Here is a 72,089-nt window from a genome sequence, read left to right on the forward strand (position 1 = left end):
AAGAGTCTGAGGACCCCAAAAAAAGAGAGACAGACGCAGAGCTAAGGGGTGGCAAAGAAAGAGTTTGTGAATGATTACAAAGAAAATCTGAGAACCAGGATAACACTTGTCCAGTTATCCCCGCCCCGGTCAGGCACACCAGCAGGATGGAGTGATCGACAGTGTCCAAGGCTGTCGTTAGATCTAATAAAACCAAGTCTCCCACTCCACTGTGGTCTGACAAACATGCAACGTAATCCAGCACGCTCTTGGTGCCCCAGCCAGGATGGAAGCTATACTGGAAGGGATCAAAGAAAGTGGAAGTTTCCAGAAAAAAACAAACAAGCGTTGAGATCAAAGTCTCAAGGAGCTTCATGAAAAAGGTAGAAGTGAAATTAGCAAGACAGAGTGGATCAAGGTAAGATGTTTTAAAAAGAGGAGTATCCAACGCATGCTTCAAGTGCAAAGGGATGGTCCCTGACTGACATGAATGGTTGATTGCCTGAACCACCAAAGGGGCAATAGTAGTTATAATGTCCTTGCATATCGCCAGCGGGATGGAGTCCAAGGCAGAGGAAGATTTAAGCATAGACGTGGCCTTTATAATCTCTTCCACTGAAAATTACAGGAAGGAGGACCATAAACTCAGAGGGCAAGAGACAGATGGAACAGATAATTGCCCTCCGGAGCATAATTCTGGGACAGCAATAGATTTGCAAATGCTCATGATTTTCTCAGAGAAGAGACTGAGGAGGTAAATCACAAAGCTCCTGTGAAGGAGCAACTTGTGCTTAGGCTGCAGCGGGGTAAAATAAAGAACGCACAACCTCAAATAGCACTCTAGGTTGGTTCAGAGCAGATTCCACCATCTTATCTTATGGAAGGCTGTCGTTGCATGACACAAGAGAGCCTGATCTGGGTGGAGATAGGAGCTTCTCCACTTACGTTCAATCTGACCCGACACTTTTTAAAGATATGATACATACTGGCCAGGAGCCTTGTGCAGAACCTTCGAAAGATAATAATTTGAAATATGAAATGATTATAAATATGAATACCATGCGGCTATGACATTGGACTGGCTAGATGTTACTGGGTAGGTCCTGTGAACACTACACATGAATTTGGTTGAAATACTTTGTCAAACATCCTGGACCTTTGTACTAGGTGAGGAACATGTTACTGGGTATTCTTCGAGTGCACATTGAGTGGACTTGTCAACAGGGGGAATTACTTGTATTATTTTCCAAAAATGCAACTCACCCAGTACTTACCTTGCAAAGAACATAACATGGTGCAGTGATGTAGTGCTGGTCCGGAGGGTTTCTGAGCATGGCTTAGAGATATACATTGGGGCTCATTACGAGTTTGGAGGTAGCCATGCTGTTTTTAGCGGCATGGCTACCCCCAAACTCGGGTCTGGGTCCCGCAAAAGGGGACTTATCGGGCCATTCCGACCTTGGAGGGCCCGGTAATTCCCTTTTGCGGGACCCAGACCCGCTACGTTCCCATTACCTTTGAGCCCCCATAGGGCTCAATGGGAATGGGGAGGATGATAACAACGGGCCTGTTCATGACGGGCCCATTGTTAGCATCCTGGACTGCTAGCGGGTCCCGCTCTGCACATCTGGTCTGGCCAGGCGTCCAGAGCGGGACCCGCTGCAGACCTCATAATGTGGCAGTCCGGAATGAACGGCGCCGGTCCCTTACCGGCACCGTTCATTCCGCGGGCACCAGCCTCGTAATGAGGCCCATAGTCTCTATGGCTTCTTTTATCCCATGCAATGCCTCCATGTTTTTCCATTGAGATACTTTCGTGGGGGGGGACCTTTGTCTCTGGAGTGCATCAGCGTGTTAGGACATTTTCGGGTCTGCTCCTCTGTGGTGTACATGCATTGAGGGAAGGAATGGCACGTGGCACCAAATACTTGTCACTTTCGAGGAGAAATTACCACTGTAATGTGAAAGGTGAGCACTCAATTTCTTTAAAAAAATCTGGCACTCTCACTTTGGATATTGGAGTGGACAGCGGTTCCTACCCATTCCAGCTGCACTACCTGAAGCCTCCATCTCCATGAGTATCTCACTCCCGACTCCTCTTTTTTCAAATATTTCTGGGCTGCTGCTCTAGCAGGCCAGAGGCTGTGAGTGACTAGACAATTTTGAACAGATACGACTCGTTACAAGTTTTTTATGCCAGTGTTTACAGCATGGGCATGCTTGGTAGTGCCTTGTTGTAAAGAGGCAGGTGAGATGTCGGAGGTGGAGGAACACATTTTAATGGGGAAAGGAAGTACAGAAGTATGTACTATTAGAGGGCACGCTCACAGGCGACCCAATAGCCTTCTTTGGTCTCTCAGTCCACGGCTCCCCGCGCATGGCTCCAGTCATCCAGTGATTCAATAGAGTCCTACACGCTGAAAGGCATGAGTGGGGAACCTGCACAGGTACACGTGCCCAATCATGGCAATGGAGCTATCACATGCCTCCAATTGCTGAGAGCTTCCTCAATTACTTCTGAGTGTTCACTGGCTCTTCTGACTAGGGTGCTCACTGTTATTGCATTCACTATTGCTGACTGGCCCGAGTAGCCACTCATCCTTCGTCACAGGACGTTTACTTGCCACTTGAGGCTTTACTACTGTTGTATAATCGTTGAATAATCACACTGTCATCCAAAGGAGGTGGCACCAGCACATACACCTATATGTGTTTCTGTGGAGAGTGGTTGACACTGCCTTGTCCTTACCCCATGGAGGGGTGTCCCTTTTCCTGAGGTGGGGTTGGTAACCCTTGGTTCCTCAACTTTAGGGAATTAACCATGTGATCTTTCTTATGCAGTGGATGTCCCCTGACCCACTTACCACAGAGAGGTATCTATTTTAGAGTTGGGTGGAAACTCCCCTGTCCCTATTCTCCTGGAGGCTGGTTCTCCTTAGAAGGGGTGTATTCACCCCTGGCATTCTCAGGAGGCACCTTCAAACCATGAACAGAGAAAGTGCCTCACAAATACCTGACCTGCCTGGGGAGCTTCATGGTGGTGATAGTGTGTGTTGCTGGAGGGTTAGTGTGTCTGGTTTGCTGCACCCTCACACAGCGCATATGGCAATCATTAGTCAGCTCTTTCCAAACTCATTGCCAAATGCAGCAGCCTCCATGTGGATAAATAACACAAGATCTGCAGGTTCTTCTTGCAGGTTTCCTTATTGCAGGTCACAAGTTGCAGGTTTCGGGATAATGTATATTGAAAACATAAACGATGTAGAAGAAAATGTGGTGAACACATAGAGCAAACCATCTCATCCACTACCACGAAATAATTGACCATCACAGATCGTTCAGCCAGGCAGCACTCTCAACATTTCACCTGGCCCCATGCAAGATTAGATCTGTCAGTGTCTTGGGGGGAGCTTTACACTGTTCTATGCATCAAGTGAACAGCCTCCACATGGACCCTGGTGGCAGCCTAAACAGTCAATGATGTTCAAGTATGCTAAACCCCTCCCACACATAAAGGTTGGAGCTGGCATCTAGGAAGTCCAGGTGGGGCTTGTGTGGGATACATTGACAGCAGAATCACACAATCATGTCAGAAGCTGAATGAAACTGGGGTTTGAATGGATTGGCAGTTAGGTGATTGTGCCCTCATACAGCTTGTTGTGAACACATATAAAGGACCTTTCTTCTCTGACTACCTGTAGTATATCAGGTTTGCTGACCATATCTTGAGTAATGGGTCCCTTCACAACTTAATTCCCTGCCTTTTCACTTGAAATGGCTAAGCAACTTCTTGCAGATCCTGGAGCTAAACATATAGACAACATATACCCCTAGCCTTGCATTTTGCCATGATTTTGCTAGTGACTGGCATAGGTATACAGAGAAAGTTTACCCAGCCTTAAGCGGCAACTGGGGAGTCCTCTGTTGTCTTAGAAATAGTTATGTTGAAAATGTTCGGGCAGCAAACTTATATCCACTTTGTCCTGAGGCTGTCCAGAACTGTAATTAATATATTATCCTTTACAAGTGGATCCTTCTTAGTTTAGGATTTCTAAATGATGAAGTAATACAGTTTCTTGTTCAAATTCTGTTTTTATACATTTTGTTGGATCGGTTTTATGCAGTATGTAACTTGTTTTTCAGATTACTGTTACTTTTGTAATCTGTTCATTCGATCAATATTTTGATTTTCTTGAATTGTCTCCATTCAAAATAATCATAAAATCCATTTTTTTTAATTGTATTCATTCAAAATAAATTCTCAGATTTCCAGTATTGTATTCTTTCTTATTTTCAATATTGTCCCAATTCAGCATTTATAACTTGACCTCAACAAGTGTTTGCCCATATTCAATTTTGGCGGTTCATCAGGAGGTTTTCAAAGTTCCTGTTAATGTTCATCATTTAGCTATTGCTAATGTGTATGCACATTTAGGGGCCGATTCATGGAACAAACGTGCGCTGAAAATCCCAGCGCAAGCTGGCGCAAGGTGGCGCAAGCGTGAGAAAGCAAGCGCACGCGCACGGGTGCGATTCAAGGAAGGCGCTGCGCGTGTTTTCTACTGGTTGTGCGCCAAATCCGTGCGTGGTGCACGCGGGCGCACGTCATCATACGGCGTACGCTACGTGCACAGCGAAAGTGCACATAGCGCAGCGCACACAACAAAAGTGGGCGGAACAGTGGGTGTAACACGCGCAATGGGGAACAACGCGTGAAAAAGAAGGCATAACTGGGGAAGTACTGCAGGGAACTACACGGAACGCCCACACACACGCGAACAACCTGTATTCATGGATTCGAATACGGGAAACCCGCGCACGGCAAAAGACGCGCATAGGCGTCATCGCGTCCGCCATGCGAAGGCAGGTGGAAGCATCCCCGTGCACAGTATAAAAGTGCGCGCAAACAACAAACATGTATATACAGCTATGATGAATGCCCCATTTGTCGCAGCACTGATCGTGGGACAGCGCAGGAGGAGGAGAATAGCCAGGGCCCGCATTTTTTCACCCCGGACAAGCCTTTTTGGGATGCCTGACGACCAGGTCTATGGCAGGTAAAGGTTTCCACCTCGTATCATCCTAGACCTGGTCAGGGAGTGGGAAGATGACCTTACATCCCCCACCCTCTGCTTCCAAGCATTGAGCCCCTTGGAGAAGGTGCTCAATGTCCTGCATTTTTTGGCCACTGGGTCATTTCAGCGGACTACTGCCATAGTGGGGGAGGTCTCACAGGCCACGCAGTCACGCTGCCTACACCAGGTCTTGGCAATCATGACAGCGCGCCCCTCAGTCCGCAGGCACATATACATGCCCAGAACAGCTGCAGAAAGGCAGGCCGTTGTCCAAGACTTTTACAGGGTGGCACAATTCCCCAAAGTGCTTGGTGCCATAGATTGCACCCATGTGGCCCTACGTCCACCTAGGGCCACTGAGCACATCTACCCAAACCGTAAGCACTGGCATTCCATCAACGTGCAGGTGGTATGCGATGTAAAGGGAATCATCACCTCTGTCCATGCAAACTACCCTGGCTCCACCCATGACAGTTTCATATACAGAATGTCTGCCCTGAGCCCGGCTCTCGAAGCTGGGCAGCATGGTGACACATGGCTCCTAGGTTAGTACAAATGCCCGTGCACATGCATGCATGTCACACACACACACACAAATACACAAACCCCAATAATCACAACCGTCATCACCTCTCCAGGGGACAGTGCCTACCCTCTGAGCAACCACATGATGACGCCAATACGGAACCCCACCACACCATCCCAGGTAAGATACAACGCGGCCCATATTGCAACCAGGGCCATAGTGGAGTGCACATTCGCAGTGCTCAAGTCACGCTTATGCTCCCTTGACCGCTCTGGCGGGCAACTACTCTATGCACCCCCAGTAGTGTGCAGGATCATTGTGGCAGCATGGTCCTGCACAATGTTGCAACACGGCAGGGTGTACCGGTGGACATGGTGGTGCCCCCACATCCCCAACCACAGGCACAGGCGCTGCCCATGGGAGGGGATAGGGCACATGGCGAGGAAGCCCGGACCCAGCTTGTGGCCACATTTTTCACCTAAGCTCCCACCCCTTCGGAGTGCACACAGGCCTGGCACATACCAGGTGACAATCGATGATGACAAAGAGATAGTCAATTGTCACAACCTTACCACCCTGAGAATGTTGCCATGGAAGTGCCACATTGTGTGCATCCCTAGCTACTTAAACATAAGCAATCCTGTGTGACCAAAAGGCACACATGCAAGGTGTGAATCACACAGACCTGCAAAACAGGCCATGACTATCACTGGTATGTCACCCAAACCCTCACAAACCACAACATGACATGGCAAGCAATAGCTATACACCAACACAATACCAATAAGGTACACATTGACATGTGAAAAATGTAAAGTGGCGTCAGACAATGATGCTTGACATGGAATCAGATGAAATGACTGACCAACAACCTCCCACCCAAAATAAGTCATACCCAAATGCATTCCAACAGTTGTAGTTGTAACATAACAATGAATGCCTGTCTACATGCACATTGTACATTGCAAAATCAACACTGCAGCTTCTGTGTGCCGTGTACACCTCCTGCAACACACTGCTCAGCGCACAGCATAGTGAACAGCCATTGTGTGTGACGCACACCCTGAGCATCATATCTAAGCGACAAACTACATCAAAAAGCAAATTACGCATGTACAGAATCCACAATTGGTCATAGATCATGTGCTGCAGGGACACAGTGGGCACCAGAAGGCAAACAGAGTGTACATGTGGACATGGAAGGGTGGTTGTACATGTAGTGGATCATAGTGCGATTGTGTGGGTCAGTAGGGACATGCACTCAACATATGCATGTGCATTCAAGTGACCATCCGTTTCCTCTACACATCACATGTGAACATTCACCATGTGTACACCCCAGCATGTCAATCCACAACTATTCCCTCACACCTGAAAGGTAAACACAACACATAAACAGGCATTGATCAGCAGAATACATCATGTACATAGGATACCGCAATTACAATGTCAGGGTGCGCATCACACTGTAGGGCAAGGCAACTGTCAACAACAAAACACCCCCCCTCCCTCACAAATCACCATGACCCACTGAACAACTGCACCTGGGTCCTGTAGCCTTCATCCTTGAAGTTTAGCTGGCCACAGGATCACCCATCCCTTTGTCACTATCTCCCACCGTGTGTGCTAAAAGTGTCCAGCACCCTTAGAGGCCACCTTGACTTGCAAAAACACCAAATCAAAGAGAACTCAAAGCAGAAGCCAAGCAAAAAGCCTGCAGGCAGAAAAACAAACCAGAAGAGCCTCCAGTAGATGACTTGAAGTACAGTACGTCACAAAGCCCAAGTACTACCACAATGACGTAACAACCAAGGTAGCACAGTAAAACAATGTCACAACCGGATGTCTACCATGTTTGGTACATAACGCAGAATGATGCACCACGAACTGATGTGTACTGCCACAGCTCCCGTGTACAGGCGCAGGAGTGGCACGAACCAACCACCCCCACCGTGGTCTGGGTGCCTGCAAGGTCAAACTCACACAGGCCTCTGAGACTCTGGTGGGGAAGGAGGGTCAGGGATATGCAGTCGGGACAGGCATTGCTATACTGGATAACCGGAATGAGGGGCAGGAGAGGGGAGTAGGATTGACACGGGAAAGTAGGAAATGCACAAAACTGTATTACTCACATTAACACATACACAAGTACACCAAACTTGATCATCATGCACATAGTAACAAATTACTCAAATGGAAGACAAAGAGAAACTTATCTCTGGGGTGAGTGCTGGCCCCCTGCCTGCACACTCTCAGGTCCGGTAACAGGAGCAGTTCAATGCTGCAAAGAGAGCCACAGTTACTAATCTGTGCGTGCCCATAACACACACACACACCACCATATTTGCCCCAAAGTAACAAACTACTCTACAAACAAACAATCTGGTGTGAATGCTTCGTACCCAAACGTAACATTACCCCTGTGATGGTTCATACACAGTCAATGCAGTAAGTCAGGTGCCGGTGGGTATGGGCAAATGGAAGACCAATATGACACGATTCACACAACATGCAATGTTCCCTGGGTAAGCAGCCAGACGCATATAGCAAGGTATGACTTCAGAACAAGTTGTGTTCCACCATGACCGAAATAAAGTAGGTAGTGCATGTGTCAAATTCTACATGGAAATGAAATGCACTGCACACAAGTCTGTCCCTGTGAGCTGCTTCTTTCCATGTCTTGGAACGCTACATGGCTAATACAAGTGCCTCAATGGATCATGGTGGACCGGAGGGTATGTGCCACTGCCCCTGCAGGTGCCCCAGACAACTTTCCCATCAACTAGCCATTAGTCCACCAACGCATCTCAGCTTTATTGTGCGCTTCAACACCAATATTTGTCCAAGCTCACCATCAGTGCTGCTACTAAGCATGCATGTGCAACGGGCCTGGTGGAAGGTTTGCTGTGTTGTGGCCCCCCTGTGCTGCTCACCTTGCCTGGAGTCCCTTGAAACATGTCAGCTGTTTTCGGATGTATGAGCGCAATCCCTGTGCCTCTGCTTGCTCACACATGCACATGTCGGCACCACCAAACGTGTCCAGCTTCCAGATGTCCAATGGTCCATGTCTGCTGGCAGAGGTGGTCTGGAGGCTCATCCCCCTGCAGATAGGGCATGAAACACATGATTAACGCTTTAAATTCATCATTGTGTGTCTCTTCAGGCATTTCGTTACTGGACCATGTCAGAGACGTACATCTGAAATCACACCATCAGTCCGTCTTTCACAGGCAAAGTGTGGAACACACTATCTACGGCATGAATTGCAACAAGTACATGTACAGTAAAGATAAGAAACATACTACACAATGCATAGCAATGAATGTAAACATGAATCATGAAACCCCCCATCTAGCGAAAGAAGAACAGTGGTCAATAACACCCCTATCATCCCCACTAGGGGTGTTAACACAAGTTGGACAGCAGCAGACATGCCACAGATATGACAGTCCAAAGCCCTTGTGTAATAGGCTGTTACACCGAACCATCCTTGCGAGCCCATGTATAAGGGAAGCAGGAGTGGCATATGAGAGTCAAGGACCCCAAGCTGCAAACACATAAACAAAACAAGCTTGAAGGGCCCAGCTGGAACAGACAGTGGACACTTTCAAAAGCCACAAAGCACCACACCGTCACATGAAAGAACAATAAACAAACAATTTTAAACTATATCAACTAATTACACTAACTATGAAAAACCTACATTACCTAATGAAACTAACTATCAAATAGAAACTTAACTAACTAAACTAAAAGAAAAATCAAAAATGGCCAAATACGACCCGGGAGGGGGGGCACCCAGGAGGAGGGAGGTACAGGGTGCTTCTCAATACCCACATGTGATGATGTTGAGGAAAAAAAAACTTCGATGGGCTCAACGCCTGCACAGTCCGACCTATGTGGGAGATAGATTGTCGTCCGAGTCTGGCTCTTCCTGGAAAGGAGGACGTGGCACAGGAGCCTGACCACGCCTAGCCGCAGCTTGCCCCTCGTCGGCAGCAAGTCTGCCGGACGGGTGAGCCTGGTTCTGTGCGGCGATCACAAGTAAGTCTACATGCAGGACCTCACGTAATACGCGTGCTTCCTCTTGCAAGGTGACACGTGTAACACGGAGTTCATCCTGCAAGGCCTGGCTGGACAACTGTTGCACTTCCCGGCAAGCATGTAGCTCAGCTGAGATGGTACGCTCAAGCTGCGCAAACCTCTCCCCTGCCCGCTCCCTCTGGGACATCATAAGGACACCCATAGTGGATCTGAGGGAAGCATACTCCTCCCTCAGGGCCTCCATGTGTACCTCTGCGTGAGCAGCAATTGCTCGACGCAAAGACACCATCTCAGCCTGGCGTGGCCTCTCTGAGGCCACCATGCCCACCGTGAGCGAGCGGGCCATGGACTGTGCTGCCTGCTGCTGGAGAAGCACCTGCCTAGCAGGGGGGAGCATGGATTGGGCCACACGCTCCATGCTCACAGCGATGTTCTCCATTCCTGCCCCCTGGCATTCAGAATTGGCAGTCATTTCTTGCTTCGACTCAGTATACAGCGGTTGAGCGCGGCAACCGCATTGCTGGGCTTGACCCCTGCGGGACCCAAGGACTGGGTGTCCTCGTTGTGTTGGCACCGCCCGCAGCTGCACGACTACATGCCCCCATCGACGTGATGGCCAAGGCACATCAGTGACTGGTGTGAAGGGTGACCCTGCGTCCCGATCCACCACAGGCGTAGGTTCCAAGACTGTCTGACCCCTCAGTGCAGGTGTCGCGCACAGAGGAGTGCCCACATCAGAATCACTCACCCCTGACATATGGACCTGATGCTCATCCAACTCGACATGAACGTCAGAGTGGTCATCCTGGATGGACTCATTGCCAGCCAGAGACAAGATGGACTGTAGCACATGTGGGTTTTCATGGCCTACCACCCCACAACCCCCCACTTGTGCCGGGTTGCTGTAGTGATAACAACCCTGTGCCTGGCATGACAACACCATCCTCTGGCTCCATTGCGTCATCATCTGAAAAGTAGAGAGAAAAAAGGTCACTACACATGTTAGAAGCACACAACACATACACACAAAGACATCACACAGACACCAAACACATCAAGCAGACATGTGACACACAAAAGAGAACCTGCCATGCATGCTGGGTTAACTTGACACTGCTTCTGTGATTAGGCATCTAGAATGGTGTCATTGTGCACAGAAGTGGGTATATGCAGTGCAGCAAATTTGTACGTTACTCACTGTCTACATGTACAAGTATTTCATGATGTGTATCTGAAAATGTGAAGGCAGTGCAAGGTCAACTTCAGCCATCACGTGCAATGTGCATTCAATGGCTAGCATGACTGCAAGCAAACCAGCCCTCCCCCAAGTGCAAATGCAGGGATGCCTGGCATGGTATCAAAAGGCTGACCATAGACCTCTGTATTGACAGACTGTGTTGACTAGCATCAACTGCATCATGTGAGTCAAGTGACAACACAGCAAATGATGATGGGACAGTAAGCAGAACACATGATGAAACCTCCAGAGTACACCCACGTGTGGAGAAGACACTACACCTGTTGGACAGAGTCATTGGCCATTAAACAGGCTGAGGCCTGTGACCCACACAGACTGTCACACCCTAAACATGTGTGCAAGGCAGGACTGAGCCACAGTGGACATGGGAAGGCTGATGAAATGCCATGCAATGTAGGTCCCCCTGGACTCGTACTACAATGATCATCCAGTCAAGGACACATAGGGGCATGAGTGGAATACACATGGAGCATGAATGGGCACTCATGTCCCTGCGGGGCATCTGACCTCTGCACAGTCCAAGTGAGACACCCTGCATCAAGTATAAATGATGTACCACACAGCATATGTCTGGCAGATTGGCTGCTGGAAGTTAGCATGTACACAGGACGCATGAACAGGGAAGTACTCAACGGCAAAATTGAAGCATACCAGTGCTAAGGTGGAATTGGGATGCAGAAGGGGGGTGGAGGGGCAAGGGAGCATGCCTACATCGAGTACCCGCATGCAGGCAGAGGACACATACACGTCAGTCATGCTATGACATAGTCCCTGGGCTGAGAGGAAGGTCACCCCACACTACATGCAGAAGGGCCAATGAGCTGGAACATGGACTGGAGGAGCATCCTGTTGACCAGCATGTGAGTAGGGTTAAATAGTGGTGATGCGGACAGTCCCCGTTCCCTCCACATGTTCACCATCCAACAGAGCAGATATGCATCAGGGAAGCATTGCATTACTTGCACATCAGAACCATGTACACGTGACATGTAGTGGCAGTCATGCACAACACATCACACAAGTAAAACACACATGTCCTCAACATACACGTAGCAAAACTCACTGGACTGGGCATCAAAGCCCGGCATCTCTCCCACTCCTTCGACCGATTCAGATGGTATGAACTCCGCAACGAGTGACTCATGCAGAGTGAGGTCTTCCTCCTCAGGTGCAGGCCCACCGCCAGTCACCAGAGTCAAGTTGTAATTTGAGGCACGCTTAGCCTTAGCGCTGCGTTTGAGGTCATTCCAACGCTTTTTGCACTCTTGTGCCGTGCGCACCTCATGGCCGAATGCACTCACATGTTCCGCAACTTGCTTCCAGTGGGTATCACGGTGGGCAGCCGTAGTCTGACAATTAGGACCCACTAGCATTTCACGGCTGTGGTCCCGCACGTAGTCCACAAGGAAGTCCAGTTCCTGGTTGCAGAAAGGCTTCTTCCTCGACATGCAGGAGGTTGTGGCTGTGTGTGGGGTCCCAGCCTGTGCTGCAGGTGCAACCTTCCTCCTCTTGGATTGTGGCGCAGACCCTGGCTGGTAAATGCCGCCCTGATCACTATGGCCAGTGGCACCGGTGGATTGAGCCAAGGGAGTGGCAGGTGGAGGGACAACCAAAGGCCTGACTTGTGTCAGTGGCAGCTGGATGCCCTCTAATGGACCCTGCGCAGCAACATCCGCTGTGGCAGGGTCATTGACCGCGACTGTCCTGGTTAACAGACTCACAACCGGGGTGTTGTTGGCTGCATCTGCCCCTGCACTTGCCAACACCTGGCTGTTCGGGACAGCAGATGACATTACTGCCCCAGGGACACGTGTCTTGGTCAGGGCAGCCCTGCGTGCACCTACGGTTTCCCTCCTGGCCTGTTGGAAATCTTCCAAGGGCTCTTCAAGTGCCAACGCAGCCTGCGCTGGCAGACCCTGAGCCTGGGTAGTGGTGTCCACAGCTGCACCTGCAGCTACCACTACCCTTGGGCCCATGGCAGTCGATGAAACGGACTGCCGGGTCACACTGGCGCCAGTGCCAGATGCAGGTTCTGCATCTCCTGGAGCCACAGGGGGTGGTGGCATGACTGCACCGACACATGGCACAACATCGTGCTCAAGTGGTGCACCCCTGCCTCTTCCCCCTCTGCGGCCACCCTGGACACCCTGGAGTCCCCCTACTCCCTGGTCACCCCGGCCACGTCCCTGACCACGCCCGCCATGAGGAGGACGCCCAGCTGAGGCGCCTATCACCTTTGGGGCTACCCAATCATGGCACAGATGGAGTAGTACCGGCACAGATGGAGGAGTGCCAATGGGAGGTGTACATCAAAATTGTCCTGGGCAATTGCGGTGAAGGGGGTGGGATGCAAGATGTTACCAGCCCCCCTGCACCTGCAAGGCTGTATGTGACCCCGGTGATGTAGTGACGCTCAGGCACCCCGAAACTGCAGTAAAACTGTGCACGCAACCCTGCAGCCTACGTGCATGGAATCAACCTCCCACAGTACGTGGTTGAACCCAGTAACACAGAAAACGCATACGCATGGGACACGCAGGCTACTATGCCCTTGAAAACGGGTGCGATACACAGGGGCACCCGCAGTGGGAAAAATAGCGTGCGTGACTCACCGTCTGACTAGCGTGATAATGAAAAACACGCGTAGCCAATACCCCTGCCAAACGAAGAGATACGTCCTTGATCGCCTGTGAAGTTGTGATGGTGCGCGAAACAACATGAAGTAGCAACACACATCGGTCTCCACAAAAGGCACGTACAGCGAACTGCTGGCCCCGCTCACCTTTAACCTGTGCTGAGGGAAACACCCACGCGCGTTGCATCACTTACGCATGTAGGCCCTTTCCTCGGATTACACGCATTCACACGCATACGCATGGGACACGCAGGCTACTATGCCCTTGAAAACGGGTGCGATACACAGGGGCACCCACAGTGGGAAAAATAGCGTGCGTGACTCACCGTCTGACTAGCGTGATAATGAAAAACACGCGTAGCCAATACCCCTGCCAAAAGAAGAGATACGTCCTTGATCGCCTGTGAAGTTGTGATGGTGCGCAAAACAACATGAAGTAGCAACACACATCGGTCTCCACAAAAGGCACGTACAGCGAACTGCTGGCCCCGCTCACCTTTAACCTGTGCTGAGGGAAACACCCACGCGCGTTGCATCACTTACGCATGTAGGCCCTTTCCTCGGATTACACGCATTCACACGCAGACGTGCAGTTTTTTTCACGCGCGTAACGTCACAGAAGCGCTTATGCGCTAAGGGCCTTTCTTCGAATTACGTGCAATTTTTTCACGTGCCAAATCACTCGGTATCAAGCTGGCCACGCAACAACACACGGAAGACCACGCTTCTGCCCGAAGGCCAAATTACTGCCCCCCAGAGACCTGAGTACACTCCCACCTGCCATCTGCTGCTGCCTGCCTGCCTGCTGCCCACGTGCCCTGCTATTTGCTGCCTGCTGTGACCACCCCTGCTGGAACTGAAGACTCCCGACTGGGATACCATCTCTCCACAGCTCAGCCCCAGGACCCAGTTGCCCACCCACACCTGCCTCTAGGGCTGCCATGTCGGGCACAACACCATCTGGCACCGCTGGCAACCCCCAGCCAGAGAGGCAGAGGGCCACCAGCTTCAGTGCCAGGGAAGTTGGTGTCCTGGTGGAGCAAGCCCTGGGGCAGTATGATGCCCTCTTTGGAAGTTTGCGCGCCGACAATGAAGGACGGACCAGGATCTGGATGGACATCGTGACTGCCATCAACGAGGAGGGGGTGGCAGTCCACAACATCAAACATGTCCGGAAGCGCTGGGAGGACTTCAGGTCCAGGACCCTCGACAAGGCCCGGCGCCTCTTGAAGGCAGCTGATGCGGAGGGGCGTAGTGTGCAGGTTGCACATGTGTTTTTGTAGGGCGATGTATGGATGTGTATGTACAGGGGCATGAGGCTGCCACATGTGAGTCGTCTCATGTGTGAGACACATCAATGGTGTATGTGTTGCTAAGCATGCTGGCCAAATACAGGTGTGGTAGCACACATGTTTCAATTTCTGTGTATGTATGTTGGCATAGTTGTGGTGTCACACATGGATGGTGGTTCCTGCTGCATGTATCTGCACTGTGTACATGTGCATGTGTGTATATTTGACAAGTGTGCAACTGTGATGCAACATGGATGCATGTGACACTGACATGTAGGAGGTTGATTGCCAGATGTGACATGGATGGTGACATTATCACTGCAGTAGTGGAGATGTACAGATGCATGTCAGTCTGGTGGCATGTGTGCATGTGTTGTGCACTACCTGTGTTTCATATGACGTCAGACTCACCTTCGGCTGCTCGTGCTGTTGTTTGTGTATGCACGGTGCTGCCTGGTGCAATATTCCTGTTGATTTGCTCATGTGTGTGAGTTGAAATGACATGTGTGTTGGGGAGTTTGATGCCATGTCTGTAGTTTTACACTGCCACTCATATGCAACTGTCATGTGTGTATCAGTCCATTGTACAGTGCCCTGATGCCTGTGTTCTATCTCTCCCTGTCTGCAGCGTCAACTGATGAAGAGGGCGGAGAGGGTGCAGTGGAGCAAAGCGGCAGGGATCGCACCACCAGCCGGAGACACAAGGCCTGGCTCCCCTCCCAGGTTGTCATCTCGTCGGGGGGTGAGGAGTCTGGTGCCGCGTCCCAGGCCGCAGCTGCCGAGGGTATGTCCAAGAGGCGGAGGTCAGAGGTGGACTCCTAGGCAGCAGAAGAGGCAGCTGAGACCCCACAGGGTCCGACAGAGGAAGATGGCATGGAGTCATCCAGGTTGGTGGGGGGGTTTGGTGGAGGAGGAGGCCGTGGAAGGGACACACACGGGGTCTGGACCTGGGGATTCCACTGGTGCTAGTGGTGCAGTGCAGGGGCAGGGACAGGAGGCAGCACAGGCCGCCGCGGAGGTGCCTGTGTGTAATCCTGTCCCCGATCCTGTGACTGCATCATCTTGCACCAGCATGGATGCCTACGTCCAGACCCGTTTTCAGGGAGGGGATGAGCGCACAACAACTGGCCTTCCTCTCCCTGCAGACGTGGCAATCCGGGACTGGGTTGAGCCTGTCCTGTCTGGGATGGCGTTGCGTCAACGGGGCATACGAGGTGACCTGCAGTGTTTTCGTGAAGACACTGCATGTCATCTCGGATGCCTTGTTGACCGCGTTGACCTACTGGGACAGGTCACCAGGGCTGGATTCCTCTGTATGTTCGACTTTGTTTTGACCCCCTCCTCACCTGAACCCCCTATGTGCCAGTCGTCCTCCATGCCATCTTCCCACCCATGTATCACCTGGGTACCCTGTGGTGCTGCCTCTGACCCTGCGGCCAGGCTGGTGGAGGACGCATCCCTGCCACAGTCGGGAGTCGGACGTCCAGCAGGGGTGGCCACCTCAACCACTGCACCCCAGCCGGAGGAGGACGTGCAGGCAGCAAGAACCAGGGCACAGGCACAGCAGCAGCAGCAACAAGGTGGGAGCCATGATGGCTCGGGGCCTTCAACATCCGAGGGGCAGGCATCAGCCAGAGGGCAGGAGGACCCAGGATTACAAGTGTCTTCCGTGTGGCAGCGGTTGGGCCAGGCCATAGATGCGGAGCGGCGGCGGGCGGAAGAGGCACGGCTCACAACGGTCAGGGCGGAGAACTTAATGCAGAGGGCACTGTGGCGGGCTGAGTGCCCCGAGGCAATTCGCAGGGAGTTGGAGGTCAACATGGCATCGTCCCTGCGAACCCTCGGGGCCATGGAAGAGGACCGCCTCCAGGACATCGAGCAGGAGTTCGATGATGCCCTGGCCCGGGAAATCGGGAAGTGAGCCGTCGGACTAGCCTGCCGCCATTGTATATAGTTTGTAGTTTTAGGTTTCCTTTATCTTTTTCATTCATTTGGGGCGCTTGGACTATGCCCCACCTTTTTGTATATAGTTCTTTATTAGGTAGCTCATGGACCCCGGATTACTTCTTTGTAAATAGTTGAACAGTGGATTTATCTATTAATACTTTTTTTCTCACCATGGAGCAATGGATTTTACTGTTTCCGTTTCCTTTGTGTTTGATTTGGTGGCCGGAGACTTTGGACACATTTTCATTTTGATTTATTTGGATTCAGACTTTATGTTTTTCTTTTTGTGTTTTGGACATGCTGCATTTCATTTCATCTTTTTTTTCAAACATTTTTTCTCATGTTTTCATTTGATTACATTTTTTTGTGTTCAATACATTTCGGTTTATTACTTTGATGTGTGGTATCCTCTCATTGGTTTCATGCATGTCACGGTGTAGGTTTTCACAATCACCAGCACCCATTGTGTGTGTGTGACAGACATGTGTTGATGTACATTCTTGCCATTTGGGTTGTATCATGTAATGGGCATTTCAATGTGGGGTGGATGTGATACTTGGTTGGGTCTTTGCACAGGGGTGGCGTGCGGTGGGATTTGGGAGACCATGAGGCCCATGATTGTGGATCATTATGACGCATTGGGGGGACATGAGTCGGGGCCTGCTGGCAGGTGCCCCTCACTGTTGGGTGGGTGGGGGTGCTGGGGGACATGAGTCAGGGCCTGAGCCTCACTGCTGGGAGGGTGGGCGTGCTGGGGGACATGAGTCGGGGTCTGCTGGCAGGTGCCCCTCACTGCTGGGTGGGTGGCGGTGCTGGGGGACATGAGTCAGGGCCTGAGCCTCACTGCTGGGTGGGTGGGGGTGCTGGGGGACATGAGTCAGGGCCTGATCTTCACTGCTGGGTGGGTGGGGGTGCTGGGGGACATGAGTCAGGGCCTGCTAGCAGGTGCCCCTCACTTATGGGTGGGTGGAGGTGTTGGGGGACATGAGTCGGGGCCTGCTGTCAAGTGCCCCTCACTGTTGGGTGGGTGGGGTTGCTGGGGACATGAGTCAGGGCCTGAGCCTCACTGCTGGGTGGGTGGGGGCACTGGGGACATGAGTCGGGTCCTGCTGGCAGGTGCCCCTCACTGCTGGGTGGGGGTGCTGGGGAACATGAGTTGGGGCCTGCTGGCAGGTGCCCCTCACCGCTGGGTGGGTGGGGGTGCTGGGGGACATGAGTCAGAGCCTGCTGGCAGGTGCCCCTCACTGCTGGGTGGGAGGGGGGAGGCTGGGGGACATGAGTCAGGGCCTGAGCCTCACTGCTGGGTGGGTGTGGTTGCTGGGAGACATGAGTCGGGGCCTGCTGGCAGGTGCCCCTCACTGCTGGGTGGGTGAGGGTGCTGGGGGACATGAGTCGGGGCCTGAGCCTCACTGCTGGGTGGGTGGGGGTGCTGGGGGACATGAGTCGGGGCCTGCAGGCAGGTGCCCCTCACTGCTGGGTGGGTGGGGGTGCTGGGGGACATGAGTCAGGGCCTGAGCCTCACTGCTGGGTGGGTGGGGGTGCTGGGGGACATGAGTCGGGGCCTGCTGGCAGGTGCCCCTCACTGCTGGGTGGGTGGGGGTGCTGGGGGGCATGAGTCAGGGCCTGCTGGCAGGTGCCCCTCACTGCTGAGTGGGTGGGGATGCTGGGGGACATGAAGCAGGGCCTGCTGCCAGGTGCCTCTCACTGCTGGGTGGGTGGGGGTGCTAGGGGACATGAGTCAGGGCCTGAGCCTCACTGCTGGGTGGGTGGGGGTGCTGGGGGACATGAGTCAGGGCCTGCTGGCAGGTGCCCCTCACTGCTGGGTGGGTGGGGGTGCTGGGGACATGAGTCGGGCCTGAGCCTCACTGCTGGGTGGGTGGGGGTGCTGGGGGACATGAGCCGGGGCCTGCTGGCAGTTGCCCCTCACTGCTGGGTAGGTGGGGGTGCTGGGGGACATGAGTCAGGGCCTGAGCCTCACTGCTGGGTGGGTGGGGGTGCTGGGGGACATGAGTCAGGGCCTGCTGGCAGGTGCCCCTCACTGCTGGGTGGGTGGGGGTGCTGGGGACATGAGTCGGGCCTGAGCCTCACTGCTGGGTGGGTGGGGGTGCTGGGGGACATGAGCCGGGGCCTGCTGGCAGGTGCCCCTCACTGCTGGGTGGGTGGGGGTGCTGGGGGACATGAGTCAGGGCCTGAGCCTCACGGCTGGGTGGGTGGGAATGCTGGGGGACATGAGTCGGGGCCTGCTGGCAGGTGCCCCTCACTGCTGGGTGGGTGGGGGTGCTGGGGGACATGAGTCAGGGCCTGGGCCTCACTGCTGGGTGGGTGTGGGTGCTAGGAGAGATGAGTCGGGGCCTGCTGGCAGGTGCCCCTCACTGCTGGATGGGTGGGGGTGCTGGAGGACATGAGTCGGGGCCTGCTGGCAGGTGCCCCTCACTGCTGGGTGGGTGGGGGTGCTGGGGGACATGAGTCAGGGCCTGCTGGCAGGTGCCCCTCACTGCTGGGTGGGTGGGGGTGCTGGGGGACATGAGTCAGGGCCTGAGCCTCACTGCTGGGTGGGTGGGGGTGTTAGGGGACATGAGTCGGGGCCTGCTGGCAGGTGCCCCTCACTGCTGCGTTGGTGGGGGTGCTGGGGGACATGAGTCGGGGCCTGCTGGCAGGTGCCCTCACTGCTGGGTGGGTGGGGGTGCTGGGGGACATGAGATGGTGATCACTAATGCAAGGTGACATGTGGGCTGGCTGGGGGGAATGCCCATGGTGGATGGGCTGCGTGCGGGACATGACTGGGGTGTAGGGTAGTCCCCTGTGGTGTGGGCTACCTGCAGGGGCCGTGGCAGGGGTAGAGGGCACACCTGGGAGGACCCACACTGCCAATTCACGTGTGGGACTCCCCGCGCACCCCACTGGATACACGTACCCCTCTCTGACAGTGAAATTGTGTGCAAAACTCCCCGCGAACCCCAGTAATACACGTACCCCACTCGCACAGGCCCAATCGCGTGTGAAACTCCCCGCGCACCCTACTGGATACACGTACCCCGCTCTGACAGCGAAATCGTGTGTGAAACTCCCTGCGAACCCCAGTAATACATGTACCCACTCGTACAGGCCCAATCGTGTGTGAAACTCCCCGCGCACCCCACTGGATACACGTACCCCGCTTTGACAGCGGAATCACATGAGAAACTCCCCGTGAACCCCAGTAATACAAGTACCCCGCTCGCACAGGCCCAATCACGTGTGAAACTCCCCACGCACCCCACTGGATACACGTACCCACTCTGAAAGTGAAATTGCGTGTGAAACTGCCCGCGAAACCCATTAATACACATACCCTGCTCGCACAGGCCCAATCGCATGTGAAACTGCCTGTGAACCCCAGTAATACACGTACCCCGCTCGCACAGGGCCAATCGTGTGTGAAACTCCCCGCGAACCCCAGTAATACACGTACCCCGCTCGCACAGGCCCAATCGCGTGTGAAACTGCCCGCGAAACCCAGTAATACACGTACCCCGCTCGCACCGGCCCAATCGTGTGTGAAACTCCCCGCGAACCCCAGTAATACACGTACCCCGCTCACACAGGCCCAATCGCATGTGAAACTCCCGACGAACCCCAGTAATACACGTACCCCACTCGCACAGGCCCAATCGCGTGTGAAACTCCCCGCGCACCCTACTGGATACACGTACCCCGCTCTGACAGCGAAATCGTGTGTGAAACTCCCTGCGAACCCCAGTAATACATGTACCCACTCGTACAGGGCCAATCGCGTGTGAAACTCCCCGCGAACCCCACTGGATACACGTACCCCGCTTTGACAGCGGAATCGCATGAGAAACTCCCCGGGAACCCCAGTAATACAAGTACCCCGCTCGCACAGGCCCAATCACGTGTGAAACTCCCCACGCACCCCACTGGATACACGTACCCACTCTGAAAGTGAAATTGCGTGTGAAACTGCCCGCGAAACCCATTAATACACATACCCTGCTCGCACAGGCCCAATCGCATGTGAAACTGCCCGTGAACCCCAGTAATACACGTACCCCGCTCGCACAGGGCCAATCGCGTGTGAAACTCCCCGCGAACCCCAGTAATACACGTACCCCGCTCGCACAGGCCCAATCGCGTGTGAAACTGCCCGCGAAACCCAGTAATACACGTACCCCGCTCGCACAGGCCCAATCATGTGTGATTCTCCCCGCACAGGGGTGTACATGTATTTGGAGGGGTACACAGGGAGTTTTACAGGTGTTTTCATGGTTGTGGGGCTGTATGCTGGTCCACTGGCCTGTGCGCCATGTACGGGATTTGTGCGCTGTGCATGGCGCACGGGGAGGGGTTGGGGGCGTAACTGGCGCTGCTGCAGTGTCGCTGCGCCACTCTGCACCACGGCCGGTTTGGATGTTAAAATCCATGAATACGCTGTGCGCGGAAATGGATTTTGGCGCACGCGGCTGGTGCAGACACTTGCACGCATACACGGTGTGCCAGTCGCGTGCGCCACTTGTGCACTGGATTCTATGAATTACCCCCTATGTCGGAAAGCAAGTAACCTATAAATCAAATAGTAATAATTGTAGTTATGACTGTAAAAATGAGTTTGAGCAGGCAACTTCAGTTGTAGCAATGTACTGGTTATACTTACTCTCTTGCTATAGTCAACTGATAATTCCTCTTACAGTAGTTGTAACCAAATGAGACTTGTTTTTAAATCTCCCAATCCAAGATGGCTGGCAACGTGATGACGTGAACGAGTTTACGTCCGCGACATCACGTAGTTTAAATTCCGGCCATTTTTGTTATCCCTCTACAATCACATCGTGAGGATCAACAAAAAGACCGAAAAAAGACCAAAAAGGAGCAGCGAAAATGCATTATTCAGGTAAAATAATACAAGTAGCTAAAACTAATAGGTGATTTCCATAGCTTAGATTAAATAAGAAATAGAAATATAGTCATGTTGCATTATTCATATTACACGCGCAACATTGAAAAAGTGCTAAGTGGACCAACTAGAAAGATCGTTGGAATACAGATTTAAAAATAAGTCTCATTTTGTTACAACTACTATAAGAAGAATTATCAGTTGACTCTAGCAAGAGAGTGAGTATAACCAGTACATTGCTACAACTCAAGTTACACTGGATAAAGAAGCACTGCAGCTGGCAGGCAGGAACTAGCATACAACAAGATCAACTTGGCTAGATGCATCTGCACAGAGGCAAAGCATGGGTGGCCAAAGTCTTTTGCCAGAATCACATGAAGGCAACATGATACCAATGACAAATGATGTTGCGAAGTAAAGGGTGTGGGCAAAGAACAAGCTTTTTTTGTCTCCTTGATAAACAAGGTGGCTCCATCTTCTTCTTTATAATGGGGCTTGTGCAGAGAAACCTAGACAATTTAACCTCTGCTGCACTTCTAGAGAACACTGAGAACTGTTGACCCAGTGACCTATGAGAAGATCTGAGTTGACTCCTGACAATAGAACCCCGCAAAAGACTGGACTTTGCAGGGCAACCGGAGTGCAACTGTCACAAAAACCAATGGAGCCGCAAAGACAGAACAGGAGAGGCCGGTTCCCAGCAGCGTGCTTTGTGGCCTTGACTTTTCATGCCAGAATCAAGAACAGAGAAAATCATAGGAGCATCTGAATCGATATAAGTAATGTCAAAGGAGCTAGTGTGCTGGGCAGTCCATGGGGGAGATGCATACCGGAATGTATGGTGTTTTGGAGAAGCATTTGAAGTCTTGAATAGTTTCTGTGTATGATTGGTGGCAGATTGGAGCACTTAGAGGTAATGTGTAGCTTTGATATTGCATGTGGCTGTTTGTGCATTTGTTGTGGCAGAGTTTGAGTGACGTTCTGGTGGTGGGGCATGGGTTCTTTTGCCAGGCTCTTTCTAGGCATCTTCCTGCTTGATAGAGAGGATGTAGCTGTTAAACCATGGTTTATGGTTGTGGCTGCCTGGTTCTTTTGCCAGGCTCTACCTAGGCATCTGGCTTCATGCTTCATAGAGAGGAAGTAGCTGTTGAACCATGGTTATGGTTGTGGCTGCCTGGTTCTTTTGCCACACTCTTTCTAGGCATCTGGCTTCCTGCTTGATTGAGAGGAGGGAGCTGTTGAACCATGGTACGTAGTTGTGGCTGCAGTGGTTTTGTGATTTGAGGGGGACTTGTTGTTGAGTGCCTGTCAGATGTTGTAATTGTTGAGTAGAGTGGAGAGATGTGCATGTGAGGAAGAGGGGCATGGTATGAGTAGTGCTAAAGCTGTGTCTGTAATGTTTTTGATTTGTTGGGCTGGGGCGTGTGGGCTTGTGTGGCAGGTGGGAAGTATAATGAGCACAAAGGGGATAGAAAAGTGGTCTGACTACAATGCCAAGATTGGATTTTCCATGAAAACATGATTTCTACTTGAAATCAAAAGGTCCCGGGTGTTGCTAGCTATGTGATTGGCGTAGGTGATGAGTTGTGTGAGGTCATAGAGGTGAGTGGAGTGATGATGCTCTTTAATAAGGGGTTGCTGTCGGGATGGGAACTACCTGGGTTGAAGTTGTCCAGGTAGATTTTGATATAGGGGGAGCTGTAGTTAGTTCCAAAGTCAGTCCAGTCAGTGTGGAAGTTGTGATTGTGGGCTATAAATGAGGTTGAAAAAGGTGGGATGTGGGTGTGATGAAAGGGAGCAAGTAAGAGATAGTGCTTCAAAGGATGTGTGGGATTGCTAAGTGTGAGTGACACTTAATATATGATGGCAATTCCACCACCATGTTTGTGTGGGCAGTCTCTGTGGTGGATGAGATAGTGCAGGGAAGCATATCAGGGTTAAAAAGTGTGTGCTAGGGTTTGAGCCATATACCTGTAAGGAAGAGGACATCTGGGAGGGTGTGCTAATGAGTTCATTGACTTCATGTGTGTGAGCAGGTGCAGAGTGACAGTTGAGAAGCATGCAGGTGTATGCAGTTAGTTGTTTAGTGGTGTTTTGTGTTGGAGTTTAATTTAAATGTTTGTGTGCTTTGTATGAAGCGATTCCATGTCATTTCATTGACAGAAATTACTTTGTGGTAATTTACTATGAAGTAATCCCTTCAAAATTTACAGCAAATGTTTATACTTTTATTTTGGGGGATCACCCCTTGCCTCCTCCTCCCCTTCATTACTACCCCTTCCTAGAACCCTCCCCACCCACTTTTTACCCATTTACCCATAAATAATAATATTTCTCGATGTAATTTCAGAGTAATTACTTTGTAGTAAATGACCATGAAGTAATTACTGTCGATAAAGCAACGGGATACAGTATGCAGCATGTTTTGTGGCAAGCAGGGGCAAACAGGGGCTAACAGGTTACAATGAATCAATAGTTTCGGGAGCATCTGTGGTTGCGACTCGGAGTTAAGTTCATTGTCACTTCCCATACCCACTTAATATAATAGGTTTTGTTGTGATAAGTTGTTCCATCTTTAATCTCTCTCAAGTATAGTTGAGTATCGAGATACATTGGAAACCCAAAAAATGAGTTGCTAATGACCTTTGGCTGATATGACGGATTTGACTGAAATGTTGCAAACAAAAGGTTTGTCATAGTCCTCCACCCCTATGCCCCCCTCACCCTAACTGGACATTTTGGGAAAGATCAGTTAAAATAAAGTTAAACATCGATGTTTGGCCCTTTCGGCCTACTTCCCATTCATTTTGTCATAGAGAAAAAGTCAAACTTTCTGCGCAGCGCACAGCAAAAACCTCTGGACGGAATTACACCAGCTACAAAACCACTTGGGCACGAGGCGTTGACTTGATTTCCCAGAGAAGTCTGCATCCAATAGTTTTTTAAATATTTGATGGAGAAGAGGGAGTCCCTTGTCCCAAAAGTATAGGTATATCTCCCATGATGCTTTGCAGCAGAGAGGCTGAGAGGCATTTCAGAAATGAAAAAGCAGCCATTTTCCACCAAAATTCTATTGCTAATATCCTTTGACTTGCTGGATAGATTTGGAAGAAATTTTGAAAACAAGACATTTGTTAACGACCTTCCAAACTGCAAATCTTGGCAAAAAAACGTTATAAATTAAGAAAACAGCACACCACAATTTCGCAGATTTCATCCTATTTATTTTACCATAGAGGAAAAGTGCAATTATTTAACAGCCGTAGCGCATTAACTGCTGGGCGGATTTGGACCAAATAAGAAACACCTTGGGCACAAAGCATGGACTCACATTTATTGACTAGTTTGGGGTATATCCATCTAGTAGTTTTTGAAATATTGGACATAGAAGGGGGTGCTCCCTGCTCCTTAAAACATTTATATCAACAGTGATGCTTCTTACAAAAGAGAGGCTGAATAAGACTCATAACCTTTGACTTGCTGGAAGGATTTGGATGAACTTTTCCAAACATATGGTTCGCCAAGTGCCCCACTGAACTGGTACTTTTGGGAATAATTTGTTATGAAATTGCAAAGTTATTAATAAAACATTAAAACGTTGTTTTCAGCCTACTTGCATTCATATTCCCAAAGAAAAAAAAGTGCTGTTTTTGAACTGCCGTGCGTGAAAACCACTTTTCAGATTTGGGCCACAGAGTGTGTCCTTCATTTCATTTACTGGTTTTGGGTAAATCCATCCAGTAGTTTTTTTAAACTTTGACACAGAACAGGGTGCAGAACATTTACATTGGGCCTCATTACGACCCAGGCAGTAAGTTACCGCCTGGGCCGTGACTTTACCACCATGGCGTAAACTATGTTTACGCCATGGTGGTTGGCGGATTTACCGCCCCATTCCAACCTTGGCGGGGCGGTAAATCCCCATTTTCCCATTTACCCTTCCCCATTCCCATTTTGCCCCATAGGGCATAATGGGAGTGGGGAAGGCGTTAATTACGCCACCGTAAATTACGGTGGCGTAATTAACTCCATGGTCCCTTAGCGCCATGGATTTTAACACCTGCTAAAAGCAGGTGTTAAGTCCGCCATGGCGCTAAGGGACCTCGTACTCAGGCGGTAAGGGTCGGCGCTGTTTACGCCGCCGTAAAACCCTTACCGCCTGAGTTGTAATGAGGCCCATTGGTCTTGGTGCTTTGCAGCAGAGAGGTTGAGGGAGGCTAATAACGTTTGACTTAATTAATGTATTTGGATGAATGTATAGCTATGTTATGGTGTTATCTTCCATGGTGCTGTGTGGGAGAGAGACAAGAGATACCACGGTTATTATGGGTTCCCATTCCAAAGCTCATGAACACATACATATTATTAGAGAAGGAATTCACAATGAGACACAAAATGGCATTATGGAGGACATGGCATTATGGGGGATGTTAAAGAGATCGTGCCAAGCTGGTCATGGCTTCCACATCTGCTTAGTTTCAAGGGTTTTGTTGCATTGAATCTGCTCAACTTAACTACACCTTAAATCAAGTTTTAACTACGGTACTGGCTGTGTAGTTATGGTTAAGTTGCTAATCCCATAGGAAGAAGACTTTTTGGGTGGCTTATAACTTCGCTCTCCCTGGATGAAGTCTCACCAAACTTTGCAAAAAAAGTATATGGTCCACTGAATTTATTTGCAAAGTTTAGTGAGGTTTGGTGCGTGGGGAGGAAAGTAATAAGGGGGGTCCCAAAATGTATTTTTTTCCCATAGAGTGAATTGGGAAAAAACTCGCTGGATGGGTTTGCACCAAATTTGCGACAGGAGCAGCAGCTTGGTCCTGAAAGCGTGCTTTTGTAAATTTGGTGGAAATTCGTCCAGTAGGTTTTTTTTAAACAACCAAAAAGTAGGTCTAAAAAAATTAGTAATATCCCTGTTTGCTCCGTGGACAGGACACCGATTGGCTAATCGGCTTGAGTCATGTCTGCGGACATGCAATGTGTTCGCTGATTGGCTGGGGTGAAGCGTGAGGTGTGTCACATTGTTTTGATGCGCCTGCCATCTTGGATCCACGGATATTCGCGGACAGCACAGCGTCCAACGGGGCAAAAATACTATTTTGTGGAGTGTGTTGGTGTGGAAGAGTGCTTGGGGAGGATTGGGGAGTAAGAGATGGGTCAAAAGCTGTATTTCTTTAGGTGGCAGGTGCCCCTAATGTGTTTGTCATGTCCGCGGTCTTCACAGCTGTCCGCGCACATAAAAAATGCACGACTGGCTATTTTACTTTAGTATGATATTGGTTTTGGGTTGTTAGTAGAGCACTGATTGTAATTAATATCCTGTATAAGTAGCCCACATACCACAATAAAAATGTTTGATTCTATGGGTGTGTTATGCTGTGGTGATTCTGGCCAGGGCCTAGAGTCCATGCACCCAAGACTCTAGGCCCTGGCCACAACCACCACAGCATAACACATCCATAGAATCAAACATCCATCAAATATCCACAAATCAAAAGTTTGTGTACTGTTTGATTTGTAAAGTTTGTATGTGAAGTTTTGGCATGCAATTAAGATTGTAGAGTTTGGTAACAAGCACTTCAGTATGACATATCCATGGAAGTAATGGATTTTTGGATTGTGGTGTATGTTTAGATGTTTGCTTAAATGGTTGTGTTATGCAGCAGTATTTGTGAGTTGAATTATTATATACTTACTGTTTGACTTTTTGTGATTGGATATATTTCTTTCATGTCTTGGGTAACTGGAGCAGATATTCTTTTTCAATTTCTGTGATAAAAGAAAAGATCATATGTTAGTGTAGGTAGTACATATTGAGTTATTGCATTGCATAATAGACATTTCTGCATTATTTCTTTTAATTATTTTTTTTATTTGAACTTTACTCAGTTACAACTAAGTTTTGTCAAACAACCTTCCACATCAAACGAAACTAGTTGAGAGGGGAGAGGACTAAATACCTCCCCTGGGAGCTGGCCAGGCCTCCTTGTGTCAGTAGGGAGCAGATTTCGTAAGAGATCTTTATGGTTTTCTTTAAGCTGAGTCAGAGTCCAGGACCAAGCCGCCCTCAGGCCGTAGACGGTTTATCTGGTCAAACACTAGTTCGATCAGTTTGGCCAGGGCTTGGGTCCATCTCGTGTTCTCGCCAGAGTTTAATCTGTTCCACTGTTCATCCGTTTGGAATATCTACAGGTTTTCAGCCAATGAGGGGAGGTATATATTTTATCTCAAGGTGCTTCAAAGTCTCGATGGATAGTTGATTTTTACATAATCGACAACGCTTCTCGATACCAGCTTCTCTGATTGTTATGATCTCTCTAGTTGGCAACAGGTTGAGTCTAGCTCACATGATTGAGTTTATCAACTTCTTATTTGGGAACTTAGCGCAATATTTCAAATGTTTTTTTACCCTGTTGAATGTTGGAGGTGGATGGTTTAGAAGTTTGTTGCCCACCGCTTTCTCTGTTGTCAGAATCCAGTCCATGTCCTCCGTTTTTCTTTTAATTCGGTCTGGATTTTCTTTCAGCTCTTTCTCACTGCATTCGATTTTGGCCAGGTCGTCCTTTCTGGCTTTTACCCAATTGTTCAGGGCCTCACATTTGCCTAATTCAGTTTCATCCCGTATGATGTTATATATGGGTAGGGTGTCTGACATGATAATTCTTCTTTATAGACGCATGGCGCTTTGATCGACCATTGACGCTAATGATATAAGCCCCAACTCTCTCCTGATCGCCGGCATAGCAGTGGATTTAGGTAGGCCTAACACCGTTTTCCACAGATGACCTTCAAGTTTGCCCCAGGTATTCCGCCGGAAGTATAACGAGGCCTCCATTCCGTAGGTTAGGGCTGGAACATCTTTTGCACTATAGAAGGTTATGGCCGGTACCAGAGAGAATTTTCCGAATTTGCAATCCACTGCTCTTGTTTGGGTGGTCAGGCTTTTCGCTTTTTCCCATGGTTGGTTTAGGAGACTCTTTTCTGATCTGGAGCTGTCCATTTGAATCCCCACATATTTGAAGCTGTTTACAATTTCGATTTTGGTGTTGTCAAGGTACATATTTAATTTCTTCGTAGTTATACTGGGGGCTTTCTCAAGCACCATGATTTTTGTCTTAGTTTTATTTAGTTCAAGGTGATTTTCCACAATGTAAGACTCCAGATTGCGTCGTTTTCTTTGTAGGCCCACCTTCGTCTGGTCAATCATGATGACATCGTCTGCGTACAATAAACGAGGGATCTCCGTTTTCCCAATTTTGGGGGGAAAAGAACAAATTTTCCTTTCGGAGAGTTGGTAGTCGCCTAGGAATGCCGTAAACAGTGCCGTTGCTAGGCGGCACCCTTGCTTCACTCTTCGGTTAACATTGATCTCCTCTGACAAAGCACCCTGGTGATTTAGTTTGACTCTGATTTTTGTGTGCGAATGGAGTGCTTTTATGGGATACAGTATTTTTGTAGGACAGTTCCAACCTTGTAGTTTCAACCATAGACTTGGCCTGTCAATCTTATCAAACGCCTTTGAAAGGTCCACGCAGGCTAAATACACCTTAGGTGCCCCCTCTTTGACTTTTGCTTTCAAGATGTTTACTACCATAAGATTGATTGAGGTGCATCCACTTTTTTGAAAGCCCGTTTGGAATTGATCTTTTGACTGGCTGGTTGTGGCCAGGGCCTAGAGTCCATACACCCAAGACTCAAGGCCATGGCCACAACCACCGCAACATAACACATCCATAGAATCAAACATCCATCAAATATCCACAAATCAAAAGTTTGTGTACTGTTTGATTTGTAAAGTTTGTATGTGAAGTTTTGGCATGCAATTAAGATTGTAGAGTTTGGTAACAAGCACTTCAGTATAACATATCCATGGAAGTTATGGAATTTTGGATTGTGGTGTATGGTTAGATGTTTGCTTGAATGGTTGTGTTATGCAGCAGTATTTGTGAGTTGAATTATTATATACTTACTGTTTAACATTTTGTGATTGGATATATTGTTTTCATGACTTGGGTAACTGGAGCAGATATTCTTTTTCAATTTCTGTGATAAAAGAAAAGATCATATGTTAGTGTAGGTAGTTCATAATGAGTTATTGCACTTCATAATAGACATTTCTTCATTATTTCGTCCCTCATATTTAGTACTCTAGAAGTACTATATTTCAAACCAGTGTACTGTGCAATTTGCTCAATTTCTGTGTTTGTTTATTAAATCATTGGGTCTGTGGGAAAATAATCCAGGCTGAATTTAAAAAAATAAAACTTTTTTGTAATGGTACAATATATGTCTTCCTTTGATTTTAATGCTTAATTGTTGTTTCTGGCTAATCTTCTATCTGTTGCAGATTTTTGGGGCAGCTAGATACCTGTTGGTGTATTCTATAGGTTTATTTCTTGTTATATTTTAGTGGTATTGATTTATCTGTTTGGTTGTTGCAGAATCTTGGGGCAGTTAGATACCTGTTGGCGTATTCTAACTGTTTATAGTTTTCTAATTGAAGTTTTGTTAATGTTTATGCACAGATTAGTTATTAAATTTTGGTTTTAAAAATATTAAATAAGTGTTTATGAGATTTGCTAGTAATCTCTGTTTTAGAGTAATGGTACTATCATTACATTCGAACCATCGATAATTCTTTTTTATATATGCAGTGTAGTGACCTGCATTGGTTGTGGCTCCTGTGTGGTAGATTATTCCTATTGTTGTGAAGGTTTTCTTACCAAGTGATACTTGACCATGTGTGAATCCAGTCAGCTTGCAGTTGTTTTTGGTGCCATCTGCATGGTAACGTAAAAGCATTACTATTACGTCTTTACTATGTGTATGTATTTGTAAAATGGAGCAATTAGCTGAATTGCAGGTAGTACATAATCTGCCATTGTTTGCATTTTGTACAAGTTGCTGAAATGAAATGGATTCACAGTTAGGTATGGATAGATACACAAAGCGTTCATTAGGGATTTGCTCCTGTGCCACATGGTTGCACAGAGTGCATGTATGTTTCCACATGTATGAAATCTGAAAGATTTCATTTATAGGTATGTTTCTGTTTTCTAGTACTTGTAGTAAGTACATTAGAAATTCTTGTGGATCTTCTTGTGAGTTTATGGTGAATTTGACCATTCCAGCACAGTAGTCCAATTCTTGTCTTATTCCGTGAACACTGTAGGTGTTGTCAGGATTGTTGTTTGCATTTCTATGAAGGACTAACATTTGCAAACACAACTGGTCTGTATTGTGTAAGTAAATGTTGTCAATAATAGGTGGCAATTGGAATAGAATATTTATTGCTACATTTGCGTAGCAATTTACACCAGTTATATTTGAAAATTTGAATGGACCTGATAGTTCTGTGGCCAAGTCATTTGTTCGGAGTGTGTGTTGCTTCTTTGAAGAAGTACTTGAGTTACTTTGAACAGCAGATTCTTCTTTGGTTGTGGTAATTGATGAAGTATCAGCTTCTTTTACTTCCTTTGGAGAAATTGCAGTGAGATCCTGTATCGTTTCTGTTTGAAGTAGTTTTCTTTTACATCGTTTTGCTTTTTGTGGAACAAAATAGGTTTTTAGATGGAGGTGTACAGTGAACATAGTCTATTGTATTCTAGAATGCAAGGAATATCAGCATTTACTTTACTTGCATCAAAGTTGATTAGAAATAGTCCGTCAAGTGTACGTAAGCGTGATAGTGCTAAATAGCTCAGAGCCTTCTTTAAAGACTGTTCTCCCAATATCTATCAATGCTTTATCTAGGGTAAGACCTTGTGATTTGTGAATGGTGACTGTGTATGCTAGAGTTAGAGAAAATTGTTCTCTGCGAACATACATGTCTTTGAAAAGAAGGAATCAGGCTGTTGAGCGTCCTATCCTTTTAACTTCTGATAGTTTGTCAAAGAGAATATTGACAAACTGAATGTTGTTGTCATGTGGGTATGTTTGAAAGCCAACAACTGTACCAAGTGTTCCATTAACTAGTCCTTTCTCCACGTCAAGGTTACTTTTAAGCATTACTCTACAGTTTAAAGATAATTTTAATATTTTCTCCAAACCAGCTGTGTTGGAGATAGAGTTTTCTAAGGTATTTAGTCTTGTTGTGGCTTGTTGACACATGGGTAGTGTCATACCATGTACGTCCACTTTGTCTGTGGAGCAAATTTCAATTATTGGTAGCATTTCTTTTTTCAACATTGTTTCATTGAATTTTGAACAGCTTGCAAGAATTGGCATCAAGGACATACAATTGACATTTTTGTGTGCTCATTTTTCCATGACATCAGTAATACGTGAGTTATGGACATAGAGTGCATGGATGTGCCGGGTTTTTAATATCGATTGTGCTTCTTGAGACAGTACACCAACTCTAATACTTTTAAAAATGTTGGTGTATGTGAGGTCTGCAGACTGGCGCATGTTTTCTGTTAATTCTCTGTATTGGAAATGTTGCCAAAGGTTGACATTTCCTATGCTGCCAACAGTTTTCCTCCAAAGAGCTCTTCATAGTCTGTTTTGAGTACCTCTTGTAATCTGAGGTGAATGAAAGCCAACATTAGGTTGGAGACCATGCTCACTTAATCTATTAGCAGCATTTTCATTTGTTTCAAAACTCTGCATAGTTCCATTGCAGCTTCTCTAGAAAGTTTGTAATAATCTAATTTGTTTTGGTGTTCTACTGGAAGGAGTAGTAATCGGTGTAAAGTGACAACGCATAGATTGTAGGCAGCTAAACCTGTGGGGGCAGTTACAACAGCTGACAGTTTGTTGTTTGTCAATTGTTGAAGGAACTTTCTGATGATTTTGATTAAGAATGTTTTTCCTGAACCAGCTTGACCACTGACGTATAGCAGTATAGGTTTGTAGTTTTGGCAGGTACTGTTTTTATTTTCATGTTGTACATCATGTTCAGTTTGTTTTGTTACTTCTTGGAAAATGCTATGCTGCTCATTGTTCAGTTTTGATTTCAGTACAGTGAAGTCTTCTGTATCTTGTTCATAGTGACATATGGTGTTTTCTACTTCTGTCATAGCTAATTCTGCCTCATTTGCTATTAGTGGCTGCCCCAGTAGTTCTTGGCTTCCTGTTACATAAGGTTGACTACTGTCGGGAGTGTCCTCATCTAGTTTGGCCTGGAGTTCTGCTTCGTGTTGCTTTTCATTGTGCAACATTGTTTTGTACTGTGTAAAGTTTACATAGGTAATAGTACTTTAATTTGCTTTGAAAGCGTCTTCATAGGAGTCATAGATATATAGTAACTCTTCTTCTTTTCTCCATGGTTTAAAAAGTTGTAGCAGGGACATGTAATATAGTTCTTTATGTTGAGGAGTTTTTAATGACAATTTGATATGATTAATTAAACTTTGTTTGGTAAGTTTCACTAAGCTACCTTCATAATTTGTCACTCTGTATCTACCTTTGTTTTCATCTGGTTTTATATTATTTTTGTATGTGAGGTTTTGGGCTATGTGGTATAGACACATGGTTTCCAAAGTGGTACTCCGGTTTGGGTAGAATGTGTCTAGTAAATTGTATTTTAAAATGTCTTGGCTGTTTCTTTTGTTTCTATGTCCTCATATGATTTGAGAACTCTTTTTCTAGATTTAGCAGGAGCAAGACTTAGCCATACTATATTTTCAGATTGTCTATACAAAGCAGTACCGGTTAAATGGTCTGCAGCTTCATAGTAGCCACATTCTCTATGAGAGAGCATTTTTATGCCTAAACTGTACAATTTCTGTGACATTGTTTTGTCAGATGATAGGTCACCCCAGAGGTCTTGAAGCTCTGTTTTTTCTGCTTTGGTTAAGTAGGCTGTGACATATCGTGCAACTGCAGTGGAATTGTCTGCACATCTATGTTTGCATTCCATAAGAGGGCAATGATTGCATTGTAATCATTGATATATTTTGCTTCTTCTGTCCTTTTTATGTAATATGTGTTCTTAGGTGCTTTACCTTTGACACTATGTCTAACTGAAGACATGGGGCCTCATTACGACCCAGGTGGTAAGGGGTTAACAGCGCTGTAAAAAGCGCTGTTAAACCCTTACCGCCTAATTACGAGGTCCTTTTGCGGTCCCGACCTTAACGGCTGGTTTTACCAGGCGTTAAGGAAGGAACCCGCAAAGCGACTTTTGAGGTAATTACGGGACCGCAATTTGCGGTACCGTAATTACCACCTTCCTCATTCCCATTGAGCCCTATGGGGGCAAAAATGGGAATGGGGAAGGGCCAATGGTGAATGGGGAATTACCGCCTGCCAACCTTGGAATGTGGTGGTAATTCCGCCATTCACCATGGTGGAGTTGGTAAAATACCGGCGGCAACCATGGTGCTACTAGCGCCATGGTTACCGCCTGAGTCGTAATGAGGCCCATGAAGTTGTTTACTTGACTTGTTGTTGTAACTGATCTTGTCAGTCTAGAAAAGTAGACACCCCTCGAACGGAAGGCAATGCAGGATAATTGATTGGCCGAAGACCAACCGCCTCATTTAAAGTTTTAAGAATAGACGCTCTTTAGTTATTACGTAGCTATTAGCTCAACTAGAGTGCGGCCATTTTAAGATGACCAGAATCGCCATTTTGTTTTCTCTCTGCTCTCTCTAACGTTGCCACTTTGCCTCATGTAAAACTGCTTTGCTGTAGATATTATTTTGCTTCAATGGTCCAAGGCTAACAAACATGTTGAAACATTACACTGGAAAACCAGACAGAAATACCCGATTCCCTCCCTCAGATATCCTTGAAGGCAGGGAGCAAGGCATTTTAATCAGTAATGAGGCCCCGGAGAGCAAGCTGACCTCTAGACTGACCTCTAGAGCGAGAATCGAAACTAAGAGATAGTGAGGTCTGGTTTGTCCCTGAGGGAACCTCGGATGTATAAACAAGGCACAATCACCACACACGAATGGATAAGCCTGACACGAGGTTGTATTCCCAAAATCTAGGGTTTGGTTTTCGGCCAACCAATTATCCTGCATTGCCTTCCGTTCGAGGGTTGTCTACTTTTCTAGACTGACAAACCCTCCTCTTGGCTGTATGCCAAACGTCTCATCCATACATTGCATCTTCCTCCGACTGAGTGTTTAGATCAGGCTCTGAATCTGATCCGCACTCTGACTCATATATGCTCTCAGATTCCTCGTTTTTATCATCGATATTAATTGCCATGAATTCTTTAATTGTTTTCGATTCATTATCATTGTGTGTATTTGGTCTAGTAATGTGTTTTCGTTCTACCATCTGAACACATTCCTCACTAATTTCTGTGCATACTATGGGAAGACAGTGTATGCAACAACAACATGTCACAAATATTCCTAGGATTGCTACTAAGATTGCAAATAGCTTCCATCCCCAGGACCATAACACTTCCCAGAACCAGGAGCTTATATTTAACTCCCAACCACTTTCAGGAGGTGAAGGTCAGAGCTTAATACATGCAATTTTCTTATCGCTTCGAAAATCGTGGGGGAGGAGTCACTTACAAATACGCAACACGCTGATCCCACGATTTTGCAAACACCCCCGCGATCAACTAAGATTATATCAAGGGCCATTCTGTTTTGCAGTGACATCAATCTTATTCCTTTTTCCTCAAGAGTCATATTATATAATATGTCGGTGGTTCCATTTATTGTTTCTTCCAGTATTCTAGACAGTCGTCTTATGTTATAAGAGTTTATTGCCTGGCCCCAAAATGGTATGAATGATTTTGCTATGTCCCCTACAATCAACCCGTCTTCAATTTTCCGGCGAGGTCGTGACCTGGTCAATCTGGTTATATCTGATGTTTTTAAAAGAAGCACCCCAGGAAACAGAAATCCCAAATAACACATGCCTCCCCAGTTCCTAGATAACCAAGGATATACTTTTTCTCCACATATGAAATACACAGGATCGCCCACATATATTGGTTCCACTTCTTTATCAAGGAATGCTATGTTCCTTCATCTGGTAAATGTTCCTACCTGGAAAGAACCCTTTTTCTTTAAACAGGATGGGACAGAATGAGGGTTATAATTCACTGTATATGAAGGGGGTTCCGCACCCTTATTCCCCTGTGGGTTCATGTGGAACGTGAGCACAGAAGTTTTATAAGGTACAGACAATCTATCCTGTGGCATTATTGCTGGTGTAATTAATCCTCTTTTATGGAATATGGAGCAACCCACCAGTTTCATAATCACTTCCTCGAATTCATTCATGTTTGTTTTGTCTAATTGACCAGTTTCACTTTCGATCCATTTCCCATAATATAAGGCACTTAGAGAAGCATAACATGCAGAAGTTAAGGGCAGGGGCTGTACATACCATCCTATTCCCTGACCAACATGCTGCAGCAGGTGGGCACAGACCCAACAGTTGTTCTTTCTTAGTATTGAGTGTGTCATATTCATTATCAATAGTAATGTGTTGTTCCCATATCCTTCCCTATGTCTCTCTTCCATTGGGGACAAGGTATTGGAAATCACATGGACTGGACTTTCCGTTGTGGAAATGTTCAGCGTAGGCAACAGTACTTCAAGGAGGTGCATTTCTTCTAGGTACCATAATACTGATATGGTCAATATTGGGGCTAATATACTCATTATACACATTATTATCGTTAAACCCAACATACAATTCTTTCGACCATGTCCCTTTTTCACCTTTCCATGTACTGCGTTTAACTCGCTATCAGCATTGGTGCAGAAGGAGACGTTGGCTGGCTCCGGCATCTTCCCTCATTGTTCTGCTCTCGCCGTGTTCGTCGTGAATATCTCCTGCCAATGCGCTTGTTGGGATGTCAGAGAGTTCGATAAATGTCTACAGGCCTTCCATGCCAGTTCTCGTTCAGCCTGGATTGCTTATCTGTTTGGTAAGATTCCCGTGCATTTGCACATTGCTCTAGAGTTTCAGTTCAGCTGCCTTTGTACCATGTGTGCCCTGCTTGTCCGCTCGGGTTCCGGACACATGTATTTAGCACCGAGGAGTTGCGTTTGTTGAGCTCTCTGGCTTGCACAACTCTCACGCCACTCTCCTCTAGGCCTCCGGTTCTTAATTCATCTGAGAATAGGAAACAGAGGCAATAAAATCACAAAAAGATGATGCAATCACTCCTTTTTTCTGCTTCGCAGGTTATACCGATTTGCTCCCGGTATCATGTGGTTGGCAAATAGTGTGGGTGCGCTTCCAGTGTCAAGCTTGGAGTCAGCCTAGGGCACAATGGCAGATGATAATGGGTGCCCAGGCGACGATGCAGGCTGTGGGGCAACAGAAGATGGTGGGCGCCACAGAGGTATACGCTTGATATCAGCCAACAGTGATGCAGAATCTGCTGGACAACGTTGGGGCGCCCTTTGCCCTTCCTCGTTTATTGCAATCTCATCAGGCTTTGTTTCAGGATCGGGCAGTTTCTGTGGCAAGGGACTGGCAATGGCATTTTTCGTGTCTGGAACCGCTGTTGTCTCTTTCTGGTCTTTGTCCCGATCAGTCGACGTGTCAAATGGCAGTGGGACTTTCTTGGCATGCGTGGCATGGATCCATGCCTTCCGTCCATCCACGCGTATCGCTGTCTGCGTGGTCAAAAGTATTTGGTGGGGCTCACGCCACCTGGGTGCCAGCGATGTTTTCCGCTCATAATTTCTAATCCACACCCAGGTTCCTGGCTCCAATGCATGTCCGGGGCCAGTGTACCTCACCGGTAATGCCTCCTGCACCTGCTGATGAATAAAAGGCAGTTTTTTTACTAACAAATTACAATAAATGCTGAGTACAGGATATTCTACCTCTCTCATTCTTTTCGGCTGGGGTGCAGTCCACACATTCGCCGGTCTTCCCATTATGATTTCATATGGGGAGAGACCAGTTCTGGCTTGCACTGATGTTCGCATACACAGTAACGCTTTTGGCAATGCATCTACCCAACTTAGCTTGCTGCCTGCACAAATCTTACTTATTTTGGACTTCAGGTTGCTGTTATGACGCTCAATAAGTCCGGCACTCATGGGATGTCTGGAGCAATGGAATCGCTTATCGATCTGGAGACCTGCACAAATCTTTAATATTACTGCACCTACAAAATGCGGACCATTGTCTGACCAAATGACACGGGGCAGACCGAAGCGAGAGAAATATTCTTTTAGCATTACTTTCGCCGTGCTCATGGCTGTGCAGTCTTTAAACGGATATGCTTCCACCCATTTGCTGAATGCACATATGATCACCAGAACATACTTCAGGTTTTGGCATCTCTCCATTTCTATGAAGTCAAAGTGAATCACTTCGAATGGCATGGAGGTCCGAAACTTTCTGTTGGAGTCACCGTTCCTTTCCCCACATTGTGCTGTAGGCACGTTATGCAGTTCTGTACTAGCCTTTCGGCATTCTTTTTTATAAGAGGATTTTCCCAGACAGTGGCCAAATGTTGGACTATTTTCTTCACGCAGATATGTGTGGGACTGTGAGCCATTGTAACCATTGCATTTACATAAGCATTTGGCAACATCCAATTCCCGCTCCTCTTGTCCACCCAACAACCCTCCAAGTCCAGTTCTGCAGAGCCCTTGGCCCATTCCTGTATTTCATCCGCGGTAGCTTCTGCCTAACAGTTACAATTCCATTTTCTATTATTCAGGGCACTTTCTCCGATTGTACTGTTAACATTTTTGTATTTAAATCAGTGGCAGTTTGTTTTGCAATTATGTCTGCAAATGCGTTTCCTTCTCCCACTTTGCATGTCACTTTTTTGTGCGCCTCGCATTTCACTATCGCCAGGTGCTTTGGGCACGTAAGTGCAGACAGTAATCGTACAATCAAAGGGCCATGTTGAATTCTAGCCCAATGTGATGTTAGGAAACCTCTCTCGGCCCACAATCGGCCGAAGTTATGAACCACGCCAAAGGCATACTGGCTATCAGTGTAAGTATTTATGCTCAAGTTCTCTGAAATTTCACAAGCCCTTGTTAAGGCAATTATCTCTGCTGCTTGGGCAGAGTTGTATGGGATTCTTTTACTCTCCACAAAACTTTTTAATGTAGTGATAGCGTATGCGGCAGTTGATGTGCCGTCTGGTAGTTTAAAACAGGAGCTGTCACAAAACAGTTCCCCTTCTGGTTCTTTTAGTGGTGTATCAGTCAGATCAATTCTCCCTTTTGTTTCTTCCTCAGTAACCATTAAACAATCATGGGGAGGTAATTCAGTCCCACCAATATTTTCCCTGGGCATTTGCATCAGTTCTGCTGGATTCAAAGCGCTACACCTCATAATTTGGATGTGGGGCGGGAACAATACAATTTCATATCTAGTCAATCTAGCAGAGGTGAGGTGTTGCGTCTGCGTTCTATTGAGTAGAACATCTATGGCATGTGCCACCATTAAAATTAAAGTGTGCCCCAATACCATCACTTCTGTTTGTTTCACTGACGCAGCAGCCGCTGCAACAGCTCGCAAACATCGTGGTAGTGCGCGCGCTATAGGGTCCAGCGCAGAAGAAAAATAACCACGCGGCCTATTTCTTCCACCTTGTTCCTGTGTTAGAACAGACAACGCGCATCCTTCGTTCTCATGCACAAACTGTTTAAAAACCTTTTCATAATTTGGCGTGCCCAAAACTGGAGCAGAACTCAAAATGATTTTTAGTGAATCAAATGCTTTCTGACATTCTTCATTCGACTGCAAAGGCATCTCAGCATCCTTTTTTGTCAATTCCACCATTGGTTTCACAATCAAAGCGAAGTTCACAATCCATTGACGGCAACATGAAGCCATGCCTATTATAGCTCTCACTCCTTTCTGCGTCTTTGAAATAGGCATACCAGAAATGCTCTCTATCCTCTCTGGCGTTAATCTTCTCCCTTCTTTTGAAAGTAGGTAACCCAAATAAGCTACTTCCTTTTGACAGTGCTGGAATTTCTTTAGGCTTGCTTTATGGCCATGCGCAGCTAGATGAGTCAATAACAAAACAGTACCTTTTTTACATATCTCTTCCGTGTCAGCAGCGATTAGTAAATCATCAATGTATTGTAGCAACACACAGTCTGCCGGTAATTCTAACATGTCTAGCTGTTCTTTCAATGACCTACTGTATATGCTCGGACTTTCAGTATAACCTTGTGGAATGCGTGTGAATGTGAATTATCGTCCTCCTAAAGTGAAAGCAAATAAATACCTGCTTTCTCTGTGTACTGGAATGCTAAAGAAAGCGTTCTTCAAATCGATAACACTAAAATATTCTGCCGATGCAGGCATCATTGTCAAAATCGTAGTGACATCTGGCACTAACAGAAATTGGGGATCTACTACTTTATTTAGTGCATGGAGATCAATTATGAAACGGTACAGTACCTCATTGCCCCCTTTCTTATACACTGGAAGAATGGGGCTGTTACATACACTACCTGTAATCTCTTCAATCACTCCCAATTTCACCAAATCAGAAACAATACTTTTCAATCCTCTTTCCCCTTCTGCTGAAATTTTGTACTGTGGAATACGCGGTAACGTCCTCCTTCTTTTAAAGCAATTTTTACTGGCTCTATTTTTAAGCATCCCACATCATTGTCATTCACGGCCCAAATACAAGTTGGCACCTCACTCAATTCTCCAGTTAAAGGTTTTGTCACAAATTCAGAAGTCGGCATACTCTGGGGAGAAATAGTCAAAAATACCCCATCTGGTGTGCAGTGGATAACCACACTTAGCTTTTTCAATAAATTCAATCCTAAAAGATTTTCCCCACATTGCTCTGTTAAAAGAAATGGACAATGTTCAGTAAAGGCCCTATTGTCACTGCTACTGATTTGGACTCAGGATTTATTACTGCGGTGCCTGCGAAACCTACTGAGATATTTTGTCGCCCTGACAGAGGTTTATCTGGAACCAAGTGATGATCTATCGAGCACTTCTGTGCCCCCGTGTTTACGAGGAATCTATGCTCTTCATTCCCAACTTTCATTTCTACATAGGGTCCTTTCTGATTCACGGGAATGGATACTGGTTCCAACCCCTGTCCTGGGCTGTCCTATTGGGGTAACAACACATCATCCGATGTGTAGTCACCACTGTTATTATAGTACGCACCTGTTTGAATATCAAAAATGTTCCCACCTCTTCCTCTATTTCCAGTTTGTGCACCCTGCTGATTTTCACTCTGAGCAGAAGTAATCTGATTTGGAGCCGGTCTTGATTTTGTGCACCATTCCCTTGATTACTTTGGTGTTGTGGCATCTGATTTCTGTTGTGACCATTTGTTCCCGGGTGCCCTCTGTGCTGTCTTCTCTTACCATATCAGCTTCTATTTTGCAAATGTGGGCATTGTGCCCTCCAGTGTCCTTCCTCTCTACAATATGCACATTGGTTTAATCCCAAAGGCCCTCCATGCATGTTCGAATTATTCCTGCCCTGTGCATTTCCCCTTCCCCTGTTATGTCCCGCTACTTGCTGGAGTAACACTCCCACTATTGTTCGCAGGGCTTCTATTCTTATCTGTAAAGGGTACTCATTACATATCTCATTTATTTAACCCACAGAAATCCTCGGGCTTGACATCCATCTCATTGTTTCCCGCATACACACTCGCAATCTTTGCCTATCACCTATCTGTCCCGGTGGTGGCAAGGATTTCTGCATATAAAACCCCATCGCTTTCTTCCTGTACCCCGGTGTGGCAAGTATTTCAGAATATTCTTCATCAAATTCTTTATTTCAAACAGTCGCTTCACAGGCTCTTTTATTTCCTCACCTCTCCCTCTACAACGGGCTAATGCATTCAAATCCAACAATCGTTGCGGTGGTTACTTCCCAAATAACTTTTTCCATTGTGCCGAAAAATATTCCCCCATGCATTCCAACAATACCTATTTTCATTGCTCCTCCTGAAGTCATGTATTGACGCTAACGTGGCTGCCCCCACTGTTCTCGTCCATATACATTTCCGCCTGTTCTTGCAGATCACGCTTTCTCTCCTTGCTGATCGTGCTGCGGGTCACTCTCACACACTCGCTTTGTTCTAATTCGCTTATGGGAGGGGCAATCGGGACAGAGGCACCCTCTTGACCGGGAGGTGTGGAAGGGGCAGTGGGCATGGGAGAAATCTGCTGGGTCTGTGATGGTTGTGAAACCCTCGGGGCTGGATGACTAGAGGGCGGTACCATTACTTACGCTGCCTGTGTGTGTATTGGAGTTGGGACAGTTTTTTTTCAGTTAATATCTTGTTCTTTAATTCATCTGATGAATGTAGCTCCCTTTGCGGATATATTTTTTCTATGTTTATTTCATCACGCTGCCTTGCCTTTCTCAAACTATTATTCCACTCCTCCTCCTCCTTCTCCTCAGCTTTCTCTGCTTTTGACTTATGCCTGCGCGCATGTTTCTCTCTACTTCTAAATTGGAGCATTACTTCCCTCCTCCAGTCTCTGAGATTATCAAGTGCCCCAGGGCGTGCTCTCTTACTTATCAAAACCTTTTCCAGGTTATCTATCGGGTCCATCTCAAAACTCCCATTCCTCGGCCACTGAAGGTCTTCCTGCTTTCTGGTTTGCTTATGCCAAGTTTCACAAAACATTATCGCTGCCATACCATACTTTACATACATATCATAAGCCAGCGTTCCCCCCAGAGGCGCTACCTAGCCAGTTTCCAAAGATTGTTTGCCGCAGCGGAAAAATCCCGCTAAGGTGGACAATACCCCAGGCATGTTTTAACCTTACCCTTGGCTGATCAAACTTACTCTGGGTGTTTGATTTTGCAAAATCAACTCTCAACCAATATCAGGATCACTTACGAATCGGTGCACGACTCACCTGATTAGACAATTTGTCTTTTCAAGACACAATTCGTCCATATACAGTTGCAACCAATTGCGTCGTGTCTGCGTATCTCAGCACTGCCTCATTTCGGGACCCTCGCTTCCTTGTTCGCTGGCCAGGGACGCCGATCAGGGATCAGCTGTGTGCAGATCTGCAAAGGCGTCTCATCACTTTCGCAGGGCGCCCCGGACACCCCCGACACCTCTTGATCCCCGCTCGACTGCTCCCGTCCTCGCTGTTCTTGTCGCCTTCATAATTTTGCAATGCACACAATGGAACAAGTGGGGGAGGGTCCCTATTCGGGCACCATTTTGAAGGGGCCCCTGAGGGACCCTCGTATATGGAAACAAGGCACGATCACCACACACGAATGGATACGCCTGACACGAGGTTGTATTCCCAAAATCTAGGGTTTATTGCAAAACAAATAGTCCCAGTTGGCCAGACCTCGGGGGACGCAAGCAAACGAAAATTATACATCGGTCACATACATACATAATGAGAATCCTACAATCAGTAATGACTCATTTGATGCCGCCCCTAATTCATCCCCTTTGAATTGGAGGCAATGATTGACCATGGTGACGATTATGACACTTTTGACCACCATATTTAGTAACAGGTTGCAATCTCAAATTTACAGACACCATTCTTTATTTGCGAGAACACAGTGCTTCTGTTTTCATGGGCAAGCTGCGCGTAGGAGACTGGCACATACCAGGCCTCACTATCTCTTAGTTTCGATTCTCGCTCTAGAGGTCAGCTTGCTCTCCGGGGCCTCACTGTGCTCAGAAAGGGGGGCCGTAAAGAAGAACATAATTCAACTCGTTAAATGTTAGTTTTGTACATTGCTATTCTTTCAGGAGACTCGCTGGAATTCGTGTACTGATCAAAATGCCTTGCTCCCTGCCTTCAAAGATATGTGAGGGAGGGAATCAGGCATTTCTGTCTGGCTTTCAAGTGTAATGTTTCAACATGTTTCGCAGCCTTGGACCATTAAAGCGAAATAATATCTACAGCAAAGCAGTTTTACATGAGGCAAAATGGCAATGTTAGAGAGAGCAGAGAGAAAACAAAATGGCGATTCTGGTCATCTTAAAATGGCCGCACTCTAGTTGAGCTAATAGCTACGTAATAACTAAAAAGCATATATTCTTAACACTTTAAATGGCGGTTGGTCTTCGGCCAATCAATTATCCTGCATTGCCTTCCGTTGGAGGGGTGTCTACTTTTCTAGACTGACAAGATTAGTTACAACACCAGGTCAAGTAAACAACTTCATGGGCCTCATTACGACCCAGGCGGTAACCATGGCGCTAGTAGCACCATGGTTGAAGCCGGTATTTTACCAACTCTGCCATGGTGAATGGCGGAATTACCGCCCCATTCCAAGGTTGGCGGGGCGGTAATTCCCCATTCACCATTGGCCCTTCCCCATTCCCATTTTTGCCCCATATGGCTCAATGGGAATGGGGAAGGCAAATTGCGGTACTGTAATTACCTCGAAAGTCCCTTTGCGGGTTCCATCCTTAACGCTGGTAAAACCAGCCGTTAAGGTCTGGACCCGCAAAGGGACCTCGTAATTAGGCGGTAAGGGTTTAACGGCACTGACACCTTTTACAGCGCCATTAACCCCTTACCGCCTGGGTCGTAATGAGGCACCATGTCTTCAGTTAGACATAGTGTCAAAGGTAAATCACCTAAGAACACATATTACATAAAATGGACAGAAGAAGCAAAATATATCAATGATTACAATGCAATCATTGCCCTCTTATGGAATGCAAACATAGATGTGCAGACAATTCCACTGCAGTTAAACGATATGTCACAGCCTACTTAACGAAAGCAGAAACAACAGAGCTTCAAGACCTCTGGGATGACCTATCAGCTGACAAAACAATGTCACAGAAATTGTTCAGTTTAGGCATAAAAATGCTCTCTCATAGAGAATGTGGCTACTATGAAGCTGCAGACCGTTTAACCGGTACTGCTTTGTATAGACAATCTGAAAATATAGTATGGCTAAGTCTTGGTCCTGCTAAATCTAGAAAAAGAGTTCTCAAATCATATGAGGACATAGAAACAATAGAAACAGCCAAGCCATTTTAAAATACAATTTACTCGACACATTCTACCCAAACCGGAGTACCACTTTGGAAACCATGTGTCTATACCACATAGCCCAAAACCTCACATACAAAAATAATATAAAACCAGATGAAAACAAAGGTAGATACAGAGTGACAAATTATGAAGGTAGCTTAGTGAAACTTACCAAACAAAGTTTAATTAATCATATCAAATTGTCATTAAAATCTCCTCAACATAAAGAACTATATTACATGTCCCTGCTACAACTTTTTAAACCATGGAGAAAAGAAAAAGAGATACTATATATCTATGACTCCTATGAAGACGCTTTCAAAGCAAATTAAAGTACTATTACAGATGTAAACTTTACACAGTACAAAACAATGTTGCACAATGAACAGCAACACGAAGAAGAACTCCAGGCCCAACTAGATGAGGACACTCCCGACAGTAGTCAACCTTCTGTAACAGGAAGCCAAGAAAAACGGGACAGCCACTAATAGCAAATGAGGCAGAATTAGCTATGACAGAAGTAGAAAACACCATGGGCCTCATTACGAATCAGGCGTTAAGGGGTTAACGGCGCCGTAAATGGCGCCGACCCTTAACGCCTGATTACAAGGTCCGTTAGCGCCATGGTGATATTAACGCCTGCTTTTTGCAGGCGTTAAAATCCATGGCGCTAAGGGACCATGGTGCTAATTACGCCACCGTAATTTACGGTGGCGTAATTAGCGCCTTCCCCACTCCCATTATGCCCTATTGGGCAAAAATGGGAATGGGGAAGGGTAAAATGGGAAATGGGGATTTACCGCCCCACTCACCTTGGAATGCGGCGGTATATCCGCCATCCACCATGGTGTAAATGTAGTTTACACCATGGTGGTAAGGCTACGACCCAGGCGGTAATTTACCGCCTGGGTCGTAATGAGGCCCCATATGTCACTATGAACAAGATACAGAAGACTTCACTGTACTGAAATCAAAACTGAACAATGAGCAGCGTAGCATTTTCCAAGAAGTAACAAAACAAATTGAACATGGTGTACAACATGAAAATAAAAACTGTACCTGCCAAAACTACAAACCTATACTACCGTCAGTGGTCAAGCTGGTTCAGGAAAAATATTCTTAATCAAAATCATCAGCAAGTTCCTTCAACAATTGACAAACAACAAACTGTCAGCTGTTGTAACTGCCCCCACAGGTTTAGCTGCCTACAACATAGGCATTGTCACTTTACACCGAATACTACTCCTTCCATTAGAACACCAAAACAAATGAGATTATTACAAACTTTCTACAGAAGCTGCAATGGAACTATGCAGAGTTTTGAAACAAATGAAAATGCTACTAATAGATTAAGTGAGCATGGTCTCCAACCTAATGTTGGCTTTCATTCACCTCAGATTACAAGAGGTACTCAAAACAGACTATGAAGAGCTCTTTGGCGGAAAACACATTATTGTTTTCGGAGATCTTCTTCAATTAACACCAGTGAAAGGTGAACCTGTTTTTAAAATCTAAGGGCAAACACTCAGCCGTAAAACTGTTGGCAGCATAGGAAATGTCAACCTTTGGCAACATTTCCAATACAGAGAATTAACAGAAAACATGCACCAGTATGAAGACCTCACATACACCAACATTTTAAAAAGTATTAGGGTTGGTGTACTGTTTCAAGAAGCACAATCAATCTTAAAAACTCGGCACATCCATGCACCCTATGGCCATAACGCATGTACTACTGATGTCATGGAAAAATTAGCACACAAAAATGTCAATTGTATGTCCTTGATGCCAACTCTTGCAAGCTGTTCAAAATTCAATGAAACAATGTTGAAAAAAGAAATCCAACCAATAATTGAAATTTGCTTGACAGACAAACTGGACGTACATGGTATGACACTACCCATGTGTCAACAAGCCACAACAAGGCTAAATACCTTAGAAAACTCTATCTCCAACACAGCTGGTTTGGAGAAAATATTAAAATTATCTTTAAACTGTAGAGTAATGCTTAAACGTAACCTTTACTTGGATAAATGACTATTTTATTTATTTGTTTATATAGCGTTAAAGCCCGCGGGCATCAGAACGCTTACATATAGACTGGACAACAGAAAAAGAGACAGGACTAGGCGAGAGAAGGCCTACGTTAACTCAAATTGATTCAGTATGTTACCAGGATTTACTTAAAAAGTAAGGTTTTCAGTTTTTTCCTGAAGGTGAGGTAGTTAGGCTCAAGTTTTAATGAGGTGGGTAGGTAATTCCATTTTCCGATGGCTAATGTCGGGAAGGCCTTGCCAAGGCCATGTTGTTTTTTAGTTATAATGGTTTGTAGTTTGCCTGTATTTGATGATCTGAGGCTCCTGGGTGGCTCATACCATTTAAACTGTTTCTTGAGGTAGGCCGGGGCTGCGCCATGTAGGCAGCGATGTACCGTGGTAAGAGACTTGAAGGAGATTCTCTCCTCCATAGCCAACCAATGGAGGGCTTTCCTTTCTCCGGAGATGTGTTCTCTCCATGATTTTCCAGCGATCGTTCTGATGGCGTTGTTTTGGATGGTTTGACATCTTTTCAAGCACTTACTATTGGCTCCCAAGAGTAGGGAGTTTCCGTAGTCCAATCTAGACAATATAGTGGCCCTAGCGATGATGATGCTGTTCTTTTGGTCTAACAATGGCATGATCCTTTTAAGGAGGATCTGATGGTACTGACAGTTTTTTTTTAAGGTAGCTTGTATGTGCTTCAGCGCCTAGAGAGGCTTGAAGATACACACCTAGGGTCTTTACTTTTGCTGATATTGGAATCTGGATGTTTTTGATGGTAAATGAGTTAAAGGCAGGGCTCAATTTTTTTCTGGCCTGTGTAGATCCGAAAATCATGAGCTCAGTCTTAGAGCCATTTAGACACATCCAGTTTTCTTTCATCCAGTGTTCGATGGTGTTGTATAGGAGAGAAAGTTTATCATTGTCTATTTGGTAGTTCCCACTGAGTTCAAATACCAGTTGGGTATCGTCAGCGAAATTGGCAAAAAAATATACCCATCTGGGATAGCATGGTGCAAAGGCATTGCATATAGAGGTTAAAAAGTAAGGGGGAGAAACTGGCTCCCTGAGGGACCCCACAGTCGACTAATTTGGTATTAGATGCTTTGTCTCCCCAAACAATCTTGGATTGTCTGTTTTGCAGAAATGAGGCAATCCATTCGATGGCTCCTTCTGAGCAATTGCCAGATTTTTTGAGGGCCTCACGGAGTTTGACATGATCTAGCAAATCAAACGCCGCCGAGAGGTCCAGCAGTATCAGTAGCCCTGATTTGCCTCTGTCCAGAATGGAGAGCATTTCAGTTTGGAGGTCTAATAGCGCCGACTCAGTGCTGTGGCTGGATCTAAACCCAGATTGTTGTGGGTGAAGTAAGTTGTTTTCGTCTATAAAGCTTTGAAGTTGATCAGTAGCTATTTTATCCATAATTTTCAACAGAAAATTGCAATTTGTGATGGGCCTGAGGTTGGCAGGGTCCTGTTGGTTAAGGTCTGGTTTTTTTGGTAAAGGAGTGACCGTGACTGTTTTGATGATGTTGGGTACAGTATGGTCTCTGAATGAGGCATTTACCATTCTTGTGAGAAAGGGACCAAAGATATCAGGGTTTTCAAGAATAAGTTTAGGGGGAAGAACATTTTCTGAGCACGAGGTACACCTCATGGTGGATAGCGTTTTCTTCATAATATCAACTGTGGTGGGTCGGAATTGGAATTTAGGGGTTTCTGTCTCGATGTTGTGTTCTATGAGGTAAGTTTTAACTGAAGTGTTTGTGGTCTGGCAGTTAATGATAGTTTCTCTGGCTTTGGTAATTTTGTTTTGAAATGCAGTCTGAACATTCTCACAGTCTGTTTCGGTTGGCTGGAACGGTGGTGTGAGTGTTGTAGGCTTATCTATGGATTTAAGGATTTGGAAGAGTTTTCCAGTGGAGTTTGCCGCGGTACTTATGATATCATTATAGTGGTTTTAGTGACTAGTTAATGGAACACTTGGTACAGTTGTTTGCTTTCAAACATACCCACACGACAACAACATTCAGTTTGTCAATATTCTCTATGACAAACTATCAGAAGTTAAAGGATAGGACGCTCACCAGCCTGATTCCTTCTTTTCAAAGATATGTATATTCGCAGAGAACAATTTTCTCTAACTCTAGCATACGCAGTCACCATTCACAAATCACAAGGTCTTACCCTAGATAAAGCATTGATAGATATTGGGAGCACAGTCTTTAAAGAAGGCATGGCCTATGTAGCACTATCACGCTTACGTACACTTGACGGACTATTTCTAATCAACTTTGATGCAAGTAAAGTAAATGCTGATATTCCTTGCATTCTAGAAAAAGCAAAATGATGTAAAAGAAAACTACTTCAAACAGAAACGATACAGGATCTCACTGCAATTCCTCCAAAGAAAGTAAAAGAAGCTGATACTTCATTAATTACCACAACCAAAGAAGAATCTGCTGCTCAAAGTAACTCAAGTACTTCTTCAAAGAAGCAACACACACTCCGAACAAATGACTTGGCCACAGAACTATCAGGTCCATTCAAATTTTTAAATATAACTGGTTTAAATTGCTACGCAAATGTAGCAATAAATATTCTATTCCAATTGCCACCTATTATTGACATTTACTTACACAATACAGACCAGTTGTGTTTGCAAATGGTAGTCCTTCATAGAAATGCAAACAACAATCCTGATAACACCTACAGTGTTCACGGAATAAGACAAGAATTGGACTACTGTGCTGGAATGGTCAAATTCACTATAAACTCACAAGAAGATCCACAAGTATTTATAATGTACTTACTACAAGTACTAGAAAACAGAAACATACTTGTAAATGAAATCTTTCAGATTTCCTACATGTGGAAACATACATGCACTCTGTGCAACCATGTGGCACAGGAGCAAATCCCTAATGAACGCTTTGTGTATCTATCCATATCAAACTGTGAATCCATTCCATTTCAGCAACTTGTACAAAATGCAAACCATGGCAGATTATGTACTACCTGCAATTCAGCTTATTGCTTCATCTTACAAATACAGACACATAGTAAATACGTAATAGTAATTCTTTTATGTTACAATTCAGATGGCACCAAAAACAACTGCAAGATGACTGGATTCGCACATGGTCAAGTATCACTTGGTAAGAAAACCTTCACAACAATAGGTATAATCTATCACGCAGGAGCCACAACCAATGCAGGTCACTACACTGCATATATAAAAAAGAATTGTGGATGGTTCAAATGTAATGCTAGTACCATTACTCTAAAGCAGAGATTACTAGCAAATCTTATAAACACTTATTTAATATTCTTAAAACCAAAATTTAATAACTAACCTGTGCATAAACATTAACAAAACTTCAATTAGAAAACTATAAACAGTTAGAATACGCCAACAGGTATCTAACTGCCCCAAGATTCTGCAACAACCAAACAGATAAATCAACACCACTAAAATATCACAAGAAATAAACCTTTAGAATACGCCAACAGGTTTCTAGCTGCCCCAAAAATCTGCAACAAGGCAACAGATGGAAGATTAGCCAGAAACAACAAATAAGCACTGAAAACAAAGAAAGAAATATATTGTACCATAGCAAAAAAGGTTTTTTTTTTAAAATCCAGCATGGATTATTTTCCCACAGACCCAATGATTTAATAAACAAACACAGAAACTGAGCAAATTGCACAGTACGCTGGTTTGAAATATAGTACTTCTAGAGTGCTAAATATGATGGGCGAAATAATGCAGAAATGTCTATTATGCAGTGCAATAACTCATTATGAACTACCTACACTATCATATGATCTTTTCTTTTATCACAGAAATTGAAAAAGAATATCTGCTCCAGTTACCCAAGTCATGAAAAAAATATATCCAATCACAAAATGTCAAACAGTAAGTATATAATAAGTCAACTCACAAGTACTGCTGCATAACACAACCATTCAGGCAAACATCTAACCATACATCACAATCCAAAATTCCATTACTTCCATGGATATGTTATACTGAAGTGCTTGTTACCAAACTCTACAATCTTAATTGCATGTCAAAACTTCACGTACAAACTTTACAAATCAAACAGTACACAAACATTTGATTTGTGGATATTTGATGGATGTTTGATTCTATGGATGTGTTATGCTGCGGTGGTTGTGGCCAGGGCCTAGAGTCTTGGGTGCATGGACTCTAGGCCCTGGCCACAACCACTGCAGCATAACACACCCATAGAATCAAACATTTTAATTGTGGTAGGTGGGCTACTAGCGCCATGGTTACCGCCTGGGACGTAATGAGGCCCATGAAGTTGTTTACTTGACCTGTTGTTGTAACTGATATAGGGAAACCAAAGCAGCATTTGGTGTAGTATTTCCCTTTGTTTGTATCTTTGCGACCACAATATTTCCCACATTTGTGTCTTTGAAATTTTACAATTTGTGCATGAAAGTCACTATTTATTGTTTGTGAAGGAATTTCACAAATTACATATTTTCCAATAAACAGTAAACAGTGGCATCATTGTCTTGACAAAATTTAGGAGCATCTTTAATCCATAAAAGCATGTGGATATTTGGTGCTCCTCTGGCTTGGTATTCCTTTCTCCAAAAGAAGTGTTGCACTTCTCCGAGGGGAGGAAGTTTTATTACAAATAAAGTGTAGCATAGCAATGAAGCGATGATGGAAATATCTTGAAACATTAACAGGATCTATAGAGCAGAGTTCTCCAGGTGTTAGTATATCTATGTTTGTTTTGTTTTTGTCTGCTATGAGTAGGAAATCATGTAAATCTTCCCATGAATATTCTGCACAACTTAATGTAACAAACCAAGTGGATGGGCCAAGGTTTCCTATCATACAACGTCCATCTCCATGATGTCAGAACCAGTATTCTTTTGTTCCACGCATGTTTGCTAACAGATTTGTAATGCTTGTAGAACCTCATCTTTTCCTTGCACTTTTTGTAGTAATTGCGTAGCTGACATATTTTGGAAATGGGTACCTGATTTCAAAGTGTGTAAAACTCCATATCATAGAGTTGCTAGTTCACTTTCAAAGAGTAGGTGGAATACGTATTCCACATTTTGTCTAAATCTTGGATCTTCAAAATACATTCGTAAAGAGCAGTATTCTGATGCTGTTATCTGAGTGGGTCTTTCATCGTACCTTCCTCCTTTCCCAGTAGGAAAGAGTAGAGGAAAGGCATGTGCTTCTATACTTTTTTCCCATATGCTGATTGGTGATCCTTTGGTTTGTTGCATTTGGTACGTTTCCAGTGCATCATCTATGATGTCTTTAGAGTGTAATGGATAAATTGTATAATGGTCTAAAATATTGGATACTGTAGCAGGATCTAGAAGTTGAAATTGACCAGTTTCTGGTGACTCTTGAATTATTTCAGTGGTTTCCCTCAGGTTTTCTTCCATTTTATTTTCTTTGTATATTTATTATTGTCTTTTAGATATTGCAAGGCTTGTCTAACTTTATGTAAGTCCACGAGTTGTTGCCAATTAAAGATTGATCTATTGGACATTGCACTCCCAGAGTATGTACATTGTCTTTCAGATCTAATGGTAAATAAACTACTTTGCCACGAAAACCTTTCACTAATTCAGAGGGAGGTAAATTTGCTGTTTTTGGTTGAAGGCGTAATATTATTTGAAATGGGTGCACTGTTTAAATTATGATGTTCTCATACAAATTGAGTTGTTGCAGGGGTTTTGTTTTGGTAGTGGGAACAATTCCAAGTTATTTGTGACAGCACCTGAAGGAGTTTGGTTGATGTCAGGTTTTGCAGTGCATTAACTGCAAAGTATTAAAGGTTCAGTAATTTCGTATTTGTTTTCTGCTATAAGGTAGAGAGCTAATTCAAATCATTTGGAATCTTAATTGTCTTCTATTTTATATGTTATGTCTATAGTTTTTGCGCTACTTTCATAAAAAGTTCTGCAGCAACACACACACACACATGGTTTGGTACTTCAGCGGATATACTTTTAAATTTTAGTATTTCTTTTTTGTATGTGTTTAATAGAAGGTTGCCATCTGTACAATTGTTGCTAGTCTGTTGTAAAGCTATTGCATTTTGTAAGTGGCTTTCACTTCCAAAATATTTTCTCCGGATATGCTCTATTTCTTTGAGTAGTTCTTTGGCTGTACCATCTAGAAAATTGTTATTTAAATTGGCTAGTGCTAAAGCAGGACTTTTAGCATAGTAGAGTTTATGGACCAGATTCTTATAGTTAAATGATGTGTTGATATCATTTTGATATGATGGAAGGTGGTTTTGCAAATAGGTCCTGAAATGCAGGCTAATAAATGTCCTTGTAGTCCTGTGTATTTGCGCACTGGACAGGTATCCATATTTTGTAGTAGTTTCATTTTGAATTTGTGTTTGCCTTTCACATACTGATTGAGGAACTGACGTAAAGATTTGAAAGATTTTTTGGCAATGTTACACATTGACGTGCACAGCCATTTGTACACTGGATGTTTTGGTTCAGTGGAATAGAGATGTGATACTAAGTTTTCTGTGGATATTTTTGTAAGCAGCATTTCTTGTTCCATTATGGTGTTATTAAGTTTTTCATACCCTCGTACACTGCTATGTATGGCAATTGTGTCTGTTTGCTTTTGTTTGTATGCTTCTTCATTAAAATATGGTTCTGTGCTCGTGGTGTGACTCAATTCACCTCCACATATATTTAAGAAGTTATTTTTGTTGACATTCAGTTTATTGAGAAGTCTTTTGTGTAGTTTAGTAGTTAGGGTTATTAGTGGTTTCATTCTGTTTAAAACTAAAATAAATAACTTCCTTTTGAGAAGGACTGCACTGTCTATGAGAGCTTCTAAGTTTAATGTTCTATGGTAGGTTTTAAGGGTTGTGCATGATTTCTCTCCTGTTTTTATAAGATTCTGAAGGACTCTGTGGCAGAACATTTTTTGTAAAATACTTTTTCTGGTATGGTTACTTGCCACTACATCAAGATTTATAGGAGCAGTGTTACCAGTAGTGGTAGCTGAATTCTTGTTACTTACTTTCTGTTTCATTTTATATTTTGAAAGAGGAGGCAAAGTTTCTGTACTGGAAGCTTGCTTTGTTTCGCTCATTGACTGCATTAGCTGTTTTGTTTGAACTTTTTGTACAAATTCTGCTAGAAATGGATGCTTATTTTGGACATTTTTAGTTTGATTTTCTCTACTTCTGCATGGTTTTCTAAAAAGTTGCATGTTGGTAGGCATTCTTTGGGGTCTGTTGGAAAAAAATAAAGTATGGGTTGGGCTATTGTGCAATGTATGTGTGCTGTGTGCATGAGTGTCTGAGTATGAGGGTAAGGATGTATGTGGAGGTGTGTGATTGTGCAATGGCCAGCTCAACAAGTGGAGAAGGATATTCTTGTATTTGTGTGTTACTATACTGGGGTTCAGATGACAATAAAATATGAACATAGTGTGTACATGCACTTGCCTTTGCCTATGTGCAGCCTGTATATTTTACTTAGAATCTGTTAGTTGAACATGCTTTGCAAATGAGGATAATACTAAGTGTATGAAACTCACTTGGCTTCTTAAGGCTGTGTTATTGGATCTTAGGAGATAGAAGAAATAATCATATACTTATTTTGCTATTTTATAGGGTAAATGGCAGAAACTGTATAGAAAAGCATGGAATGTATGCATTTGTGAAGGTGTGGTAATAAAACAGAAGGATGTGATTTAGAGGCAGTGGTGTTATTTCAGCTGGGAGCTTTTTAATGATAGTGTCTAGCTGTGTGAGTGTATAAAGATGTATGAACTTATCCGGACTGTGTGTAATTTTATAATACTCTACTAAGTGTTTTTCTCCAATTATACTGTTATTTCTCCCATCTTTTAATATGAAATGACTTTTTTTTTAGCTAGCTGTGTGTATAAAAAAAATTTGGAGAGCAGACAGGTTTGCAAGTGATACTTGATTATAGCAGATGGGAAAAATGAGAGTAAGTTTATTTTGTAAGTTATACAGGTTAAGTGTCAGTTACCCTGTTTATATGCATTTATACAAGAGCTGTGCATGTACTGTGCAGAAAATATGCATACCTGTAGTTTGTATTCATGCATGTGGATATGGATGAAGCAAAAGTATAAATCTTGGAGACTTGTACAGTAGTTTTTGTAGTAGGTGCTTTCCAATGGCATGAGACTTTTACTTAGAGTGATCAACAGTATATCTGAAGTGCTGAACTATAATGGAGTTAGATGTAGAGTTCTTGGATGTGATTGGTGGATAGTTGTTTGACTGCTTAGCTGTAGCCAATGAGGAGATGGTACAAAGAGTGAAGTGGAAAGGGTAGAAGGGCTACCCAAGAGTTACGTGCTCCATGGACACCACAGCTGGCCACAGACAGGGCGTGCCCCATACAGGACTTCTCAACATATCTGGCATAGAAATAGGACTGAAGGGATCAGCCAATCAGGAGGTGAGGTTGTGGATTTGTGTTGAAAGAGGATGTGTGTAGTGAAGATGGCAGAGGTGGAGAAAGTCAGGGTATTGGTGGTTCTTGATATGTTTGTGCATGGTTTGGAGTAGTTTGCAAAATGCAGGAATGTGGAAAGGAGTGAAGGTGGTATGGAGCACTGTGCTTGATTTTAATGTACAGGGAATTGTACAAGTTTGTGAAGATATGGGCAGGATGAACAGTCCCCAAGTGGTAGTTTTGCACTGTGGTGCTTTGCATTTGGGCTATGTCAGTGCCCCTACTTTGTTGGCAGATTTGGAACACTTGGTTCAAGCAGTAATGAAAGTCCTTCTAAATGCCAAAGTTATTCTTTCTGGTTTAGTACGTAGGGCAATATGGGACAATAGTTCTGTTTTTTGTCCTAAGCAAAACATTGCTAGGTGTGCAATCAACCGAGGCATGTTTGCTTCAATGCTTAGAACTCATATGTTCTTTTGTAATAATGAGAACATTGATTCTGGTAATGCTGTTTATTTTAAAGAAGATGGCATTTCTTTATCTTTTATGGGAAATTCCATGCTGTTTTGGAACATAAGGGTTGCTTTAGAGAAGCTTATGTGAAGATTTTAGGAGTAAAATAAGAAAAGAAAAAAGAAAAATGCAAAATAAAAGCTGTCTCTCCAGCATCTGCAAAAAAAATGAAAGGCTTTTTTCAGAGCCAAACTCAAAAGGGAAATGGGGCCCACTATTTAAATTTACATTCATCACGCTCAGATTTTTCGATTTGTCCGCGGACACTGCGCTAGTCCGCAGACAATACGTATTACATACAGGGTTTTTAGGGTTGAGAAGCATGCAAATGAGACTGAGCAGAGCAAGGGATTGGTCAATAAGGTTTACTGGACATGTTGTGTAAGGAGAAAGTTTGTCAGAAACTCTTTTTCCTGAGAGAAGAACAGATAGCTATGGCTGTGTGTTTCAGAAAACAGATTATCTGGATTTTGGGAGACTCATGGATAAATTGGTTGGAGGTGCATGCAGTACAGTGGCTGCACATCTTGGAGTCCCTCATGTGGAAGTGCACTGGCATGGAGTGCGTGAAATGAAGTGGCTGGATTTGGTACCTCTCTGTGCTTCTTTGGTGACACAGCGTCATCCAAACATAATTATTATTCATTGTGGAGGAAACAGTTTAGGACATGTGTCTGGAATTTCTTTGCAATTTGCAATGAAAGAAGGACTTGGGAAGGTCATGGACATGTTTCCATGCAATTCTTTCTCGTATTGCGCAGACATATGTGGCTGAGTTCTTCTTAATTTGGTCCACAAATGGAGAAAGCGAGGTACAATGTCAATAAGACTTTTTGTGCCTTTTTGAGAGATGTTGGCATGTCCTCTTTTCACAATGAAAATATTATGTTTCGTAGCACATACATTTTTCGCAGAGATGGAGTAAATCTGACTTATGCTGGCAATCAGATTTTTCTGCGAAATATACAAAATGCATTTCAACCTTTTTTGTAATTACATTAATACATTTTGCAGTAGGTGTTAATCAGTTTTTGAAACACAAAAAAAACACCACCAAAAGGCTCTCTTCAGAGCCACCACTTCCTCCCATAGAAAAGTGCAATGGTTCTGATAGGGCTGCACCCCAAAAAATGGAAAAGTCCACAGACAGTTCTGGGACTTCTAAAAAAAAAATGCACAGGGTCATGCACTATTTATTTGTCACTTCTGTTTTTAAACTGTGAAAGGCGACTCTGAAAAGAGCGTTTTTTGTGTTTTTTTTGTTGCTTTATATTTTTTTTGTTTTTTTAAACATGACACACAAGGAAAGGAGGGGAAAGGAGGGTAAGGAAGGGACACCAACCACGGGGATAAGAAAGGGCAGGTGGAGAGGGGAAGATGTAGGTTGGGCCTTATTCAGGTAGGTCACATACCTTCTCATGCTCCTTGACCACAGTCTCGAAAGCACTCCGAAGGTTCTCCCCCTGCAGAGTACTGCATCGCAGTACATACACAATATTGTGACCCTCAAAAGGTAAGGGTCAACAGCATCATGAATGGCCTATGAGGCAGCTGGAGGGATGCGCTGTCCCACTGGAGTGTCTCTTGTGGTGACAGGAGCGGAAATGGAGGATGCTGTATTTTATTTATTTATTTATTTATTTATTTATTACATTTATATAGCACGCAGGCAGCCCAAGGGCATTGTGGCGCTGTTACTTGTAAGGGTACTTAGTTACAGGTACAGGTACAGTTGTGCCTTGGGTTACAGTGAGGCGGGATCCTGTGTTAAGCAATAGGGAGAATCATACAACAGGGTACATCATACACCATAGTACCTCATACATGTTAGACATTAAAGTTTAAACATGAGAGGTTGGTTAGGTGAACAAGGTAGTTTTCATGGCTTTGCGGAAAGCAGTCAGTGAGGGTTCAGCTCGCAGAGAGGTGGGAAGGGTCTTCCAATGTAGTGCAGCAAGGTAGGGGAAGCTGGCGCCACCTGCTCTAGCTCTTTTCACCCTGGGCATGGAGAGCATATTGGCATAGGGTGTCCTGGTGGGTCTTGTGGACGCGACTGGGTGGATTCTCTGGGATAGGTACGCTGGGGCTGAGAGATGGACACATTTGTGGGTGATGCTTAGTGCTTTGAATATAATCATTTCCTTTATGTGGAGCCAATGGGATGCTTTCCTGGCAGCGGTGATGGGCTCCCTCTTGGCAATGCCTTGTGCTGCACGCAGGGCGCTATTTCTGAATTACTTGCAGCTTCTTGAGGTTTTTGTTGGAGGTCCCTAGGAAGAGAACATTACAGTAGTCTAGCCGGGAACCAGTTATGGCTCTGGCTATGTTTGTGCAAGTGTCTTTTGATAGAAAAGGCCTGATTGCGTTTACTTGTCTGGTCATAGATAGGTTAGAATCTAGATAGATGCCTAGCGTTTTTACCGTGTTGAGTACTGGAATTCTGATTGAGTCAATGGTAAAGTGACTAAACTGGGAGTCAAGTTTCTTGAGGGTGTCGGGAGATCTTACGAGAAGGAGCTCAGTTTTGTCGGAGTTAAGGCAGAGGCCGTTGATAGCCATCCACATTTGGATTGTGTTGTAAATGTTGTTAAGAGTTGCACAGTCAGTGTCATAGTCACCTGTTAGTGTAAGGAGGATCTGAGTGTCATCAGCGTAGTTGGTGTAGGAGATGTCCATGGCGTCAAGGATAAGGAAGAGGGGGCAGGTAAAGATGTTATATAGGGTCGGGGAGAGGCAGGAGCCTTGGGGCACACCACATAGAATGATGGTGGGTGACGCAGTGGCAAGGTCGGGGAAGACCCGCATGGCCCTACCTTGGAGGAAGGAGGTGATCCAAGTGGTAACTTCTTGGGAGAAGTTGGCTGTGGAGGTGAGGTGATGGCAGAGGATGTTGTGATCTACAAGATCGAAAGCTGCAGAGAGATCGAGGAGAAGGAGTAGGACAGGTTTGCCTTGGTCCCTGGCGTCATCCATTTGGTTTTTGAGGTCAAGTAGGACGGTCTCTGTCCCGTGCCTAGGCCGAAAGCCGGATTGTCTCAGTCCTAGGAGGTTATGCTCTTTGAGGAAGTGCTGGACCTGCAGGTAGGCTACCTTTCTAGAATCTTGAGGAGGAATGGGAATGTGGTGATGGGGCGGTAGTTGTTGGGGGAGGTGGGGTCCAGTGTAGGTTTTTTTATGAGAGGTCGGACCCATGCTTCCTTGAGGGATGAGGGGTCTCCCCCTGTGATGAAGGAGGCATTGACGAAGGCTGTTAGGAAAGGAGCAAGGGTGTCTGAGCAGTTTTTGATGATGGAAGCGGGGCAGGGTTCCCCTTTGCAATTGGAGGGTTTGATGTTTTTCATGATATTGATCATGTCTTTTTCCTGAATGGTTTTGAACCAGGTTTCAGGTCCCTGTATGAAGGGTAAGAGTCTTTCTTTGGTCAGTTGGCAGGCACTTCTTGTGAGAGCTGGTGGTAAGAGTTGCGGGGGATGGCGAGGAGGTCGGGATGTTGAAGGTGATGGTGTGGTGGTCGGAACATGGGGTGGGGGTATTGCCTGTGACTGTGAGGGGGCAGTTGTGATGGGCTATCCAGTCTAATGATCTGCCTAGTGCGTGAGTGGGGTCTGTGATGGTGTTGGCGAATCCTAGAGTGGCTAAAGTGTGTCAAGTGATTTGGCACCAGGGTCTTTGCTGTCATTCAGGCCTAGGTTGATGTCGCCGAGGAGAATAATTTTTTTAGGTTGTCAGCCAGGAGGTGAGTGAGTGAGACCTGGAAGTCTCCCAGGGGTCTTGGTGGTCGATAGATGAGGTGTAGGGTGATGGTGCAGTGGTGCAAGATAGTGAGTTTCAATTGAAGGTAGTCGCTGTTGTTGTTTAAAGTTTATTCAACCTTTCTGATGGTGATCAAGTCTTTGGCTATGAGAGCGACACCGCCTCCTGTGGTCAAACGGTCTTGTCTCGTCATGGCATAGCCTGGTGGGAGAGCAAGGGATAGAGCAGGGCCTGATGCTTCGTGTAGCCAGGTCTCAGTGACCATTAGAAGATCTAGATCTAGGGTGGTGATGAAGTCGTGGATGTCTAGGGCGTGAGCATTGATGGATCGGGCATTGATAAGGGCACATTTGAGGTGGGGTTCGGGGGAGATACTTACATCAGTGGGTGGCAAGGCTGTGATAGACGAATTGCACATTTCGGTAATCACATTAGAGGTAGTGGGGGGCACATTTTCTAGCTTACTAGACATGGATAAAGTAGCATTTACATCAGTGGGTGGCAAAGCTGTGGTAGAAGAACTGCACATTGCGGTAATCACATTAGAGGTAGTGGGGGGCACATTTTCTAGGGTCCTAGACATGGATAAAGTAGCATTTACATCAGTGGGTGGCAGGGCTGTGGTAGAAGAATTGCACATTGCGGTAATCACAATAGAGGTAGTGGGGGGCACATTTTCTATCTTCGTAGACATGGATAAAGTAGCATTTACATCAGTGGGTGGCAAGGCTGTGGTAGAATAACTGCACATTGCGGTAATCACATTAGAGGTAGTGTGGGGAACATTTTCTAGGGTCCTAGACATGGATAAAGTAGCATTTACATCAGTGGGTGGGAAGGCTGTGGTAGAAGAATTGCACATTGCGGTAATCACATTCAAGCCTGTGGGAGGCACATTATAAGGAGTCATGGCCATTGTTACAGTTGCATTGTGGTCATGGTAGTGCTTACTGCGTGGGCTCTGGCCCATAGCGTGGAGCAGCCTATGGGGATTGTAGTTTGTTAAGGCTGGAATGTATGGGCTAATGGAATCTTTCAGGGTTCTGGTTTGCAGGCGCGCGTTGCGTACATTTGTTGGTGTAGGTATTGAGAGTAACGCACATGTGAGGGTACGGGCATGCAGACGCTGGAGTCTGGAAGCGAGTGTGATATGCTGATCAGGAGTGTGGGACTCATTACCTTGCACTGCAGGCAGAGTTCCACGGCGAGAGGCAGGCTGCGAGCAGCGAAGAGCTGCAAAGAGGAGTGCAGACCCTTGTACTCTGGCCTTCTCCTCGCGGCTTCGCCTGGCGGTGGGCCCCGTCTCCCTTTATGGTGGGGGGGTGGAGCCGGCAGGGCGGGGAGCCGATTCAGGCTGCGGGCTGCGGGCGGGAACGGGCATCCGAGCGGCGGGAAATTAGAAAGATGCTTTTTTCAAAGCATTGCGGACGGTGGCCGGGCCTTCCATAGTGGAGGCTTCTGTTATGTGCGCAAGGCACGCTGGGGCTCCAAAGGAAAGGTTGCAGGATAAGATCAGCTGTTTCAGCTCAGCTGATGGAGGCACTCGCAGCGGAGCTGCAAAGAGGAGTGCAGGTCTTGTCCTCTGGCCTTCTCCTTGCGGCTTCTCCTGGCGGTGGGCCCCGTCTACCTTTTTGGTGGGGGGTTAGAGCCGGCAGGGGAGGGAGCCGAATCAGGCTGCGGGCGGGAATGGGCATCCGAGCGGCGGGAAATTCGAAAGATGCTTTTTTCAAAGCAGGTGGCCGGGCCTTCCATGGTGGAGGCTTCTGTTATGATTATATATCAATAACTACTCGACTCTAATAAGGATGTGCAAAACGCCACATACAGTTTTTAGTTTTGACAGAGAGTATGTGTCCATACAACATGCCTTCCTTGTTTACAAGATGAAGAAGGGCCCGTGAGGTCCCTTTTCCATGTGCCTGGTGTACTCGGCTCTAACGGACAGCATGTAACCACCTAGACATGTTGTTATTGCTGTGTGGACAGCAGGGAGCAGTAGAGTTGGCTAGAGGAACTCAATCTACTACATTTATCGCAAGGTACAACCTTGCAAATAGCCCCACCGTGGAACAACCTTAGGTGTCGCTTCATTGATGTTGTACCAAAGCTATATGAACCAGGCCTTCCACAACTCAGCACCATGCGGCACTGATTGCAGATCATCTTATTCGCACAAGCTTGTGTGCAATGGTGAGCTTTTTACTGTAAAATACCTTGGATTGTCCAAAAAAGTACTTTTAAAATGTTCGGGGACCCAAACAGTGTTCGCAAAAAAGGACACATGCTCAGCGTGGGTGCGGTCACATGATGATGTCGTGGACACGTTCGCAAATGAAAGGCTGTCCGTAGGATACCAAATGTGCATGTTCAGTTGTGCGCATGCTTGCGGGTGTTCTACGGACAGTGTTCTAGTCCCCAAACTAATTTAAAGTGCTACACATGTGCGACAGACAGTTACGAACAGGCGCAATATTCATAGGACCTATGGGTGTGGCGCGCATGTGCATAGATGTTCTACGGACAGTGTGGAAGACCCCAAATAAAATGAATGTGCGTCATAACATTGCAGACAGGCAGACGGGTTAAGTGTTCTACGGACATATTCATTCTGGTTGAGGACATTGCGAACTGGGGATGTTCTTAGGACACTTTAATTTAAATAATTACGGACATGGGAATGGATGTTGTGTCTTGCGGACACTCCCATTATAATTATGAACAGTACAAACAGGTATTGTGTCCTTAGGACACCTCCATTTTAGTTAATTGCGGACATCCCGGACATCAAGTGTCTTCTTAGAACAGTTCCATTTTGATTGCCGACAGTACGGACAGGCATAGTGTTCTTAGGGCACCTCCATTTTGTTTAATTGCGGACATCTCGCACATCGAGTGTGTTCTAAGAACAGTTCCATTTTGATTGTGGTCAGTACGGACAGGTATAGTGTTCTTAGGACACCTCCATTTTGGTTAATTGCGCACATCCCGGACATCAAGTGTGTTCTAAGAACAGTTCCATTTTGATTGCGGACAGTACGGAGAGGTATAGTGTTCTTAGGACACCTCCATTTTGGTTAATTGCGGACATCCCAGACATCTAGTGTGTTCTAAGAACAGTTCCATTTTGATTGCGGACAGTATCGACAGGTATAGTGTTCTTAGGACACCTCCATTTTGGTTAATTGCGGACATTCCGGACACCCGCGCTCTCTGCGGACACCTTAACTGCCTTTTAAAAAAAAATAAGACACAGAGGAATAAAGTAACAACACACATAATATTTTATTGTTATATACAAATATAAAATGTATGAAAGAGAGGGGGAAGCAAAAACTGACACAAATACAGGGGAATTAGGGGTTTGGAGATGATGGATGGGAGGGGATGAAGGGATGGAAGTATCATCATAACGTTTTTCTTGGTGGTGAGGGTTTGGGGATAGTTGACTGGGACATGGAGAGGGGGAACAGGTACATGTGGGACAGTGATATTTAATGTTTTCTTTTATGTGGTCCTCCACAAAATGGTTTAAAAGATTGAAATTTTTTATTAGCATATCCATTTTTTGTTTCATTCACTGCAAAGCATTTTCTAATGTCTCTCTTGGTATATTATTTTCACTGTTTGTATGGTCTGTTAAAAAAAATTGTTAAGTACACTTAAAGTAATGATTATTAATTGGCTTATCTAGAGAAGTGTTGTGTCTATCATTAGTATTACTGTCTTCACTTATTTCATCACGTGGGAAATTTTCTTCAAGCCATTCCAAAGTACTGGACATTTCTGTGTAAAAAAATATATATTACTTTTAGTGTACCTAATACAGAAAGTTTACAAATATATAAGAAAAATGAAGTTTACTTACTAGTTTTTGGTAAGTTTTGTTGTTACTGTTGTGTAGGTCTGCTGTTGCTTTTTGCTGTGCAGTTTCTGTGAGGGAATTATGTTTGAGGCATATATCTTTTCTGGTGCATATGCTATTTAAATGGACGGTTGATGTCTTACATGTTCCACTTCTTATTTATTATTACATATAATGTGTTCATGTGCTGCTTTTTGAACATGTTCAGTGTTTAGATTGCATGACACAACAATGTAAGATATCCCCAGAGTTTTTGGGTAGTGTTGATGTTGACCGCGTCCGTCCGTGGACATACGCACAGTCCACGGACATCAACATCACTAGCTGGAGGTTCAGTATGTTCTATGTTACATGTATACAAAGTAAGGGAATCCTAGTAAACACCTATCAAATTCACACTATGTATATCTATATTCAGTAAAAAAAAACGTTGGTAAAGGGAGGTTATGGTTAAGTTGCGCTATTAAAAACCTATGAAATCCAGTATAAAAACTATGTTAAAGGGACATTATGGTTAAGTTGCGCTACTAAAACCCTATGAAATTCAGTGAAAAACTTTGTTAAAGGGACGTTATGGTTCCAAGTAAAACCGAAAAACCCCTGAAATTCACCAGTTATGGTATGCTAAGCAACCATAACTTGCGCCACCACCGTGCACTGCTAAGACTAACACCCAGGATCAAAGATGACATCACAAATGTAATTGATGACATCCCTGATGACATCACATGTGCATTTACTTTACATGAAAAGTCTATAGAAGGTATTCTTATTGTAATGCTAATAAAAAAGTGTCAAGGATCATTGGAATACGTATTATGAGGTACGTAGAGCACCAGTAGGTTTCTTTGGGGCCCTCTAACCTTTGGCCATGGCCACGGTACACGTTGAACCAATAGATTTCTTTGGGGCCCACGATGCCTAAAGGCTGCTGTGTGCTTTATAAATGCTAATAAATAAATACATAAATAGCCATGACATTCGCAACAGATACCCATTAACCCCTGTCTAGGAGATGTTATCACTTGAGGTGTAAAATTACTTTTTTTAAATTTCAGTCTCTCACCAGTTCCACGGAATTCTGCTGATATTAACCTGATAACAGCAACAAACTACACATACAGCAGCATTGAATTACATATGCCCATGGGATTCCACTGATAGCACTTGAAAATCCCAAACTCTTCCCTGCTCTTTTAGACACTCACCAAGTGCCCCTTTTCTTTCCATGGTCCCACCACTCCCCTCAATTGCTTTTTTGTCCCAGGCCCTCTCCTGGCCATTACCCTCGTATCAATGTTGGTTTGTTTGATGCATTTTCTTCTCTGAGGTAGACTTGATTGAAATGAGTGTGTTGAATTTCAGGGGTGTTGTTGCGTTAAATCTGATCACCTTAACTCTCTCTTAACAAATGGGATTTCACAAAATTTCAAGGGTTTTGATATACTTTAGTTTCCTCATGGCCCACTAGCCATGGCCTTCTGCTGTAGTCACATTATTATTATTATTATTATTATTATTATTATTATTATTATTATTATTATTATTATTATTATTATTATTGTATTTATTGAGCGCACACCTGGCTTCGAAAAGAAGCATTGGAGCACTTTACAGAGTTATACAACAATACCGATACATAACGGAGTGGTTTACAGAGTAATACAACAGATGCATAATGTAGTGCTTTTCAGAGTTAACAGAACAACAGATATACAGTGGGGCTGGGATGCAGAGGGGCACCGAGGAGGGTTAGAGCTGTACTGGGTGATGGGGAGTAGAGGGACGGGCAGCGTCTAGCGAGTAAGGTGGTGCAAGGGAAGATGTGATGGCCTAGGTGTTGATGTGGAGAGAGTCCTTGAAGATGTGGGTCTTGAGTTCTTTTCGGAATTGTAGGAGCATGGGGGCCAGTCTGATGCTGACAGGGAAGAGGTTCCATAGTCTTGGGATGAAGGCAGAGAAGGTTTATTTTCTGGTCCTTTCCTTTTTACAGCAGCAGATTTCAAGTCTGCACGTGTCCTGGCTTCTAGTGGTGTGCTCTCCGCCAGAGTTTTTTCTCCTCAAGGTATCTCGGTGAATACAGTGGGAGCCAGTGAAGGTCGTTGAGGGCTGGGGTGTACATGTTGTAACATTAGTTTTCTTTTGGGCCCACTAACCATGGCCAAACATGTTGTATAGTTTCTTGAGGTCTCAATAGCTTTGGCCTTTGGCTGTGCCCTCTGTACGTGTTGCACCAAAATCTTTCTTTGAAACCTTTTTTTTCATAGTAATCATTGCCAATAACAGAAATTCCAGCGCTTGAGTGGTGGTTCGCCGATTCCTGCAATAATGGGAAAAATTGCTCAGAATTAACAAGTCACTCAACATGTGTCACCTTTGTTTTTTCCATGTCCCCTCACTCCACACAATTGCTTTTCCCCTCTAACCCTCTCGCATTACCTCCTTCCTGTGACACACATTTGTTTCTGAGCGTATCTTTCAGTATTGATTCTTTAATCTTGTGAGATTCCTGTAGATGTTAATTTAACATAGCTAGAACCTTGAATATGGCAGAAAATTCAAGCAAAGCCAACTTAACTACTGGCTCCCTGTTGCGTAGCGTATGACTACAGTGATGACATCAGAGATTACATCAATGGTGACATCACTAATTACATCATATATGACATCACTGATAACATCCATGATGGCAACCCTGATGATATCAGAGTTAACATCATATATGTCATGACATCAAATCACGGATTACATAAATTCCTATTTTCAATTTTTAGGACTATTTGCTTTTACATAAAATATCTATACATATTTTCAAAGTACATTTTATTTTGCTGTTATTTTCTAAATGTAGTGTATGGTCCACAATTTGTCGTACATACAAAAATAAGTACAGCAAAAAATAGTATATTATGTACAAATTAATTTCCTTTGGCATGTCATCTGTTAGAGTGGAATAAAAAGTCATAAATAATTTAGAAAAGAAATAACTATAATTAAAATAAATCCAATTACATCTCTAAAAGTAAACCTTCAATTGCTAAGCTTCATTACTTTTGTATATATGTTATGTATTATGAATCATTTGTTTAGAATACTCATGGAACCAAAAAGAGGTAATAGATTAATTGGAGGAAGAATTATGATCAATAAACAAGGAAACAGGATAAAATGGACTAATCAAAATTAAAGATTTCAATTGTGTACTCGCTAAAGCACATAAATTATGAACAACCTATGGGTGGATCTTGAAGAGTTTAAATGCTGGTCTGCTCCTTACATGGGTATGAAAGGAAAGAGGCACATTAGCAGTACTAGAGGGCATCTCTATGATATACAAATAGCAATGCATAAGCGAGAAATACAATGCAATATCAAAAGACTAAACTCCAAAAGAGACAAAGCTAGAGGAAGCGAAAAAGACTTAAAGCAAAAACACTTAAAAATAGATATTAAAAACCGGCTCACAAATTATAAAAGTACAGTTAAGACAGCAAAATGGCAAGCTACATTTAAAATCCTCTAAAAATGGGTCTTTCATAGAGAAATGGGTGCCTGTTGTGGGGGCTTTAACGGGTGGTGGCGGCCCGGCGGCCCAAGTTATAGACCCAAGCAAAGCAAAGGCTTTAACACACAGCCCTGGAACCATTGTCAGCCAGTGAGGCCCCCAGAATGGGTGCTTATTTCAGTTAGCACCCCCGATTTTCAATTTGGAAACCTAGGGTGCAAACGGCAATGTATTTTGTTTGAATATCCGGGATGCCTCACAGCGCCCCGTTCATTCAAACAAAATACTTACCCAAGATGGCCACAGTGGAGCTGGAACATTTGGCTCCATGTGCAGCCCCTCTTCCATTTACATGGCAGCCGGCAATGGCACGGAGCGTTGGCATCGGCTGGTCGCCGCTGCCTAAGGAATCAGGTAAATTGGTCAAGGGTATGGGAAGGGACCGGGAAGGGATGGCAGGATGGGCGGAAGATGGCTGTGGAAACAGCCATAAGGCTGGTCGGAACACGAGCTAAGATCACGGGATTCAGCCTGCAATTCGAGACACCTGATTGGTTGGCTCCCCCGCCCCGTGTTCAATTTCACAATAAAACTTCAGTAACAGCATATTCCCTTAATCAAATAATAAGTGCAACCAAATGGGAAAAATTCATTAAGGACAAATATTTCAAAAATCAACAGACAGGATATTTGGCGATGTCTACTCGTTATCATCTAAGGGATCTCAAGAAGATTGATATTGTGATGATTATAAAGAAAATGAAAAACTCAGGAGCCCGGGGCCATACGGGGTTGCTAAATAATCTCATGAAGAATCCATCGTTGTGGGCCCAGATTCTTGTGAAGCTATATAGAAGCATTGTAAGAAATAACAAAGTTGCCTATCCCAATATTTAATAAAGGAAATGGAGCATGTCCAGTAACTATAGATTACTAGCGTTATTCAAGACTGCTCGTAAATTCTTTACCACATTGCTGCTAAATGACCTTACTATCTGTGCTAACCAAAAACAGCTCCTCAAACCTCTACAAACTGGGTTTAGAAAAGGATGTTGCACTATTCAAAACATCCTCATGCTTAAAATACTTACAGAAAAGGCAAGAACATCAGATCTACAACTATATATCACCTATATAAACTTCAGTAAAGCCTTCAACACTATTCCCAGAGTGAGATTAAGGGGAAATTGCGACAATGGGATATGTCGGAGGAGGTACTAAACATGATCTGTCAATTACACATTGACACAGAGGAAGATTCCTCAGGGAAAGTCAGCACCAACATGGGCTTAAAACAAGGTTTTATGTTGGCACCCCACCCAGTGCTCCAGATAAGATTTTGAGGTAGGAGTATTTTACTCCCTGTTTTTATGCTTTGAGAGTAAATGCAATTTCAAGGGAGTAAAAATGAGTTGTCTCCTTCGGAAGAGAACAGAGCTAAAAAGCATGTGCCATCCGGCCAAAGCAAGTAAACAGATAAAACTGTATTGAAATAATGTTAATTAAGCAATAGAACCGGAGCGTGAAGGGAGTAAAAAGACTTACCCGAGCCTCGGCAGGGGGCGAAGGCAGCCTCTCAGCCGTGGGGAGGCTTGGAGAGGGGATGGCCCGCTTCTAGCCTCCTCATTGGCTGAGGGGTTGCCACGCCCCCCGCCAGGGTCAAAGGCCGTGGAATCCCGACGGAGGAATTCCCAGCCGGGTAGGGACCTGGCGAGAGCCAATCAGAATGCTTGTTGCATTCAGATTGTCTTTCGCCGGGTTACTAATGTTCAGTGGTACACATCATGACAGAAGAGCATCATTCTCTCACAATTAACCTACATAAAGCACAGGGTTTAGTAGCACAAACACCATATGACAAATGGAACAGATTAGTTGTAAAATGGTGGGCCTGCTTTGCATGCAAAGAAAAGGTACAATAGCACATGTTTTCAATTACTATATCACACATAACTAGTCGGCTTGAGTAGCAGAATTGTTGGTTTGTCTCTCACTAACAGAAAAGGTGAATCAGGTCAACAGCAATGCAAGTTTTCATTATGTAGAACAGGTGGATCAGTGCAAGGTGGAGCAAGGGTAGACGATTTCAATCTATATAACAGAATGTCAACTGTTCCTGTTACAAAGAACAGACACAACCTAGGTTGTAGGAGTGCAGAATCCTCTCCGGATATAGAAAAGGCATGCCATGCACCTTAGTAGATCATGCCTCCTGCCACACCACACTTCCAGACACACCACAGACAAATCACACCAAGTGCATACCTACCTAGTACCACACATGCCCGAAAGGTTCATCAACACCACACACAAAACACACAAATCACACACCCAACACAATAAACTACGGCAAACAACAACTCAGACACTGGACCTTACCACTCTGGTCACAGCATGCCAGTGCACACAATCAAAGTACACTCAGAAAGCCGACACACATGGACACCAGTTTCTCCTGGTTCTGCAAACATCAACAGAAGAGCACTACCTCTATCATATCCCTATTCCCTCACTTACCTACCCCACCCTCTTTCTTACACAGCCACTTGAGCGCCTGGAGAGCATGCAAATGGTAGTGGTGCATGGTAAAAGTCAACATAACATAACGTAACATAACATGCTTAGACTTCTTATAATATATCACAGTACATAAATGCATGCTCATTGATTTAAATGTTTTTTTAAAATAATTCTTATTTGGAAAACAATATGTTTATATACTATTATTTATAATAAACACAATAGAAAATGTGAATCTGTACATTTAGCATTTTCCTAACACTCAGGATTCAACATGTTTCTGTTTCTATTCTACGTTTGCCACAGTTAGGTACATTCTATGGAATGGACTATTTTAATTGCTTGCTATTAAACAAAATTAAAGATATTTCTAAAATATTACAAACTTGTTTGTTGTTAAAATGCACCTTGATGACAAGAGTTTAGTGAGCTATACAAATATAAAAATGAATAAATGCATATTTTAAATGTCATCCTTTAATGAATACTTCTAATGAATTCTCCACAAGTACTCATATCATAAATGTGCATCCGACTATTGTTCTATGTCATGTCCTTATAGTTTTTAAGTATAATTAAATAACATATATGCCAAGAGTGAACCAAATATATTTTAAAATACAAAATGAGTGATCTCATGCCTGATGTCATCAGTGATGCAAGCAGTGATGTAGTCAATGATGTCTTATATAATTCTATTAATGATGTCACCAGTGATATCATCGGTGATGGAATCTCTGATGTAATTATTGTGGTCATACGCTGCGCAACAGGGGACGAATAGTTAGGGGGGCTTTGCCTGAATTGTCTGCCGAATTTCAAGGGGTTTGCTACATTAAATGTTCACGTTAATGTCTCTTTAACCAAGGTTTTATCAGTGAATTTGAAATGTTTTGTTGCAATGCATTGTTCATCTTAACTGTTTTCAAAAGAAATGTTTTTTTCAGTGAATATCATACATGCATACATTACAGAGATGGCAATGCGCTTATTACCTTGTGCCATTTGTTAAATCCACACAAAACCTGGTGACAACAACATAGACCCGACCTTGAACATGTTTTGCTGTGTTTGGTATGGTTTTTTCAAGGTGTGGGGGGGCAGAATTGTAGGGGGGTCAGGATAGGTGAAGATCAGCTTTTTGGCGGCTCACAACTTTAGCGCTGTTTGACAAATCTGCACAAATCTTGGCCAAAACAACATAGAGCACACTCAGAATGATTGTACGAAGTTTGGTGTGGTTTAGCCAAGTGCGGATCAAAGTTGTAGGAGGGTCAGTGTTAGTGAAGAACAGTTTTTGGGCGGCTTATCATTTTGGCACCGTTTGACGAATCTGCATGAATCTTTACAAACACAATAAAGACTGGACTTTGAATATTTTTGCAAAGGTGCAGTTATATCAAGGGTTGGGAAAAGTTGTAGCGGGGTCCAAATGTTTTTGAATCCTCAATAGACTAGGATGGGGACAACATTTTTCTTGCGGCTACAGTCCGAACTGCAGGATGGAATTGCACCCAACTTGCGTGAGGATCTTTGGTCAGGTCCCGAAAACGTGTTTTTGCTCATTTGGTGTTAATTCATCCAGTGTTTTTTTTTCAAAAGTGCCAAAATGTAGGTAGAAAATATAGTGATATAACTTTTGGGCCTGAGACTGCCTCGTATTATGTACAATTCATTCTTTACTGAACAGGCGTAAAGTCATATTTGGAGTACTAAAATGTCTTCTTTGCAAAGGGGCTGTTTTTAGAACAGAATGATAAAGGGTCTAGAGTATCTCATCATAGTCAATGCTCAATCAATAAAGAGTAACCCTGATTTGTAAGAATAACCTTGTAAATGGCCTGTATTTTTAAATGCAACCAAGCTTTGCACCTGAATCCACTTTTATATGCAGAAACATGGTGTATCTCTCGTTCTCGCATGCTTCATCTTCTGTACCAGTGATGCCACTCATGATGCCAGAAATGATGTCATATGTGATATCATCAGTGAGGCCATTTGTGATGTCATTAGTGTGCTTAGGGGCAACACAATGGGGGCCCCATAGTTAAGGAGGTGCAGCTTCCAGCACCTGTCAAATTCCAGGGGTTTTGTGGCATTAAAGTAGCACCTTATTGTTATATACAGTAAGGTTTTTTCACGGAATAGTTTCTTACTAATATATGAAATTCAAACCATTTATTTAACATTACATATTTTTATTTTAAATTGTACACGTTGATAAGTAATACAAATTAATGCTCTACTCATAATAATATCATATTTCTGTATCAGTGTATTGCTCCATGTGATGTTACTATTATTGTTAAGTGTAATGAAATAAAATATGCATTAAAAGAGGTGAACAACGATATTGTAACTTAAATAATCAATAATGATATATATGATGTAATTATTGATCTCATCAGTGATGTCATGTATGATTTCATTAGTGATGTCATCAGTGATGTAAAGCATGATGTAATTAGTGATATGACCAGTGTTGTCATCTCTGATGTCATCGTTGTGATCATACACAACTCAACAGGGGGCGCATAGTTAAGGTGCACTTGATTGAAATGCGAGTGCTGAACCCATTGCCCCCTGTCCAGTTGATGTAGGCACTGTACATGTTAAACATTTTTTTCGAACTCCTTAATCCTGCGATAATTTCACAGTAATGATTTCTAATAACAGAAAATCCTGCGATAGAGTGGTGGGTGGCCGATTCCTCCTTAGAATAATTTCTCAGAATGAAAAAGGCTTCCTTGTTCACACAGCCACTTAAAATGTGCCCCCCTTCTTTTTCCCAGGTCCCCTCTCTCCACTTGATTGCTTTTCCCCTCTCTAACCATCTCCAATTAACCCCTATCACTCATTGCTTTGTGTGATGCACATTTTTTT

The sequence above is a fragment of the Ambystoma mexicanum genome, chromosome 11, assembly GCF_040938575.1.
Source record: "Ambystoma mexicanum isolate Mex_15411 chromosome 11, UKY_AmexF1_1, whole genome shotgun sequence".
Lineage (NCBI taxonomy): Eukaryota > Metazoa > Chordata > Amphibia > Caudata > Ambystomatidae > Ambystoma > Ambystoma mexicanum.